The sequence below is a fragment of the Rutilus rutilus genome (assembly GCF_951802725.1).
Source record: "Rutilus rutilus genome assembly, chromosome: 16".
NCBI lineage: Eukaryota > Metazoa > Chordata > Actinopteri > Cypriniformes > Leuciscidae > Rutilus > Rutilus rutilus.
The window spans coordinates 5,198,115-5,270,203 of NC_140224.1; the positions used below are offsets into that span (position 1 = coordinate 5,198,115).

The 72,089-nt window shown below is 40.6% G+C and overlaps 1 protein-coding gene across 1 annotated transcript; it reads right to left on the reverse strand.

Moving 5' to 3' along the window:
- Positions 1 to 29,546: 29,546 nt before the first annotated feature.
- Positions 29,547 to 55,719, reverse strand: LOC311306065 (carbonic anhydrase 4-like). Its single transcript, XM_084434243.1, has 9 exons — positions 55,687 to 55,719; positions 55,491 to 55,563; positions 55,317 to 55,343; positions 55,007 to 55,177; positions 37,225 to 37,376; positions 37,026 to 37,127; positions 36,849 to 36,921; positions 30,292 to 30,458; positions 29,547 to 30,162 (listed from the first exon to the last, which is right to left on the reverse strand). The coding sequence occupies exons 1-9, from the start codon at positions 55,702 to 55,704 to the stop codon at positions 29,965 to 29,967; spliced, it is 981 nt and encodes a 326-aa protein (XP_084290369.1). The 5' UTR covers positions 55,705 to 55,719; the 3' UTR covers positions 29,547 to 29,964.
- Positions 55,720 to 72,089: the final 16,370 nt, after the last annotated feature.

Here is a 72,089-nt window from a genome sequence, read left to right on the forward strand (position 1 = left end):
GGATTGATGCCGGCATTGATGCCGGGTTGGGGACCTAGTAACATTGCCGTGTTCAGTCCCGGAACGCGCGCTGTGTGAACAAAAGCCATAATAATGCCGTGTCGTAGTGCTTACGCTGAAGCCGGGATCGTTCGCCAGCTGTGAAACGGTACGTAATGCACAAGTTTATGATCGAATCAGAGAAAAAAATGCACAAGCGTGGTTTCTCGAGAGAGAAATCGCAGCTCATACGCAAACTTAAGACGCTGCTGAGACATTACATGTCATCCATGTCACGTGTCTTTACGGGATTTTTACGGGTGGTGTGTGAACACACTCTCTGATTCCGGAAAATCACTGGCAGTGTGAATCAAAATCAAACGAACCCGGGTCAAATCCCGGGTCACTTTATCCGTGTATTTTCCGGAATCCCTGTGTGAAAGGGGCTATACAGGCGTACCAAATTATTATTATTATTACTTTTTCAATTTTAATTTTAATTAATTTATTATTACTTTTCTCTCTTCCCTCTCCTCCCTTCGTTAGGCCTGGTGCTTGTGGTCATTATACACATTTTGTTGTAACAATTTTTTTTTTGGTCAGTCCATTTGTTTTTTCAGACACCCGGTGCCTGAGAGACTAGTTTTACAGCTGTAGTGCCTACAGTTTGTGTGCGATGCACATTGTATGACAGGCAATACTTGGTTATTACACTTGTTTTCTTTCTATTCATTTTGTTTTGTTCTTAAGTCACAGGCTGGACTAAAAACAAGTGTTATCCTAAATGGATTTGTGTTTTGCACCTTCTATTGCACCACACCTATTCTTCGCTCGTAAAAATTTGCAGTGGTGCTTATAGTATGTGCCTATTTGAATATACATGAATAAAATTATAAAGAGGAGAAAAATATATTTGTTTTCCTCTCTTGGCGAATGTACATACATTTTTGTTGTTTACTTATATACCGGTATTATGTGTGTATATATATATATATATATATATATATATATATATGGTATATATTTTTGTTTGTATATGGTTTTTTATGGCTTTCTTTTTTTTCTTTTTTTTTCTCAGGACTGGGTTGGACCATGATCCATTCATTGTTCACTTGAAATTCAAAGGTGGTGGGAATGAGACGTTGGAAGTCTTGTATCGCTGTAAAGCGTTGAGCCGTGTTGCTCGGACAATGTTCGTATTTTGGGGGAATATTTTTGGTGAGGCCACAAATAAGTTTTCTTTTAATAAAAAAAAAATATATATATTTGTCTCTGTCTCTTTTTCCTCTCTCTCCCCGTTGCAGAAGGCCATGCAGTTACAGTTACAACATTATGCATCGTTCTAGATGGCTGTTGATACGTCAAGGATGAGTAAAGGTGTGCGCTTGATTTCATGGAATACCAAAGGAATGAATAAGGCCATTAAGATTGGTAAGGTAATGACGCAGCTACAACATTTGAAAGGGGATATTATATTTCTACAGGAAACACATCTTAAAACATCAGATATCCAACGAATCAAAAAGCCTTGGATGAGTCATGTGTTTCACTCGAAATTCTCGGCCAAAGCTAGAGGGGCTGCTATTATTATTACCAAGAATATATTGTTTGAGCCAACACATATTATTGAGGATGTCAATGGCCGTTATGTCATAGTATCGGGCTTGTTACAGAACCTTTCAGTAGTCCTAGTCTCTATGCTCCCAACTGGGACGATGAGCAATTCTTCATCAACCTCTTTGCTAAAATCCCAAATAGCGACAATCATCATATACTGATAGGAGGCGACTTTAACCTAGTGCAAGACACAATTCTCGATAGGTCGTCTTCCAAGCAAATTAGTCTATCTAATCAGCAGCCACAAAAGTCCACCTACTCTCCGCCTACTGACCTGGTGCGCAAACATTACGGGAAGCGCTCCAGCCAGACGGGATTTAAACTTTGTCGGCTAAAGACCCAAGTTGGTTTGAAGATGAAAAACGTACGAAGCACAATGTTCTCTCTCTATTCCTGATTTCTAACACACACTCACAGCGTTCGGCTGGTCTTGCGGCTGTCAGGGCAGAAATTAAATCTTTGTTTTTCAGTCGTCCTCGGGCACGTTCATATGTAAATTGCGTGAGCTCATTTTGTCCATTAGATTGAAAGAATTTAACCTAAGTGAATTGAATTTGATATGAGAATTGAAATCATTTAGAATAAGATAGTTAAAGTCTTACTGTAGCTCTTCGACTTGATTCACCTGTCAGTATTCAGAAAACTGATGAATGCCTTCATTCTCACCTTATCAGCTCACCTTTAATACACTCGGACACATTCCGATCAAACGCATGTGATAACATTGCTAGGTGTTATTCATCCTATTTCCAGTATATGGCTGTCAATACTTGAATTATCACATTCTTACCTCTCAGCATCACTGAGGACACAATCTCTAACCCTCTTGTGAAAAGCTCAGGTCATAATTGTGATTTCCTTTCCAACCTTTAAAATGAGTAAAAATGTTTATTAGCTGTCGACTTCCAAAAGTTGGCAAAATGACCTAAATAAATGGTTGTAAATAGCACTAGTTTAAGTTTATTTGGATTATATCAACAGGTAAACACTTCTGGGTGTTGAATAGCTTTTCATATAAGGTTTCATAAAAACAAGAGTTCATTAGTATTGGAGCAATAACTTCAAACGATAACAGATTTATTGGCACCCCTGGTAAATATAATCAAAGATGGCTGTAAAAATACATTTGCATTATTTATCCTTTTGATCTTTCATTCAAAAATTTCACAAAAATCTAACCTGGCTTTTATTGAAGTAAAAGAATTGAAAGTAGGGGGTTAATCACATTATGAAATACATGGTTTTCTCCAAAACACTTTGGCCCTAATTAATGGCACCTTTTTATTAAATACTTTTTGCTTTCCTTTTGCCAACATAACAGCTCTAAGTTTTCTCCTATAATGCCGGATGAGTTTGGAAAACACCTGACAAGAGATCAGAGACCATTCCTCCATACAGAATCTCTCCAGATCCTTCAGAGTCACAGATCCATGTTGGTGCTTCTCTTCAGTTCAGCCCACTCATGTTCAATAGGGTTCAGGTCAGGGGAATGGGGTGGTCATGGCAGAAGCCATGTCCAGTTTGTTTTGGATCGTTGTCCTGATGGAAGATCCAACCATGGCCCATTATAAGATTTCTAGCAGAGGCAGTCAGGTTTTGATGTTTCAAATCTGTTGGTATTTGCTAGAATCCATGATACCATGTGTCACGGGTGACAAAAACGCTCTGCGAGCGGAACCCTCTTGACGAGTCACGAGTTTCCCGAGGGAACGATTTGTGTGCGACACATCCCACTCCGGTTCCGGTGCTGAGTTCCAGTCCACTTTTAGACAAGCACTTGCGAACTTCCCTAAGCACTTCCCCTTGGGGGAATCCCTGTCGCCATTTTGAAGTGCGTTCCACTTCGTGAAGTGGACGAGGAAAGTTTATATCAGGGATGTCTAAACTCAGTCCTGGAGGGCCACTGTCCTGCAGAGTTTAGCTCCAACCCCAATTAAACACACCTGAACCAGATAATCAAGGTCTGATTATCTGGTTCAGGTGTGTTTAATTGGGGTTGGAGCTAAACTCTGCAGGACAGTGGCCCTCCAGGACTGAGTTTGGACACCCCTGGTTTATATGGACAGACCCTCGTTCCCTCGATTTTGACCGAGGGAGCGAGTCTGCTTCAAATGTACACTTCAGGCACCTATATGTCCCACAATGCAGTACGATTGTGACGTCACCACATATCTCATCTAATCACCACCACAACAGACAACTCTATGATATATTAATTATATATATATTTTTTTGTTTAAAACAACCCAAACACACATAAACATTTGGAGGCTGCATTAAACAAATTCTTAAAAGGAAAAAAAAATGTAAATAATAAATCAACTCCACAGCTGATTCCAAGTGATCAAGGGCTTAGGACGTTCCAATTCAGCCCATTGCAGTTTCCGCCAGTAGTGGGCACTCGCAATGACGTACATCCGAGTGAACGAGACGGAGGGAAGTTTGCGAGTGAAGGGCATGACAATTTTGGACTGGAACGCAGCACTGGGGCCTCATTTATAAAACTGTGCGTAGGAACCTTACTAAAAGTGTACGTGCGCCCGAAAGCCAAAAATGGCGTACGCAAAAAATTATTCAGACTTATAAAACCGTGCGTACGCCAGAACCTGCGCAGAATTCACTTTATAAATCCCAGTCAGCGGAAGATTGTGCGTACATGCGTCTCCACCCGAAATAACCATATATGGAGCTTAGTTACAACGCCTAGTTTTACTATGCAGATCCTCATCTACATATCATTTGCATATGATTATTCATCCACGTGATAACTTAAACATTATCACGTGGATGAATAATCATATGCAAATGATATAAACGGTACAAGAAACATTACATTAATACAAATCAAGTAGTTGTCTATCATTGCCTTGTTTTTGAATAGCCTACATAAATCAAATAGTGTAAAATACATTTCAGAGAAAGTTTTTCTCAATCTTTTCCACTTGCCGAATTGTATTTTTAATTGATTTATATTTTTAATGGAAACAGATAGGCCTTGGGCATTATTTGCACGAAACTATTTTCTCAGACAATCTGGTATTATCATGATAAGCAATTATCTCTGTGGTTAAAACATTAAAGCACGCCACAGGAAAAGTGTTCAAAAACAATCGCATCCACAACAAATATTTCTAATGATTGAATTTAAAAAATTTTTGTAACTTCAGTAATGATTTCATGTTTAAGTGTTTACCTCCATTAATTTGAATGGCATATTTAATATAAATGTTTATATCAGAAGTATTTTATTTATTTAAACTGTTATTTGCGTCAGTTTCACTAAACGGCTCAACACGCTCGCTGCCGCGGACATTTAAGAAGGAATGGATATTTGCTTCAAGTGACAGGCTTGGTGATTGAAATTGTATTTGTATAATCTTTCTGTATATGTTTAATTTTCTTTAGATTTTCTGTATAAAATGACCAAAAATACATTTAACTCCTGCTCACCATCGGTGTCGCCAAAGTGCTCCATCTCCAAAACGTTCGTACGCATGGGTCAGAGTTTGCGTGCAGGTGCGCAAATTTTCCCGTCAAGTTTTTCTTTATAAATCCCACCTTTTGCGCAGGAACTGGCGTACGCATGTTTTCAGCCCCGTTTTGTGCGCACGCAAGCTTTATAAATGAGGCCCCTGGGCACAAGCTTGCTCGGGGAAATTGTTTGGATTGAAGGTCTCCTGCTGAAGTCTCGTTGGGGTGAAAGCCGCCCATTGAAGCCTGCTGGATCAGAGTTCGTCTGTGGGAATCTGCTGGACTGATTTATCGATTGGATCTGCGCTGTGAAGGGAGAGAGAAAGTTAAGTGAATTGATTTCATCTTACAAACATTCGAAAAGCTTGAAGAGGATGCAGTGAATGTAAATCTGACTGTTGGGGAAGCTATGTGTTTCAGAGTGTGCTGAAGAGGAACTGAGGATTGAATATCCCCCACGAGAGTGTAACGAATGCATTGAGGCCTCTGATCAGCCCTATCGTGTGAGTGAATTGCAGTGCTTTTGCCTTATTGATACACATTGATTCATTGCTGTGGATTTGAAGTGAACACGAGTGCGGTGTGCTTTTGCTGAGAAGCGGCCCCAACCCCTGCTTACACGTTTGTGAAAAGTTATTATACCTGCTCTCCATTAGAATCCCAGAGTGATACAGCTGAGTTGGAAGGAACATATTGCTGTGGGAAAACCCTTACCTGTCTACTCACCGCCTGAGTCCTGGAAGTACGCAGCATCGCTGGTGAAGTAAGTCTTAAACCATTGTCTTACTACTGTGCACCGACGAAAGTATCCTGTACTAAGAAGAACCCTTACCTGTCTACTCACCGTCTGAGTCCTGGAAGTATGCAGCATCGCTGGTGAAGTAAGCTTTTAAACCACTGTCTCACTACTGTGCACCGACGAAAGTATCCTGTACTAAGAAGAACCCTTACCTGTCTACTGGAGGTTGACAGTCTGAGTCCTGGAAGTATGCAGCAGGACGTCTGAGTCCTGGAAGTATGCAGCATCGCTGGTGAAGTAAGCTTTTAAACCACTGTCTCACTACTGTGCACCGACAAAAGTGTCTATTACTAAGAAGAACCCTTACCTGTCTACTCACCGTCTGAGCCCTGGAAGTATGCAGCATCGCTGGTGAAGTAAGCTTTTAAACCACTGTCTCACTACTGTGCACCGACAAAAGTGTCTATTACTAAGAAGAATCCTTACCTTCCTACTTACCGTCTGAGTCCTGAAGTATGCCGCATCACTGGTGAAGTGACCCTCCAAGTTCGCTCACTCACTACTGTGTATCGACGCAAGTACCCTTGACTGAGAAGCATCCTTACCTGCATACTCACTGTCCGAGTCCTGAAGTGAGCTGTATCATTGGGGAAGTCGCCGTCAGGGCGAAACTGCGACGTTAGATCAGTACCTACCCGTAGCTGAAGAAGACCTAGAGCAGTGGTTTTCAAACTGTGGGTCGCGACCCACTTGTGGGTCGCACAGTGAGAAAAGGTGGGTCGCACAAAGGCACTTAGCTGCAGCTAAATTTACGTTACGATGAGTGAAACAAAACCAGTCCGATTAATGACCAAACGACTCTTAAGTGAGTTTTAGCGCCCGCCAAAGTGAATTTTTGTCCCGCCAAAATCTTATTTGATCGGTGAGTAATGTAGATGAACTGCTGCGCTTGTGACAGAGTCACAGTGCATGTTTAACTGAAAGAACGTCGAGCAGAGAGAGAGAGACTCGGTCGCGCGCGCTCTCTCTCTCTCTCTCTCTTCGGAGCCAGGCGAAAGTGTAAACAAGACTTCACCGTCTCCAAACTAAGCGCTGTGTTGCTCTCTCTCCCTCGCACATATTAATCAAAATAAATCAACATGGTGGTAAAAGGTCGGAAGACCAAAGTTTCATGTGGAGCATTCGGAGATTTTTTTTTTTCCTGAATTTCCGCTGGGTGTGAATTGTGCTAAATAAGTTTCCTTATCTTCTCTGAAAAGCGTCCCAGACATTCAGCTGACATAAAACAACACTTTAATTAAACGAAAAAAAAAAAAAACTATCCAGTGATTAAATGTTTTCTGTGTTGACACAAATCTTGGATGTCCATGTCCTAACTGCTGGGATAATCACACAACGCGCACATGCACACGTCCAATTCGCGAACTAATGACTCCTTTGAACCGATTCATTTTAATGAATGGTTAAAACAACTGATCTTTCCAACAGTGAACTCAGGAGACGTCTGAATCGGTGTATAATCAGTAACACTTTACAATAAGGTTCTATTTATTACATAAATTACATAAAAAGTACAGTTTGCTTACTCAAGCTTTAAAATAAATAAAACCCCTTGTTTTTTTTTTGAAAAGCATATGAAATTTTTCCACACAGTGCTATCAAGAATCGATAAGAGAATCATTAAAGAATCGGATCGACAATCAGAATCGTCAGTGGCATTATTATTATTGATAAAATCTTATAATTTCCCATCCCTATGTGAAGACGGTAAAATTATAATCAAACATTAAAGAACATTCATGTTTTTTTTTAAGTTTTTTTTAAGAATTAAAAGTTTAAAATATTTTGCTAACATGAGGTCTTGTCACTGTCAGTCTTTTTACATCAGTGCAAAACTAGGGTATATTAAGACCATCAGCATGCATTGATTAATCCCATGGCATGTAGCAAAAAAAAAAAAATGTGCGACCAAATCATGCTGGTGCGACCAACTGAGAAAGTTGGTAGCACCAGTGCAAGTGGGTCTTGAGATTGATTATACTTGTCTAGGTGGGTCCTCGAATGAAAAAGTTTGGGAACCCCTGACCTAGAGGACACTGAAGTCTATCACGCTTGTGCTCATTGATATATTGTGTTCAATAAAGATTGTTATTCCTTTGAAATGATCTCTTGTCTGCGTTGTCCATCTGTTGCGGACCTGTGGTGTCGGCTCCTCACGGTGGTGTCTAAGTCTGGGGTGGCTGGTCATCCGAGTCCGCCCCCGGCCCGCACCGGTGACACATGTATCTGAACAAAAAAATAAATCAGCCAAGGCTCATTGGAAAAGCGTTCCTGAAGCATAATTTTTGCAAAATGCAAAATACGTTGCGTCGTGCAAGTTTCGCAACCGTTTCAAAGTCAAATGTCCAGTGAGTGGTGCTAAAAGCGTGTTTAGTTTTTTCCGGAACACATGAACGTGAATATGGCAACGTTTTATTACGTTGGAGTTTGTATGTATCTCCGCAGTTCTAAATTGAAACGTATGGTGAGTGGCGTTAAAAGCTTAATGCTCCATTTTAAAATAACGTACACCTACACTAAACCCTACCCGATAGTGTTAACAAAAGCAAATGTGACATAACAACACAATCTTCATGGCATTTTAGCTTGTTTTTGAACTCTTGTCTTTGAGCTCTCTTAATTTTAGATTTTTCATTGGAAAAACTTATCTGTATTATAATTGTGTATGAAAACGATTGAGTGCTTGCTGTTTTACTGCCTCTAGTGTTCATTTCTTTTGGAAACTGCATTGATTTGTATGTATTGTTAAAATGTTGCCACAGATATGTTTTTTTTTTTCAATGACCCTGCGCTGAAAAAAATAGGCCCACAACATTAAAGATACAGCATTATATAACCGTTGGCATGGGGTACTTTTTAGCCCTGTTTGCACCAAAACGAAGGAAGACGACGATGGGTCAGAGATGTATGTGTACACGATGGCGTTCAGCGACTATTGCCATTTGTGCAAGACAAACATGAGGGTAGAAGGTATGTATAGATACAAACAAACTGCCTCGGTGTGTCGCATAGACGTCGTCATCGTCTTGCTGTTCCCTCCCCGTTCTGTGATTGGTCCCCTCGCTGAGGCAAAAATCTGGTCCATGGAATCCAGGCTGCCTAGCAGTGTGAATAAAATCGCGCTGCGTGCAAGGCAGCATGGGGAAACCCAGGCTAGATGATTACGGGAATTTGGCCTTTGTGTTTCCTCATATTTATACTCCTGTGATAGCTAGACAATTTCATGTTCCTAGTCACCCTGGTGTGCTAAAAAAAATGTAAATATTAATGCCAATATATTTCAGAGATATTTTAGAGAGAGAGAAAGCTCAATAGCCTGTTTTGCCACTGTGAGTCATCCTCATTGATCATTCTTTATAGGTGACTGTAAAGAGCATTTCACACAATGTTCAGATGAATGACATCAGTTGATTGGTTTCATAGCTGATTTATCCTTCTTGTCTGTTTAATTTTTAATTAACCTCTATAATTTTCATCTTTTGATGTTTCTTTCCTTTTTGTTTTGGCCCCTCAAAGAAGTCAATTTTTAACTCAAACTCATGATAAAATGTCATAATTTTACTGGGTGGCGATTTCACAAGAATTTGTATGCTGTGATTCCCACGGAAACAGAATTTTTAGAAAGATGACAATGGTTAAAGCTCCTATACTTTAGGTACTTTATATTAATTTAAGCCAGCATATATCAATCTAAAGTCACTTTTGACTTTTGTATGAGCTGTACGAGATATCTGAGATGCAAAAGTGGTATAGTATGTATTACGACATATGAAGTATTCATATATTAAAGGAGGTTTAATTTATCAAGAAAGGAACCACTTTGTCATTATTACTGTGAACACAATCCTTTAGCAGTAATTACAGCTGCTAATTTTAAGGATAAGGACAAAATTCCACAACACAACTAGAATGTACATTTCCTGAAGAAAATGCTTGCAGTGGCAAAACTCGCCACTCGGTTGCTAGGGTGTTGTACACTCTAAAACCCAACAAGTTAACTCAACTCAAACCGATTGAGGAAACTAATTGCGGCAAACCATTTAAGTTTAAAAATAAATACATATGAGTATTGTGAACTTATATATATTGAGTCATATTCACTCATAATTTAGTGTTCGTTTAGTCGTTCATTTTGAGTATATGTAACTTGAATATTTTAAGTTCATTCCATTAAACTTTTAAAGTAATTTAAACCATTTAAACTAACTGGTTTGAGTTCATTTAATAAATCTAATCAAGTCATAACAACTATATAGCTACTCAAATGGTTTTAGGAAACCGATTGCCGTAAATGATTTAAGTTGATTCAACTCAAATTAATAAAGTTTTATAAGACAAAGGAAAAACATTGGTATAAAGCAGTGTTCCTCAAACTCGGTCCTGGAGGGCCACTGTCCTGCACAGTTTAGCTCCAACCCTGATCAAACACACCTAGCTGTGAGTTTCTAGAGATCCTGAAGACATTGATTAGCTTGCTCAGGTGTGTTTGATCAGTGTTGGAGCTAAACTCTGCAGGACAGCGGCCCTCCAGGACCGAGTTTGAGGAACCCTGGTATAAAGAAATGGTCAAAGAAAAGGATGCAGTTATTAATAGTATTTATTAAAAAATAATTTATTTTACAAAAGGTTCTCAGTGATGAATGTTGTGAAAGATGGTCAGTCAGTCTCCTCACTGTCCAAAATACAAAACTGCACATGACTTCTGTCTGGCGAACTGTGAATAAACAAACAAACAAAAAAAACATTAATCTTCCACTGACAAAACTGGTTTACTCACAGCATAAATGCTAGAATAGAGGTTATGCATTGACGTCACCATCGGCTAAGTGGCAAAAAGACTGAGCGGCAGCATTTGTTTTCACTATAAAAACACACAAAGCACATCTAAAATGGAAAAGAGCTTTGAGATTGACAGTACAACTAGATTTGACAAGAAAGCCAAGGTTTTATTTTTACAGACTGTCAGACTATGCTGAATTTAGGGGTAAAATCATACCATATATATTGTATTGTTATATATTGTATTGACAACTCATCAGTTAAATATTTACCATCGTATATTCTGAATAATTGTAAATTGAATTAAATAACTGAAATAATCGTCGAAACCAGGCACATATAAAATGTCAGAAAACAGGATTCCTGACTACATGTCAATATCCATGGATAACTGGATCTTTGATAAGTTGTTAGGAACACTATATCCAGTCCAACATTTAATTTAAACTGATAATCCTTTGTTTTACTCGAGTTTTCTCAGTTTCCCTGTTAACTCCAGTCACGCTGCAGCTCTTTAGCCACTCAGTCTGACTAGGGGGGCGTGTTCCGGCAGGAAAGTGATGTCAGTGCATACCCTTTATATCTCAGCTTGTATTACATTAACACATTTGGCAGACGCTTCTATCCAAAATGACTTACATTGCATTTCAAGGTGCACATTTTACATTCTTATCAGTTCTCAGTTCTTGCTTTCCCTGGGAAATTACCTTTTTCTTTAGTTTTTGCCATGTGAATGACAGTCACTGGAGGATAGTCAGTCAGTCTTCTTACTGAAATAGATCCAAAAATGCGCAGGACACGTTTGTCTATTTTGAATTGTAAAAAAATAAAAGCAAAAAAAAAAAATAATTAATACATTTTCCACTGACAAAAATGTAATTTACTCACAGCATAATAAATAGAATAGGTCAGTTTGTAGTACCTTTTTCTTTCATTTTTGCCACGTGAATGACAGTCGATGTGGAGGATAGTCAGTCAGTCTCCTCACTAATATAGACCCTAAATTGCACGGAACACGTTTGCCTATGCAAATACGTGAGAAAACACAAAAATATGAATTACTCTTACACTGACAAAACTGTAGTTTACTCATCATTATAAATGAGGAAATATGTCAGCTTGTATTACCCTTTTCTTTTTTTTTCGTATGAATGACGGTCGGTGGTTGATAGTCTCCTCACCGATATCCAAAATTGCCCAAGGGACACATTTGTCTATGCCAAAATGTGAGAAAAAACACAAAATATTAATTAGTTTTCCACTGTCAAAAAACTGGTTTACGTTACTCACAGCATAATAAATAAAGGAATAAGTCAGCTTGTATTACCTATTTCTGCAGTTGTTGCCATGTGAATAACGGGCGGTGGATGGTAGTCTCAATCACTGATAATGATCCAAAATGGCTCGGGACACTTTTGTCTAAGCAAAAATGTGAGAAAACACACAGAAATGAATTAATCTTCCACTGAAAAAACGTAAGATTACTCACAGCATTATAAATGAAGAAATAGGTCAGCTTGTATTACCTTTTTTATTTAGTTTTTACCGGGTAAATGTCGGTAGCTGCTAGCTGCTAGTCTCCTCACAATATCCAAAATTGCGCGGGACACGTTTGTTTACGCTAAAATGAGAAAATACAAAAAATATTAATTTTCCACTTACGAATCTGTGGTTTACTCACAACATACTAAATAAAAGAGTACGTCAGCTTGTATTAACGTTACCTATTTCTTTAGTTTTTGCCGTGTGAATAATGGTTAGTGAGTCAGTCAGTTTCGTCCTCACTGATAAATATCCAAATTTGCGCGGGACACGCTCTGTAAAAATGTGACAAAACGCACACACATATAAATTACTGTTCCAGTGACAAAACTGTCGTGTACTCACAGTACAACTAACTTACTGCCGCTGATTAAAAAAAATCTCTGAGTAAGTTAGTGCTAAATGCAATGTCGCGTTGGCTTGTCGTTTCTGTGACGTGACACAAATGTCATAACTTAGTCTTACTACAGTAGTTAGTACGTTACTTTAGCTAGTCGGTCTTCTTAACCCTCTGGGCTTCTTCGCCCGAAAACGGGCGAAAACTTGAACGTTTCGAATTGTTTAATTTTTTTGCTTCATCGGATGGGGGTGAAACTTGGTGACTTTTCTTTTATTACCTATATGAACACACAAAAAAATCAAGGAGATGATTCTGATATGTTAAAGGGTCGTAAAAAAAAAAGTCACACTTAGCTTCCTCCCGCCCGAAAACGGGCGACATAGGAAATGAATGGGAAATACGAAAAAATAGGAAAACTCAGAGAAACTTTTGGTGGTACAAGCTACAGATCAGCCACTGTGCTGAAAAAAAGTGTTCAGCAATGAAGGGGTGACACTCTAAAACATCAAGAGTGCAAAAAAGACACCCTCCCCCCCACACACACACACCTACACACACAAACACACACACAGAGAGAAATGAACTGGTAAGACTGAAACAGCACATTTTGCCCCAAACTATATAAAAATTATATAATCATAATAACTCCAAAACTATAGCAAGGAGAGTCAAAAGGTAGGTATCGTTTGAAAGAACTCTTTTTAAATTTTTGGAAAATATAAATTACATTACATTTGGACATTGTCCTGCCAAGAAACGGCGGATAAAAGACAATATATATATATAATTTTTATTATGATTTTGCATATCTTTCTTATTTGTCATGGAATAACTCAGGAAGGAAATAAGGTAGGAGGAAAATTCTTTTTTAGTGAAGTCCCCCTACATGTTAGCTGCATCTGGATAAAAAATTAATAATTTTTGGATAAAGGAATCAAAAATTACAGCATTTTGAAAAGAGATAGCCTTTTTGTACAGTCTTTGACACCCCCTCATGGGCAATTTTTTCTCCATGAAGAATATCTTGTCATAAAAGCAATAGATTATGTTAATTTTGGGCTCATTTTAATTGTAATAATATGCTGTAAAAAATGAAGTGCCATTTTCAATTATCTGAGAATGTTTCATGAGCTGTATGATGTTTTTGACACATTGCAGTACATTATTTTATAGATTATGAAAAAAAAGAAATTCTATTTATCAGCAAATTACTCAGCAATACTTAAGAGTTTTTCAAAGTGGATACATTCACTGTAAAGTTCAGCCTCTAAGCTTTCAAATGACATCAACTTTGTGTTAATCAAGGCAAGATTTTTGAAAAATATGGTAATGAATATTTTCGCAGCTAGGTGGCGCCTGCTGGCGGTATACTTGGTTTTAGAGGGATTACTCAGCACTCGTTAGGAATTAATAAATGTAATTAGATGCATTAAAAAGCTGAGATCCTAAGCTTTAAAATGATATATAATTTGTGTTGTTCCATTCAGTGGTTGATTAGTAATAAATAGTTTTCTTTCCGAATGGGAATAAATCAAATAAATAAATAAAAAAGCTATAGGCCGCCTATAGGCGGTTATAGGACATGACACAAATTTATAAATTTTGAAGCCACTAGGTGGCGCTCTTCTCACTTGAAATTTTTTTTTTTTAGGCCTGCACTCTAATTTGATGTGAAATGTTGCATTTATTGAAAAATAAAATAAAATAAATAAAATAAAAATATATATATTAATTCTAATGGAAAAAATAGCTAATAAAAATTATATAATTAATGCAAACTATCATAAAAAATTCTAAAAATTCTAAATAATAATCAGAAAACATTATAGAACAAAAATATATTTGATTGGTTATCCTGGGAAAAAGTAAAGTAAGATTTTAAGGCTTCGCCCGTTTTCGGGCGGGAGGAAGCTAAGTGTGACTATTATACGAAGAAGCCCAGAGGGTTAAGATGAAGAGTCACGACAATACAACGTTAAACGTATACAAGTGCTCTAAAGAGGACGAAGCATTTTGCCGTGCTTACCTGTTAAATCTCTCCATGGCCGCCATTCTGTTCCGTCTCCGAGTTACTTCGTGTGTGAGCTGTGGGGGATGGGCAGATTGAAATAAATACGCGGGGTTTTCCGGTGCGTGAGGGAGAACGGCGTAGAGAGACCTAAATATAGGCTTCAAATGAAGCAGAAAATGTTAAATGTATTTATTTAAGTGTTTATTTCATTTCCTTATACAAAAGTAATTTCTTGAAAAATTTAATTTAAAAGCTAAAATAACAAATAGGTTATTCATAACTTATTCGGTTTAAGTTCTGCTTAATACATTGCAGTTTTTGAGTTAATATCACATATTTTATTAAGTTAAACTAACTTTTTAAAAAAAAATAAGTTAAATGTACTCATTTAGTTTAGTAACTTTCAGTCTTAGGTTTTACAGATTGCAAACGAGCCAACAACCATGTCTGTACGATGTTGTGGAGCTGAAATATGGCTTCTATATGTTGCAATATGGTTGCTAGGTGGCTCTTAACGGTTTCTATGATGTGGTTACACAGTTACAATGGTGATATTTAGGGCATTGCTAGGCAGTGTCACGGTTCATGAATCGGCTGTCTCATGCTGATGTGTCTGCGTGAGTGTAATTGTGTGGGTGTGGTTACTCATTGTGTTGATTAGTGTCACCAGCTGTCATTAATCCCAGTTCCCTTTATATGCCCAGTAATTTCCCTCTCATGTTGTCAGATCGTTGTGGTTGTTCCTCGGTGTGTGTCCTGTGCTCGTGCCTCGTCTGCAAAGTTCTTCGTCTGGATTCGTCAGTTTCTTTGTGTTGTCTGGATGTTCTACGGTTCCTGGGTTCACTCGAGCGCGCTGATCACCGCACCACCACCGGATCGCCATCTCGTCCCTGCTTCGTTCGCCACCTGAGTGCTTGACCTGTGTCTTTTCATCTGATCTGATCCAAATAAACTGAGTTTTACTTGCATCTTGCATCCTCCTGTTATTTCCTCACAGGCAGTTGCTAAGGTATTCTGGGTGGTTGCTAGTGTATTTTGGGTGGTTACTAAAGCGTTTCTAGATGGTTGCTCTGGTGTTCAGGGCGGTTGCTGTGGTATTTTTGGTGGTTGCTATGGTGTTACTTGGTGGTTGGTAGTTGTCACAGATGGTTAACTTACAATGGAGTTTTTTAAATCTTTAGTAACAAGTGCCTTTAGTACGGCATGAGGCCGTATTCAATTCGATTCATGTCCAGAGGACCAGAGCTATACTGCAAGTTCCATGAAACTAACCTTCGGGAAACGTAATCATGAAGAGAAAAAAATGCAGGCTCACCCAAGTCATCATTTATCAGCCTCTATCCTACCCTTAAAACACATTATTCTTATTAAACTTAATTCTTTAACCATTGTAAAAAGCTTTTGCATTTGCAGGTCTGTTCTGTGTGAACAGCCCCTTCCTCTCCTCACCACTGCTTCTGTTATCAGCAGGATCTCTACTGTAATTTTGTCTGGATCAATCAGACAATGGTGGTGGAGTTAGTGTTATTAGCCTCTGCCAACAAGGCAGCTATCCGCACTTAGTGCATTAATAAAATATAAATGAATATGATCAACAGCATGAATGTAACATAACCCCATGACAAATCTTAATTTTCTACAGCTGGAACCTCATAATGACAGCATAGGTGTCATATGCGGCCCTAAAAATATGCACCGAATTTTGTGAGATGAGATGGCTGACACATCACATTAGTGCTAGTTTTGAGGCTGACAGTCTTAAGATTTACTGTAAGAACATCAGGGCTTCAGGCAAGTGATGTTGGCAGGATGCCACAAGCAGATATTAAAATGCCTGTACTCATGTGATATTGTGCGTAAAATTAGTAAGCAGTTCCAGTGCACTACGCGCGGACTTCAGGTCAGGACTGCTGAAAGCAGAGCTCAAATCAGTCAAAAGCCCTTCTCTCTCTCTCTCTCTCTCTCTCTCTCTCTCTCTCTCTCTCTCTCTCTCTCTCTCTCTCTCTCTCTCTCTCTCTCTCTCTCTCTCTCTCTCTCTCATTGTTTTTAATACCTAACTGCGTTCTCACATTTTTTATAATTTGTTTGGAAGCTAAGATAAAATTGAGTTGGAATTGTCTGGTGAATTTATTTTCACAAAGTAGTTGACAGAGAGAGCGTTATTGCATAAATGTAAACTAGTTTTTAATGCTATCATAATGTTTTTAAATACTTTTTTATTCGCCTTTTTTACATTTTTTTTTTTTTATTTAAAATTACTTTTGTCAAATTGTCAAATTTGTAAACCCTAAAGTTATTTTGTAAACGACCCATTTCCTCTGAGGATTCACACCAAAAGCAAACAAGCTTGTGCTATGATGTAGTTTCAGGATCTACCAGCAGGGTCTAAGAGGAAAACGCTAACCAGTCGATTCCTGACCCGCTGTTCTGGAGGAAGGGGAGAAAATCTTTATGGGGTGTTTCACTTAATGAGCACTATCCCTTTTTTTTTTTTTTACTTCATGCCTTTGTTAAATTCCATACTTTTGTTTTATATCCTTTTAATTGTTTCCCTGCTTGTCTTGTTTTGTGGGGTTTCTGATTCTTGTTTTTCAAGGGACACTTCCTGTTAAGTTCCTTTCCAACATACCTCGATAAACAAATAAACAAACACATATTTGTAAGTTGCAGCCAAAGCATATAAACTAAGATCTGAAATTACAAGAATGAGAAAACTTGTTACTTCATGATGACATGAGGGGCTTTTTGGACTGACAAAGAAGATTGGTTGGGCTTGAATATGCCCAGAACATATACTTTCATATTAATAACATTTTTATGCCCTTCATGTCAGTTAGCATTTACAGCAATTGGATTGCTGCCAAATAAAATACACTAAGTGGCACTTTTGGCACCTATAGCACTGGTGTCAGTGTTGGGAGTGAGAATGTGTTTAAACCTATAGATGAAAAAATAAAATAAAACACAGAGTATACATTTACACCCAGTGCAAATAGGCTTGTGATGCAATGGTCCATTACAGCCACTTGATTTTTATTCCTGAATGAATCATATTTTGGTCCATGACTTAATGACTCATTAATCAAAACAATGACTTGCTGCCACCTTCTGGTTAATTTCAAAATCCAATTATTGTTTCATTTTGTCATTTATTTCATATTTCTGAATGCAACTTCATATGCAGCTTCTGTGCCACTTCTGCAGTGCAAAGATGACTTTGGCTGATACTAATTTAATTGGTAACAGAATTTTATTCTAATTTGATTGACTAAATTTAAGAATTTTACATTACAGATGGCATACATATTTAAAAAGGTTAGAAAATACCCATGAACATCAATTAGAGGGGCCCCTTATGGGGAAATTCCTATAAACAAACTATTTTTATCTCTGGCTTTATTTTTTAAAGTGGTATTTCAGGGTTTTGATATCTTCTCTCTTTTTTGGGCCGCTGCTGTTCACTCTGTACATACTACCATTAGGAGATATCATTAGGAAGCATGGCATTAGTTTTCACTGTTATGCTGATGACACTCAGCTCTATAGCCTATATTTCTTCAAAACCTAACGAAACTTACCAATTCACAAAATTAACGGAATGCATAGCTGATATAAAAAATTGGATGACTAGCAATTTCCTATTACTAAATTCTGAGAAAACAGAGATTCTAATTATTGGACAAAAAACTTCCTCAAGTAATAACCTAGAATACTGTCTAACACTTGATGGCTGCTCTGTTAAGTCTTCGTCGTCGGTTAGGAACCTGGGTGTGCTCTTTCATGACTTTGTTTAGGCTTGGTCTGTAGGGAATTCCAAACCTGCGCACATATATTCAAACGCACATAACTATAGAACCAATTCTTAATGTGCATGTGAACACCATCAGCGTTTATCACAGGTTCGCGTTTAAAGTCTGTGTAGAGAGAATGGTGTCGTCTTAGCGGCCCCTAATTTAATAACAAATGATCGCTGCGACGGAAGCGAATCAATCAATACTAACTTTAGCTGGAAAATAACTTTATTAAAGAACCGCTATAAAGCCAAAACAATCTCTGTTACCCAAAAGTATACGTTTGTCTCTGTAAAGCTGCTTTGAAACAATCTATATATTGTTAAAAGCGATATATAAATGAGGATGACTTGACTTGACTTTTGCCTTTTTTAATGTGTGATGATGTTGCAAACTGGCGTGTCAAACGAGTTCACCGTCTTCATCAAATCACTACGTCAAATTCACATTTCAATAATGTGAAATAACAGTGCCACGGATCAAATAGCATGTATTATATACATGTGTAACATGGCAGAGGGATAATGACATCATACATTTGTATAGTAAGTTCTCTCTGAAAAAAAAAAAACAACAACCTCAAAATAAAATAATAACCAAAACAACAGGTGTGCTGTGACAGCAAGGCTATACTGATATGAAATAATGTCATGGCCTATATATCTTTTCATTTCTGTCATATCATTTCAACTCCATCCCTTGACCAAAACTCGGCATGTCTAAAATAAAAGTTACGACTGCTACATATTTATACTTAAATCACAACTAAAAAGCATTTAGGTATTAAAATCTTAGATGTTTATTACGATCGTTCTATTATCTATTGAATCCCACAATGATATTTAAAATATATAAAATCATCATTTATTGGGTAGGGAGGTGGCTGTCCCGAACCCTAACCCCTAAATTTTAACCTGTGACAATGATATTGAAAGAATTTTTGCTGTTTATTTCCATTGTTGTATTTAAAAATAACTATTTATTTAATATTTTCTTTGTAAATCATTAAACTTTATGTTAAAAAAAAGTGTGCTGCATTTTCATGCCACTACCGACACAGTGTGCGTTTTAGTCCATTGGCCGAGACTGACTACATTTTTGATCAGGAAATATTCCTGTGTCCCTCTCTCTCATAGCTACACGATGAGTAGATAGGCCCCATCATTTTGAGGTAAATGTGTTCAAAAGTCTGAAAATCTGTGTGTAACTTTAAGGAACGTCACTACCAAACACTTTTTTTTCTCCAATTAAGCAAACTTTTTTGGGTGTTATTTCCTAACATTTTGTTTTAATGTGTGTACAACTGTTCAAAACTTTGCTAGGTAACCATGTGTAACCCCTCTCACCGGGTCCTTCACACCCCGCTCCGTGCGGGTCTCAAACCCGGGTCTCCGGCATGAGAGTCAGGCGCTCTAACAAGGAGGCTAAAGACTGCAGCCTCTAGCATCTGTCGCTAGAGCGCCTATTGAGATCAGAGGAGTGAGGTTTACTCGCACAGCGACTAGGCTACTAGCTGGCCTCCGTTACACATGTACTAATTAGCATCTTTGAGCTAGTATCTAAAGTATCTAAAATTGTCACAACTAGGGCTGGGTACCGAGTTCGATACTTTTTAGGTACCGACCGAATTGCCTCGATACTATCGAGTATCGAAAAATGACTTGTTTTTCGGTACCAGATTTCGATACCTAAGGGGTTAACTCGTCAACGTCAGTGCTCAAACAAATACATATGAAATGCACAACGACACGCCTAAATTCGCTCACGCACATACACGCAAACTCTACACACACGAGACGCGCGGAACTCTCCGCACATACTCTTATGAGACGCGCGCGCGCACACAAACTGTCCACGCACATTCTCATGAGACGCGAGCCTATGGACGCGAGCACACACACACACAAACTCGCGCACATACTCAATGACACGCAAGCACACACACTCACAATACCCTAAAGATGTGGAAAAGTCGATCAAAAGTGTGGCTACGTTTCTCCAGGCTCGATGCCAACAGCGTGCGATGCAGTATTTGTGGTAAAATAATGGCTGCAAAGACGGTACCGCGACAGATATGATGAAGCCCTTGACAGTGCACGGAGTAAACATAAGAGCAGAAAGTTGCTGCGTCTTCGACTGGTAAATGAAGAGATACCTTGTTGATCACTCTGACTGTGTTTATATTGCAATAATGACCTACTGAATGTACACTGCCGTTCAAAAACGTGTTGGTCAGAATTTTTTTTCAGTAAGCATGCATTAAAGTGATCAAAAATGACCTTCCAAAAACTGTTTTCATATTTCAGCTTTGACAACACAGGAATAAATTACATTTTGAAATATATTCAAATAAGATTTTAAATTGTAATACTATTCCACAATATTACAAGTTTTACTGTATTTTTGATGAAATAAATTCAGCTTTGGTGAGCATGAGCTCTTTATAAAAAAATATATTTTGTACCTTATGTATATGTATAAGAAATATTTTGTTCCTTTGTGCTTTTTTTGTTCCTTTGTGCACTGACTAAGGAGCATGAGTCAAACTGAAAAAATAAAACCAAAGTTTTTCTGAGGTAATGTGTTATGTAATCTTGTTAAAATGGATTTCATAAAATTGGTATCGAAAAAAGTATTGATCAGGAACCGGTATCGAAATCAAGGTATCGGTATCGGTATTGGTATCGAAATTTTTTAAACGATACCCAGCCCTAGTCACAACCGAAAATGTCACGACCGAAACATGTGATGAAGTTTTGGTTGTGACATCATTGTTTTTTGGGTGTTATCCAGTAAAATTTAGTTTTTGTGTGTGTAGAAAAGTTCAGAACTGTGCTATCTAACCATGTGCTGATTTGCATCAATGTATATTCAAACTAATGAATCCTTAACTTTGAAATCAATATGATAAACAATATGATAACAATATGATAAACTCAAAGAAAGGCCTGTCCCTTTTTACACAAAGAACATCCATGGAACCTTTCAAATGCACAAAAGGTTCTTTAAATTATAAAAATATTCCACACACACTGACTTTTCAGAAATGATGGGTCATGTGACACCACCTGAGACCAAGGCCCACACTCAGCCGCCTAGACGAATGGTTCCTGCCAGGGCACCAGCAGGCCCCTCGCCAGCAAGCAGCTCTGTTCTTCCCTGAAGTTCACGATGCTCTTACCAAGTCGTGGCGCACCCCCTACTCGGCCCGCCTACGCACTACTACCTCCACCGCCCTCACTACTATCAACAGCGCTGTGGAAGAAGGGTATGAGAAGCTGCCTACTCTCGACGAAGCTGTGGTTGCACACCTGTCCGCCCACTGCAATCGGATGGAACGCTAAAGTTGCTCACCCCTCTAAACCCTGCAGGACCACTCTAGCCCTCACTGGCCGAGCCAGGCTCTGCCCTTCACACCATAGTAGTCCTCCAGGGGCCTCATTTATAAACGTTGCGTACGCACAAAAGAAGGCGCACAAAAGAATACAATAATTGGTATTTATAAAAAGCAAACTTGACAGGAAAATGTGCGGTCCTTCACGCAAACTCTGACCCAGGCGTACGCACAAAAACGGGTGAAATGAGAAATGGCGACACCGTCGGCAGATGGTAGAAACACGTGAAAGTGTGTGAAATTGTGTGAAACTGTAGACCGTTGTGTAAAAGAAATGGCAATACTGCCTCTCATAAATAACATGAAGACTTCACAAAGCAAGTCTTACAATTAACAGCCTAACACCCGTTTGATCGATCTGCAGTGTAAACGTTTTGTGCGTACGCAACGTTTATAAATGAGGCCCCTGGAGGACTACAATGGGCTTCCAGACAATCTAAAGAACATTGCAGATTTTTACAGTTTCTCACGGACAGTCAAAGACTGGCTTTTAGACCACCAGTCCTGTTCACACTAAAAGTACCAGACGGGTATCTGGCCATCAGATGATACCCTCGTGGGTACCATTTGATGGCTTTTACACTGTATAGTGTTTTGTGTGTTATAAAAAAAAATAAAAACTGTTGCCCTTTATATATTTAGTACCTTATAACATTGCAACTAGCTAATTTTTGCACACAAATTGGTAATTTGCACTTTATATTTGTATATTGTACCTTCTCTGTAAACTGTTTTTTATATTGTATTAACTGTCTTAACTTTAACTGTATAATTGTATGTAATTTTAACTGTGTAGGACTACAGATGGAAATTAGCATAGTGCTAAATCTGGTGCAGCCATCTTTTTAATGTAACTGCACATTGTCCTGATATAAATAAACTAAACTAAACTAAAACAAACCAAATCAAACGAAGATTACAACAGAAATGCAAATTAACACATATTTGCAAAAAGAAAAGTGAAAAATGTTCTGCAATAATATTGGCATGTTATGCAATTCATCCTCATAACACATCTGTAGCTTGTCAGATGCAATCAAATGGATGGTAATAAGATGCCATGATGCCATCACAATGCGTAATGACGCACAATGGCTGATCTTGCGTTCTTAGAAGATATGGCAAATGGAAGGATTCGAAGTGAACGCATCTTCAGACAGCAAGAAGACTTTGATGTCCGACCATTTCTTTTTTATTTCGGCCACGGTCCGAGGTTGTGAGGCTGCAGCATTAACGGCGTCTGCAAACTTTTGCCACTCAAGTGCCTTTTTGGCATTAGAAATGCCCACACTGTGCCCTCCAAACAACAGTTTACTCCTCTTTTCCCCCTCGCCAACGATCATTTCTACTTCACATTGAGTGAAGTTACGTTTCTTGGTTTTCCTCTCTGTGTTTGCCATGATTTCGCAATCGATGAATATTAACTTGTGGGCGTTTCACAGACTTTTTATGGGCAACTATGGGTGTGACATGAAGCCGCAAAAGCTGCGCTACATTTAGAATTGATTGTGATTTATTAAGGGAAAACTGCATAGGATGTGCGTGCGCACGGTTTTATAAATCCGAATATTTCTGTGCATACGCACGTCCTATGTTTCATCCGTACGCCACTTCTGACGCAAATCCTACGCAAAGTTTTATAAATGAGGCCCCAGGTGTTTCAGGCCAAAATCCTTCGGTCTATGGACGAGTCTGGACCAGACCCAGTCGCATTCAGGGACTCGCCCGTTTCACACATACTCCGTTTGCAGTGCGTATGCGGTGCGTATTTTTTTCCGTACCCATGTTAACAGGTTCAAGCTTTCACACTGCACGCGGTTGCAGTCCGTCGATCCGTTCCAGTTGCGGTGCGTATACAGCAGTGCAGCGATCGTTTCCGCACCGAGTCTATTTTTGCTGTGCTGCACACGCTGAATTAAAGTGACAGCGCATGTTTCATGGTCAAAATGAACACAGAATGACCTAAAAATGTAGTAATTTCACCATAAATGCGATTAATTAAATAAAATGTAGTAATCTCACCATAAATGTATTTAATTAAATACTATTTTCACTTTAAGACCGGGGTAAAGCAAGGGAAACTACAATTTACCTCAACAAGGTAAACAACATAGGCCTATTATTCATTGCATTACTTCTACTTAATAGAAGTAGAAGTAATGCAATGAATAATAGGCCTATGTTGTTTAAATTGTGTTTAAACGTGCATACGTCTCGTCTATTAAAGAGTGTATATGTGTACAAAGAGAATCGCAATGCTGAGACGTTAAGACCGCAGGGTAAATCAAGGGAAAATACATATTTCAACAAGGCAACATAATGAACAACACTCGTCTCATTCGTGGAGGTGGAAAAACAAGTTCTTTGTGACATGCAAGATTTATTGTATAAAGATTTAAATAATGCAAAAGAAAAAGTATGAGTCTGCTGTTTTTGTCAATTTTATAGTTGTAATTGAAAAATGTAGGCTATGCGATTTTAATATAATTACATGGTTAAATTTTTTACCACTTGCTTGAGCAACTTAATATATAATTATATAGAAGTATAATGCATTGAATAATACGTTGTTTAAATTGTATGTGAATACGTCTATTAAAGAGTGTATATGTGTACAAAGAGAATCGCAATGCTGACAAAAAAAACTTTTTTTAAATAAAAAGTTGCTTATAACTTCTGGATTTGATTTTGAAATACAAATAGAGTATGTATTTTGTACAGCCGCGGATCAGTTACGCACTGCAAACGCAGCATATGTGAAAGCACTATTGCGCGTGCTGCTCCTGCACCGCATACGCACTGCAACACTCACCGCATACGCACTGCACACGGAGTATGTGTGAAACGGGCGTGAATTTCCACCGGCTGCGTTACGGCTCCGGCACGGCGGCGGAGTCAATAGGTTTCCATTAAAGTCAATGAGTGTATTTCCACTGAATGCGGTACAGCTGCGTTCCGACTCCGGCGATCCGCAGCCCTCCGGAGCAGATACGCAGAGCTTCTATTTTTGCCGGATGCCGGAGAGCTCCGCAGCAATTCAGCACTTATATCGCGCGATCATACGTGAATTTGCGAGATCTCGTGGGTCCTTGTGACTTCAGCTGTCAGTCATGACCGCAGCCGTTCCGCAACAAATACGGACCTGGTGGGTATTGACGGACGACGGAACACGGAGCTGTCACGCAGCGGAGCCGTTCCGCAGCCGTTATGCATCTGGTGGAAATTGGGGGTTACGCAGTGCTACAGACCTGGGGTCTCATTTATAAAACTGTGCGTAGGAACCTTACTAAAAGTGTACGTGCGCCCGAAAGCCAAAAATGGCGTACGCAAAAAAATATCCACACTTATAAAACCGTTCGTACGCCAGAACCTACGCAGAATTCACTTTATAAATCCCAGTCAGCGGAAGATTGTGCGCACATGCGTCTCCACACCGAAATAACCATATATGGAGCTTACAACGCCTAGTTTTACTATGCAGATCCTCATCTGCATATCATTTGCATATGATTATTCATCTACGTGATAACGTTTAACGGTACAAGACACATTACATTAATAAAAATCAAGTAGTTGCCTATCCTTGCCTTGTTTTTGAATACATAAATCAAATAGTGTAAAAAACATTTCAGAGAAAGTTTTTCTCAATCTTTTCCACTGGCCGAATTGTATTTTTAATTGATTTATATTTTTAATGGAAACAGATAGGCCTTGGGCATTATTTGCACGAAACTATTTTCTCAGACAATCTGGTATTATCATGATAAGCAATTATCTCTGTGGTTAAAACATTAAAAGACAGCACGACACAGGAAAAGTGTTCAAAAACATTGCATCCACAACAAATATTTCTATTCATTGAATATAAAGAAATGCTGTAACTTCTCAGTAATGATTTCATGTTTAAGTGTTAAACTTCATTAATTTGAATGGCATATTTAATCTAAATGTTTATTTCAGAAGTAAAACATAGTTTAAACCATTATTTTATTTATTTAAACTGTTATTTGCGTCAGTTTCACTAAACGGCCAACGCGCTCGCTGGCGCGGACATTTAAGAAGGGATGGATATTTGCTTCAAGTGACAGGCTTGGTGAGTGAAATTATATTTTGTATTATCTTTCTGTATATGTCTTTAGATTTTCTGTCTAAAAGTGACCAAAAAGACATTTAACTCCATCGGTGTCGCCAAACTGCTCCATCTCCAAAACGTTCGTACGCATGGGTCAGAGTTTGCGTGCAGGTTTTTATAAATCACAACTTATGCGTCGGAAGTGGCGTACGCCTCTTTCAGGGCCTGTTTTGTGCGTACGCAACGGTTATAAATGAGGCCCCTGGCCTAATGGTATTGGAGAACCATCTGTGGCTCAACTTAACGGAGATCAAGGATGCAGACAAGGCTGCCTTCCTCGACTCTTTGGCCATGCGGTAGAAAGCTTCGCTGAGCGCGTCACTGCTGCACTGAAGTCTTCGCAGGCAATGCGCCACTTTTTGCCAAAACGCTCCAGCTCTGCAGCTGCTTTAAGTCGCCAGAGAACCACGCAGACTCAATAGCCAGCGAAACCAGCGCCTGTGAACGCTCAGCCCAATCCAGCGCCTGAGCCTCATCAGCACCTCCACCCCTCCAAGCCCTTCCCTCCTAAATGCCAGGGTCTCTGGCCTAATATAATGCTGGACCCTGAGCCCCAGAAGCCACCCTGAACCTCAAAGAAGGAAGAGAGGAAGAGAATGTCTTGTGTTTACCTCCTAACACCCTGTTTAGTTCCAGTTGTTGGAGATGATGTTTTTATTGCAAACACTGGGCCCTTTCGAGTTCACACACCCATGCAATTGACCGCTGTTATAGCGAACACTAGCCTGGCAAGCCAGACGTACATCAAGATGTTTAGTCTGGCAACTCACCATAGACACGGTCAATCTGATGGGCGGGATAAACGGCTGTCTTTCAAATTCCCTCTGCACACAATAGGACAGCGCTTCAACCAACCAGAGCGTTTTCCCAACAGCGGAGCTAACGTTAGTTGATAGATTCAACTTTTAAATCTGGCCGACAAAACTACGAACACATCTTCCTTTTTTTAAGAATGACTTAAGTGCCGTTCTTTGTTCTTTTCTCAAACAAAAACTTAACTCCCAAGTCCTCCAGAGTTGCGGCCAAAGCCGATTCGAAAGACCGCTGTTCTCCATCCGCAGCAGCCATTCTTTGTTTTCAAGTGGCAGGGAGCCGTCGCAACTCTGTCGTCATATGTTAAGCCCGCCCCCGCCTACTCTATACACGACGTGATTGGCCTGACCCAATTTAGGTTTTTGCAGCAAAAAGGTCTATTGAGAGTTGCTAGACCCACCCTGGCTGCAAAATAATTTTGCTGCCGCTAGGGTGCGTCTAGATTTCTAGGCTAAGCGAACACAATAATAATAAAAAAAGCACTTTTCTTCTTCCCAATACTATGGGCCTCAGTCCCCTGCCCCAGTGCAGCGGCCTGTACCCCGAAATGATTCAGCCCTTAACCACCCATGCCAAGGCACTCCCTTTCCTGGGGGCAGTTCTCGATGCCGTTATTCAATAAAGGCTTCAACACTCTGGGAAAAATATGTTTTTCCCATCGCGCCTAGTGACGCAACACTCGACCGAGATTGCGCTAGTAACCGAGTACGATATTTATCAAATCCCTCCTAGTGATTTTGTGTTTATATTGGTGAAAAGTTTAGGCTAATTGCTATGAATGCCAAAGCTGGCAAAATAAGAAAGTTAAAACATACCAGATCTTAAATAAGATTATAAAGGCATCTGTGAACAGAGATACAATGTTAAGATGAGGTTTTTACATCCAATTCCAACACATTAAATAACAGTACAACCCACTGAAGAGATGTATGTTTACCCCTCACAGCCTCGCTTTGTCGCATGTTCAATGGTGGCTTTGTTGGGAGCAAAAAACTGTTAAGCACTCAAAAGCTTACGGCAGGGAGAGGCAATACTGGTTCTTGAGTGTTGCCCTGCGTCTCAGTGTCCATACTATCCATCCTAAACAGTATGTGAGATTTAAAATAAGTGTGCCCCAATGCACAGTAAGTTGAAAAGTGTATGCCAGAAGTCTCCGGATGGTCTACTATTTCCTGTCGATTTTCGAAGTGTGGATCCGTGCACATTCTAAAGGCTAATATTGCCCACATCCCATTGCGCTTTGGAGGAGGAACTACAAACACGAGTAAAAAGTGTTAATAAACATGGTGGATATGCGCAACCGACAGCTAGGTTTAAATAAAGGTTTGAGTGACTGATCAAAGTTTAACCTGATAAAAAAATATTTATTAAATGTTATCCGTGTTATATTTCATCCGCAATCACAATGTGGACTTTCATAATCCGTTTGACTATTAACTTTTAAATGCATCATTATGCATTAATATGAGGAGAGTTCTCTGCATGAAAGACCCACGACTGCAGATCAACGTGCTTCTGCATTTCTCTCCGATATGATAGGAAATGAAATGTGGAGGATTTTAACTGTGACAAGATGATTGACAGACCACTTTAAGGTGACAGGATGCGACAGAGAGCAACCGTTAAAGACGCAATTATGACCTGATAGTATGTCCCAAAGTTTGTCTACTCTACTCACTCAAAAGTATGTACTTTTTCTTCACAAAAAGAGTAAATACTTTTAGGGCGTACAATAAGTAGGTGCATTAGGACGCAGCAAATGTTTACAACGGAACTAAATTAACACTGAACTGACTTCAGCGAACAATGACACTTTTTTTTCCCAGTTGCTTTATAGCCAAATTGAACTATGTTCGCATCATTGAATCATTATTTTACTGCAGTTGTAAAGCTACTTTGAAACAATCTTTATTGTATAAAGCGCTTTAAAAAATAAAAGTGACTTGACTACACTCTGCAAGACAGTGGGCGTCAAGGAGTGGAGTTTGACACGTGCTTTAGGCTATCAGATAATTAAGGCCAGTTTGGTTTTGGTGAATCAGGTGTAACAGGTCTCCACCCCCAGAAGACATGCAGCTTTGATGAATAGCCTTCCAAAAGCAATTAATGTCAATTCATATTTTTCAGGCGCTGAGCCCGCTGGGGCCAGTTGCATAAACGTAGCCACTATGTTAAGACTGTGTCTTAGGAACTAGTTTGACCAACTAGCAGTTATCTTACTCACAGCTCCCTGTTTTATACAGTTCATAACCAATGATCTCATTCACAGGTGTCTTCCTCCCTTTCCTTTTTGGCTCATCTTAAAACTCTCACCATAATTATTTCAATAACTTCTTGGCATTGGTATCTTCTTCTCACTATATGTTATCAGATTATTACTTCACTTTATATGATAATACTTAAAAAAGTTTTTTTTTAAAATTGATAAAGCATACATATTAAAAGGAACACATAGCCCACATGATGTAGGCATTATATCCCTGGTACAATGGAGAGGCTGGTGCTTGTTAATGATAATAACTAAACACTGAACTCACATGTAAATAAGCCTAAATCAAATATGTTAATATAAAGTGAAACTAAACCTTGGACTAAACCTCTCAAGTTCATATGGATTAGTTTTACAATCTCATTATGAACTTTTTAAAGCATCAAAATGTTGTTTCATAGGCTGTCAATGGAGAGACTGAAATCTCTCAGATTGGATCAAAAATATCTTCATTTGTGTTCCGAAGATGAACGAAAGTCTTAGGCTACAGGTTTGGAACAACTTGAAGGTGAGTAAATTATGACAGAATTTTCATGTTTGGGTGGACTATCCCAAATGGTAGTATACACGCACACACACACACAAGCATTTTGACTGGGAGACATTTTTTCATTAAACAGCAAACATTTATTGATTTAATTTTAATAACTGAGGTCTGTCATAGCTGTCATGCTTTAGACATTTAAAACATAAATCCTCTTAAATACTACAGAATCATCTAATGTTCAATATAATTACAGATATCATAAGTTTCATATAAAACATTAGCAGTGTATTTTGGATTTTATCCTATTCTAACTCTAGGCCTCATGTTATTGTGACAGATAGCAAATTGTGAGTTTAAAAATACAATGGGTAGAATTACGAACAGTCAAGTATCATCAAGATAAGATGATACAAGAGACAAAATTTAAATATTACAGAAAACATCAACCATGATCAATAAAGCTGACACATAATGTACAAGAGAAGTCAATTGAATTAAACAAGCTCATATTGGTGTGCACAAAAACACAAATGTATTTTTTCACAGCCAACACAAACTTGACAAGAGAAGAACTGTGATGATAGATTTAGTGGATGTGGCCGCAGATGAAGGTGCTGCGGTTTTTACCTCCTGTGATGTCACAACTCTGCCATTCAAGGGCTGAACTCCTCTGAAGTTCTTGGTCGTCAGAACTGAAGGGCTTCCTTTGAAAAAGGTAGTTGTGCTGAAGCGGTTGATCTGTTTTGAGGAATAAATTTAACTGAGTGACTTTTAGGTTTTAACTCAGAATATGATGAATGTTGCCATCTAGTAATATACGTATATGATTTTTATGAATTACTCTACTATAGAGTTGCCTTGACTTACAAAGTCCTGGCTGACTTTGATGGTATCTTTGAACACAGTCCAGATCACAGCTTCATTGCAGTTGGGTGTGGTTAGGGAGCCTTGATACCGGTAATATTTAGTCCTGTTCACCCCTTCAAGCAGACTGTCCATTGTGATTTGATTCATGATGTCTGTGGTTGAATTACCTAAATACACAAAAACGTCAAGAGGGTGTGAGGAAACTACTTGGCCGTCTTCAGTTTTGTGCTAATTTGTTGTTAGATCATATCGGTTAAGAGAAATTAACAAAATATACCAAGTTTTTAATGGGATGAATTGCAAGACTTCATACTGATAAAAAGAGTTTCTGTTACGTGCTTGATGTTAGAGGTATGATTGCATTAAATTTAAGTGAGATATAATTGCTGCAGCATGTGCAATAAACAGAAACAACCGATAAAAAAGAATAACTTACAGAACTAAATACAATTATCAGAAAAAACGCAGAGTGAACAAGTTACAAAACAATATAAATAAAATAGAATACAAACATAAAAAAACAAGTGTCACCAAATTGAAGAAGAGATAATAAAATTAAAAAAACGATTCCTTCAACTGATAACCCAAAAACCACAAAACTAACTAGAAATTGTAGAAACAAAACCGAGTTCCCTATCGTCCGGTCACTACGACGTACGTCGTGGTGAACGACGAATAGGAATCTCGCTAGAGAGGCCAATCTACTTCGAGTGAAACTGAAACAAGCCAATACACATTGGCGTGCAATCATTTGCATCAGCTGTGCAGCCTCGCAGCGCGGGTATTTAACGAGCAGCTGGTGCGATTGCACTTCAGCTTTTTGCTTCGGAGCCAAGCACTTTGATGCATCTATGCAGAGTGAACTTCAGAGAACGAGCTTTCTGGACCTCTCCTTCCCGGTGCGGGTGTTACAACATCTCTTCTCTTTTTCTCTGTCTTTTTTGTTTTGGTATTGAGCAAACAAAAAAGCTGTTATAACAGCTGGTAAGGTGCGCCATCAGAGCGCTCAGCTGGTAAGACCTGCCAGCGAGAGAGAGAGACAGCGCACAGACAGGTGCACATTCCTGTCTGTGTTAGCAGTTACTGTTCCCCTGCGTGTTTCAGCACCAGTGAGAGCAGTCCCTAAAAGAGCTTACACAGATAGAATGCGTCTTTTTATAGATGACTTTCTATGTGTTTCTGGATGCGGTCGTTACCTGGGCTTGTGGGATGGTCACGATCGTTGCCTCGTGAGTCTGGGCATTAAACACGCTGAGGCAGCTTTTGTGGATGAGTCATGTACCCATTGTGGGAAGATGACCATCGCGGAGCTGCGGTCGTGACTCACGTTCCTGCAAAGGGGCGGAGTCCCCGTGCCTCTGTCTCGATCCAATCCTCCTCAGAGGGTTGCTTCGGGCAGTGACATGGGAGACCTAAGGATTACGGTGAGCGCGTCTCCTTCGGGGAACCAACCCCCTAGGAGCCCTCACCTCTCTCACGCTCCGCATCCAGTTGAGCCACCATTAGAGAAAGCTGGACCATTCTCGCGGTGTATACCGGTTGTCTCCTTTGGGGCTCCCCGCGAAGATCAGATGTCGATCGCTGCATCGGAGGGTGGGTCAGACTTCTCCGCGGATGACGACTCGGCACCGCTACCTCCTTCGGGTGTGTCAGCGGTGCCTGAGACGGACCCGGAGATGATGGCCATGCTTTCCCGGGCCGCCAACGGGGTCGGACTCGTGTGGAATCCTCCACCGCATCCCGAACCTTCGAGGTTGGACGATTGGTATCTCGGGGTGGCGCGCGCTGGTTCTCAGCAACCCACCCCAGTGCCTTTCTTCCCGGAAGTGCATGAGGAGCTTACGGGGACGTGGACGGCACCTTTTACTGCCAGAAACCATCCCGGTGGCTCCTCCTCCCTCACCACCCTTGATGGCGGGGCGGCTAAGGGATACACGCGTATCCCGCCAGTGGAATGGGCTGTTGCTAAGCAACTGTGCCCTAACTCCACTTGGCGTGGAGAACGGTGTCTTCCTTCCCAGGCCTGTAAGTACTCGTCGGATTTAACCGGCAAGGCTTACAAGGCCTGCGGGGAAGCTGCCTCTGCCGTGCACGCCATGGCGTTGCTGCAGGTCCATCAGGCCAAGGCACTGAAGGACCTGCACGAGGGTGGTCATGATCCCCAAGTCCTCCAGGAACTTCGCATTGCGATGGACCTCGCGCTTCGTGCGACGAAGGTGACCGCGCGGTCGGTGGGTCGTGCAATGTCCACCTTGGTGGTCCAGGAACCTGGCTGTGTCTGGCCGACATGAGGGAGACCTACAAGCTCCGGTTCCTGAACTCCCCCGTATCCCAGACCGGCCTCTTCGGCAACGTGGTCGAGAACTTCGCCCAGCAGTTCTCAGCAGTACAAAAGCAGACTGAGGCCATCAAACATATCCTGCCGCGGCGGCCAGCTGCTGCCTCCAACCCACCATTGGTTTGCAGTGATCGACCTGAAGGTCGCATACTTTCATGTCTCGATTCTTCCTCGACACAGGCCGTTTCTGCGCTTTGCATTCGAGGGTCGAGCATATCAGTACAAGGTCCTGCCCTTCGGGCTGTCCCTGTCTCCCCGTGTCTTCACGAAAGTCACTGACGGGGCCCTTGTTCCCATGAGAGAACAGGGCGTTCGCATTCTCAACTATCTCGACGACTGGCTCATACTAGCACACTTTCGAGATCAGTTATGCGAACACAGGGACCTCGTGCTCATGCACCTCAGCCAGCTGGGCCTTCAGGTCAACTAGGAAAAGAGCAAACTCGCCCCCATGCAAAGGATCTCTTTTCTCGGTATGGAGTTGGATTCAGTCGCACAGACAGCGCTCCTAACAGAGCAACGTGCTCAGTCGGTGCTGAACTGCTTGAACACGTTCAAAGGCAGGACGGCAGCTCCACTGAAATTCTTTCACAGGCACCTGGGGCAAATGGCAGCGGCAGCAGCGGTAACTCCGCTCGGGCTGCTTCATATGAGACCGCTTCAGCACTGGCTTTACGGCAGAGTCCCGAGATGGGCGTGGCATCACGGCACTTACCGGCACGCAGACCTTCATTCCGTGGTCAGACCCCTCGATCCTGTTCCAGGAGTTCCCTTGGAACAGGTGTCCAGGCATGTTGTGGTATTCACAGATGCCTCTGCCACCGGCTGGGGTGCCACGTACAACGGGCATGCAGTGTCAGGGGTGTGGACGGGCCCCCAACTGCATTGGCACATCAACTGCCTCGAGTTGCTTGCAGTATGTCTCGCTCTGAGACGCTTAAAAAGGCCGCTTCAGGGCAGAGACGTGCTGGTCCGTACGAACAACACTGCGACCGTTGCGTACATCAACAGACAAGGTGGTCTACGCTCCAGCCGCATGTCGCAACTCACCCGCCATCTCCTCCTCTGGAGTCAGAAGCATCTGAGGTCGCTTCGAGCCATGTAGCAAACATGGGACTGGTGTGCTCAACCGTGTGGCAGACGAGCTATCACGAGCTGTGCTTCCGGGAGAATGGCGACTCCACCCCCAGGTGGTTCAGCTGATTTGGAGAGAGTTCGGGGAGGCTCAGGTAGACCTGTTTGCCTCCTCAGAGACCTCCCACTGCCAACTGTTTTACTCACTGACCGAGGGAACACTCAGCATGGACGCATTGGCACACAGCTGGCCCCGGGGCCTTCGCAAATATGCATTTCCCCCAGTGAGCCTACTTGCACAGACACTTTGCAAAGTCAGGGAGGACGAGGAGCAGGTCCTTCTGGTGGCTCCCTATTGGCCCACCCGGACTTGGTTCCCAGAACTCATGCTCCTCGTGACACTCCCTCCCTGGCCCATTCCTCTGAGGAAGGATCTTCTGACTCAGAGACGGGGCACCCTATGGCACCCGCGTCCAGACCTCTGGAAAATCCATGTCTGGTCCCTGGACAGGACGTGGAGGTTCTAGGTGACTCACCCCCAGAGGTACTTAACACCATCACTTCTGCGCGAGTGCCGTCTACGAGACGTGCGTATGCCTTGAAGTGGAACCTGTTCGTCGAGTGGTGTTCCTCTCGTAGAGAGGACCCCCGAAGATGTTCGATAGGGTCAGTGCTTTCCTTCTTGCAGCAAGGGTTGGAGCGAAGGCTGCCTCCCTCCACCCTCAAAGTACATGCTGCCGCTATTTCAGCATATCATGACCACATAGATGGCAAAACAGTTGGAAAGCATGACCTGGTTGTCAGGTTCCTTAGGGGGGCGAGACGATTAAATCCTCCTCGTTCCCCCTCCATACCCTCTTGGGGCCTTTCCCTGGCCCCCCTTTCCCTTTCCCACTTCAGGATACTCCCTTTGAGCCTTTGCAGTCAGCAGACTTAAAGCTTCTCTCCTTGAAGACTTTGCTGCTGATTGCACTGGCCTCGATCAAGAGGGTAGGGGACCTGCAAGCATTTTCGGTCTACGAATCGTGCCTAGAGTTCGGGCCGGGTGACAACCATGTTGTACTGAGACCCCAGCCTGGCTAATATGTGCCCAAGGTTCCTACCACTCCCTTTAGAGATCAGGTAGTGAACTTGCAAGCGCTGCCCCTGGAGGAGGCAGACCCAGCCCTGGCTTTGCTTTGTCCCGTTCGCGCTCTGCGTATGTACGTGGACAGAACTCAAAGCTTCAGGACCTCAGACCAGCTCTTTGTCTGTTACGGAGGCCAGCAGAAGGGAAAGGCTGTCTCCAAGCAGAGGATGGCCCACTGGATAGTGGATGCCATCGCCTTGGCTTACCAAGCTCAAGGCGTTCCCTGCCCGCTCAGGTTGCATGCACACTCCACGAGAGGCGTTGCATCCTCCTGGGCGCTGGCACATGGCTCCTCACTAACAGATATCTGTACAGCTGCAGGCTGGGCGACACCTAACACGTTCACTAGATACTATAGCCTACGTGTAGATCCTGTGTCCTCCCGTGTTCTCACCCTAAACGGGTAGAAGCACTGTGAGTACCGGCTCTGTCGGCTTGCTGCATCCTACTGTGCACCCTTATTGCTCCAGAGTCAAAACCTGTTGAGTCCTCCAAACACCCTCGGCCCGGACATGGCGGAGCGTCCGGTGCCAGGCCTTTATCCGCTGAATCCTTGAGAACTGGGTCTAGGCTGGATCCCATTTGTGTGACCCTGCGGGGATCCCTACTGCTCCTAAACGGAAGCCCGTGTCTTTCCCTTGGGCTAAGTCACCCACTATTCATATGCAGTACAACCCTTGGGTTAGTCCATATGTCTGTTCCCACATAACTCTCCTAAAGAATGTGGCTCCCGCAGCATTCCCCTCCCTCAGATCGGGCAAGCTTTCCCAGTGTTATCCAATAATCTCACTGTATGGGTTATCACGGAACAACAGTGACGGATACTCTCGGTGTAAGCCCTCTCCTATCATCCTTCCAGGGCGCTGGATGGGGTGCAGCAGCTGTGGTGCTTTGGTAGGGATTCCTATTCGTCGTTCACCACGACGTATGTCGTAGTGACCGGGCGATAGGGAACGTCTCGGTTACATATGGTAACCCTCGTTCCCTGAGGGAGGAAACGGAGACGTACGTCCCATCGCCACATCTGCTGCTACCCGCCGGGGCGATCAGCTTTTCAGGCTTGGCTCATCAGCAAAAAACTGAAGTGCAATCGCACCAGCTGCTCGTTAAATACCTGCGCTGCGAGGCTGCACAGCTGATGCAAATGACTGCACGCCAATGTGTATTGGCTTGTTTTAGTTTCACTCGAAGTAGATTGGCCTCTCTAGCGAGATTCTTATTCGTCGTTCACCACAACGTACGTCTCCGTTCCCTCCCTCAGGGAACGAGGGTTACCATATGTAACCGAGACGATCTTCAGCGTATTCGACGCTTTACATTAACTACGCTAACTAAAACCAAACATACAAAAAGTGTATTTTTTGAGATCACTCTTAACCTAACTAACAATGAAGATATAAGTGTAGATGTTTGCAAATTGCTGTAAGAACGCCAATCAACAGAATTAGAAAGTGGCTCAAACCGGCAACATATAGTAGTAAACAAGTAGTAAATTCAGAATTAGGTAACTTTGGCTAATCAAGAACAAATACTACACGAATTTAGGCTCTGATAATGTCTGATGTTGCTCTTAACACAAGACTCAATTACTAATGCTGAATCAGTGAAGACTATTAAACTGAGATAATATTTGCAATACATATCGTTAACCAAAGTACAAACCCAAAGATAGTTCGAAGTACGAAAATCACATGGCAAACATCGCTTTCACAGAATTGAGTGAAGTCTGACGCTGATCTGGCTCACTACTCAAAAGTGAAAAATCTGTCAACATTGTTGTTCCAAAACCTTTATGACTTTCTTTTTTCTGTGGAAAACAAAAGAAGGTATGTCTCTATGATTTATGCCTGAATGCCATTGTTGTTTTGGACCCCACTGACACAATGTATGGACAAAAACAGTTGAAACATTCTTCAAAATATCTTATATTGCGTTTCAATGAGGAATGACATGAAGGTGAGGAGTGACAAAATGTTCATTTCTGGGTAAACTATCAACAACAAACTATTTATTTACCTGAAATAGAGATATTTTTCAAAAAGGATGTTAGGATATCCCAACTTTTTGTTTTGTTTTGTTCATTGGTTCCCTGTTGGTTAAATAAAAATAATAAACATGAGCACACAACTAAGCCATGAATATACTTTAAGGTTTGCGCTTGCCTCTGGATATAATAAACGTGGTCTTGCTCACCTCAATAAAGAAACCAAGAACAGCCAATCCTGTGTTGTCATTAGCAGCAAGAGCAGCTGCCACACTCCCGCTGTATTTTGAATGGACATTCACAATGTGCAGCTGAGAAACAGAATCAGACGTATAAAGATAACGCATTTGTGATAATGCTATGTGGAATAATGCAATGCATTTGCAGGGAAAATGAATTCATTGTTACCTCCATTGGGTATTGTTTGCCATCCACAGTGTGTTCGGAGCCAAGCGAGGAGCTGCCGTTTCCCCAGTGGAGATGGAATTGTTTAGTGTTGTATAGACCTGGAAGATCACCTCCTTGCACTGTCATTTTATCATCATCCAGGGTGACCACCACTGTGAAGACAATTGACATATTAGATACAAGGTCCAGGACATGGAATACAGTGACGTTGTGCATCACTGAAGCTTTATCTGCGCCCCATCCACCTTATTTTTCAGTTAAGAACAGTGTTAATTTGTAATTGTAATTTTAATGTGTCTAAAGCCTCGGGTTGCCAACTTCAGAACAGGAAAATGAGGGACACTCAAAATATTTGTACTGTATACAATTTACACTATATAGTGTACGTCATTTCAGTGTCTGCAGTTAAGTATGTGTTTAAAAGGTTATCAGACATAAACACCTTTGTATTGCTTAACCTATTTATGTACAATTTAATTCTAAAAAGAATTGTAATGTCATACATAAAAAAATATCACATTACAAACAAACCATCGTTCAAGATAACAGCATTTATCTAAATAAAGTTGAACATAAGCTACTATCAATGAAGTGAAGTCTACGTTTTTTAATCAGTTTTATTTGATAAACATGACACAATATGACATGACAACGACATGAAAAGAGTGTTTACTGTTATAATAAACTGATTTGAGAGCTTTAGAAGAACTAAAGGTGTTCGAATAAACACGAAACACACGTGATCGTTGTCATGCGGTGAATCCGGCCAATCGTGGAACAGCTGTGTCGTCAACAGCCCTCGTGCGGCCCAGTGCAGCCGCTCTTGAGAAGCTGCGCTGGCTGAGTTCTCCGGCTACTCTCGAATCGCTCTCGCGGTACTTTGATGGCATACGTCACAGTCACGTGGCGTCGGGGCTGTATCAAGTCGGACAAAATTTCTAACCGGCATGCACTGGTTTAAGTCAGCCGCCGATCGGTCTGCGCAGAGCTGCATGAAGTCGAACAAGCCTAAAAACGTCATTTTTTCCTCTCGCGATAAGTCATTCCAAAAATCATGGCAACGGATGTTGGTAGGTTTATGTACTATATCCCACAATCCCAGCCACTGCACTGAACATTATTATTAATCAAAGGAGACCTATGTGTGTTTTCCAAGCATTAATGGTAAGGAACGACCCTTATTATACTTGTAAGTGGCACATATGAGGAGTTTCTGGGTGTTTCTCCCTCATATCTGCTTCGAGGTCTTGATTGCGGCATTCGAGGTTTAGACTCCATTATTCACCTAATTCTTTTGTCTTATATGAATTTAATAAAGAACTCTGTGTCGTATTCTGTCCAAACACACCGCGTCATCTATGTCAGGTGACCTGTAAATTGTCACAGTGTCTGGTTTGTGTTTCCCCGGGTCTCCACTAGAGGTCTCTTCCCCATACTGTCACCATTACTTCTGGAACTGCATTTCCCACGACCCTTGTCTGTTCTCATCACTCATCATTGCAGTGTGTGTGTGTGTGTGTGTGTGTGTGTGTAATGCGCAAAAACTGTTTCCATTGCAGATTTGCAAAATATTTCTTTTTCGAATTGCCTGAAAACCCACCTCATGCGAGCGTAAAAACATTTTTGCGATAAAAGGTAGTTTTTGCAAAAATTACGTGTTTCCATTATTTTCAATTCGCAATTTCAATTTGCGCAATTTGAAGGGTAATGGAAACGCGGCTAGTAAAGACATTTATAATGTTACAAAAGCTTTCTATTTCAGATAAATCTCTTATGACCTTTATATTCATTAAAGAATCCTGAAAAAAAAAAAAAACTTTTTTAAACATTAGGCCTAATAATAATCAGAAATGTTTTTTTTTTTTTTTGCATATTATTCCATCAGGTAGATTACATGTATTCTTGCATGGCTGGATGTTGGACTCATGAACAATCAATCAAAATTGATTTGCCCAAATCAAAACGTGGACAGTGAAAGGGAATCACCGTTAGCGCGAGACGAGTCGGGCTTGAAGCGGAAGTGACCAGACGTTAGAAGATTATGTTCGCAAATCAAACAATGATTTGTCTCAAAAGAATTTTAAAAAAGCTGTTATTGGATGATGAGAGGTGTCGAAGTAAGTGTCGTGATCAGCACTGCTGCTGTTGCTGTTTTCGCGAGACAGGGGTAGCTGCAGCTTGGAGTAATGGGCGTGGCAAGAGGTAAGGGCGTGGCAAGAGGTTTCTCATGGGTCAAAGGAGTTTCCTCCTGGACAGAGTCAGAGCCAAGAGCTGTGTCCCAATAGGCTTGTTTGAGATGAGCAAAATCTGCGCAGAACCGATCACTGGTGATCAGCGCGAGATGCATGCCGGTTAGAAATGTGTCCGAGTGCGGGCCGCCTTGCTCTGATGTCACGCTGACATATGTCAAAAGTCTCTCGCGAGCGCAAGGCACACGTGTCGGATTCTGCAGTCGAGCGCAGTTGCTCTCCACCGACTGCGCTGATCAAAAGCACGATGGGAAACGACTTGCTGACGACACAGCTTAATGATCATTGGTTTAAACAACTGTGATGTATTGGTCTCTTTTAAAATGTTTGATTTTGGACTTCCGGCTTAACGATCTATGGAGTAGGACGCAATTTTCGGAGCTCCTGCAGTTAGCGTTAAATTACGTTCATTGGCACATTTTCGCGTTATTTTTCTTGGTGTGTGTTTTATCTAACACTTCTTCTTTTACTATTGCTGAGTAAAATGCCGGCTAAACCCAAATCTGGCAATGCTCCATCTGCTGCGCTTCAGCGGCCTGCTGCACACGCTTCATCCCCGCCTGTTAGTGATTCCTCCTCCCCTTGCGACAGTGCTGTAATGTCCGCTGCCCCACCCGATTTCAAGGAGGAGCTGCTCGCATCACTTCGTAAAGAGATGGCGGCTATTTTCAAAACCGAGCTCCAGGCTGCCCTAAGCGAACATTTTACGTCTATCAAGACGGAGTTGCAGGCAGTTAAATCCGAATTGACTGGTACTATTACAAACATGCAGGCTAAAGTGAGCGCCTTGGAGAGCACGGTAGGTGAAATGGAAACTTCACTCTCCACCTGCAGTGATGACATTGCTTCGCTACAGTCTAAAGTGGAACATCTGTCTGCCGGGCTGCTAAGAGTGGACAATAAATGTGAGGATCTCGAGGCCAGATCGCGTCGCAATAATATCAGGATCATAGGTGTGCCCGAAGACTCAACCAGCTCTTCCATGATGTCGGCTGTCTCCACTCTGCTCAAAGAGGCCTTTCAGCTGGATAAAGAGCCCATTTTGGACCGCGCTCACCGCACCCTGCAGGCCAAGCCCAAACCTGGGGAACGCCCACGTCCCATAATCGCCCGACTGCACTATCATACAGACTGTGTGGACATTCTGCAGCGAGCTAGAGCCCAACAAAGAATTAAGATCGGTGATATGGCTATACATATCTTCCCTGACCATACCGCGAAGACTGCCCGTGCCCGTGCTGCCTTCAATGACATCCGCCGCCAGCTCCGTGAGATAACGTTGCCTGGGTTACGGTATGGCCTTCTCTACCCGGCGCGCCTCCGTGTTACATATGACGGTACCGAGAGAGAGTTCGAATCACCGGAGGACGCCAGAGCATACATTAAGACATTAACCAAGTAAGAAATCTGGTATCTTTTCAAGCAGTTTTACCATCGTGGAAGTGGTATGGACAATTACGATCTTTTTTACTTAACACACTAAGTGCTTTGTTACAGCTGATGTTCATCATGGGTGCCTTGTTCTTTATTGTTGTAAGTTGCGGGAGCCCGTCTCAAGCTTAAGCTTTCCATTAGGCAAATGCCGGTAGCCTTGCCCTTAGGGAATTTACTCCTAGTGGAGTTAGCACTGGGTTCTCCATCGTTTGGGGATGGGGTCGATGTAAGTGCTTTGGTGAGGGTGGGAGGGGTTTGGCTAATGTTCAGCCTGTTTGGCCATCCAGTTTATGTGTGTATGTCTGTGCGTGTGTTTGTTGTTAACCCCCCCCCCCCCCCCCTTTTTTTTTTTTTTTTTTTTTTTTTTTTTTTTTTCTCTCTCTTTCTTTCTGGGGTGGTGTTCTGCATTCATCTACGGCTCTTAGTTAATAATCCATAAATGTCTACCAACACTGGTAATTCAGGACCCACTATTAGAGGTTCTCATATTAGGTTTGTGAGTTGGAACATCAAGGGTTTGGGAAGCCCCATTAAAAGATCTAGGGTATTTACTCACTTGAAAAGGCTTAATGCGGACATAGTGTTTCTACAAGAAACCCACATGCGCACCACAGACCAGGTCAGGCTAAAATGCCCGTGGGTCTCTGAGGTGTTTCACTCCAACTTTAACTCTAAAGCCAGAGGAGTTGCTATTTTAATTGGTAAATCAGTTCAATTCTCTACTTCTAAATTGATTTCTGATGAAAATGGCAGATATTTAATCATTTCAGGCACGCTGTCACACATTCCTGTATTACTGGTCAATATCTATGCTCCAAATTTTGATAACCCAGATTTTATGAATAAGGTATTTGAACGTCTCCCTTCTCTGCATGATAACCTCCTCATCTTTGGAGGGGACATGAATTGTGTTATTGATCCTAGGTTAGATCGCTCCTCTCCCAAAAGTTTGACCCCATCATTAATGTCCAGGTCGCTCTCTGACTTCATGGCCAAGAATGGTTGCATTGATCCCTGGAGATTCTACAACCCTACCATCAAGGAGTATTCTTTTTTTTCACATATGCATAAATCCTTCTCTCGGATTGATTATTTTTTCATTGATGCTAAACTTATCTCCAAGGTGTCAACGATTAAATATCATCCTATAGTTATCTCTGACCATGCCCCGCTCTCTTTAGATATTCAGCTTTCTCCGCAATCCCGATACTCCTCACCATGGAGGTTAAATACTCTGCTCTTATCAGATGATAAATTTAACTCTTTTATTGTATCTTCAATTGATGATTTTATCATGATCAATCAAAACAAGGCTGATCCTATTTCTTGTTCACTGCTATGGGAATCACTCAAAGCATACTTGCGAGGTCAAATAATTTCCTACTCTGCACATTTAAATAAAACTCGAATAGCCAAACTTCAAGAGCTTTCAACTAGATTGGACAAATTAGATCAACAACTAGCCACTTGCCCCTCCCCTAAACTGCTCAAAGACCGTGTTGATTTACAAACTGAATTTGACCTCGTTACGACTACTGAGGCAGAGCGCCTTCTTTTGCGCTCGCGTTCCACATATTATGAGCATGGCGATAAGGCAAGCCGGCTCCTGGCCCATCAGTTGCGTCGCCAGGCTGCCTCACATATGATTCTTCAAATCAAGGATCCCTCAGGCACACTGCATACTGACCCTAATTCCATTAACTCTGTATTCTGCTCATTCTATTCTTCTCTGTATAAGTCCGAGTCCTCATCTGACGCTTCTGACATGGGTGCTTTTTTAGATAGTCTCGACTTTCCTACTATTAGCCCACATGTTACCAAAGATCTTGATCTGCCGCTATCAGTTGATGAAATCAACACTGCTATAAACAACATGCAGAATTCTAAAGCTCCTGGCCCGGATGGATTCCCAGTGGAATTTTTTAAAAGATTTCAATCTAAATTGACCCCGATATTGCTTTCTGTATATAAGGAATCTCTGCAGGTTGGCTCTCTCCCTCTTACTTTAAGACGAGCCTCCATAAGTCTGCTGTTAAAGAAAGACAAGGATCCCAACCTCTGTGGTTCTTACAGGCCCTTGTCTTTACTAAACGTGGATGCAAAAATCCTTGCTAAGGCTCTGGCCAGCCGCTTGGAAAGATTTCTTCCGGCCATGATTTCAGAAGAGCAAACTGGCTTTATTAAGGGCCGTCAGTTATTTTACAACGTCCGCACCCTTTTAAATATAATATACTCGAAAAATTCTACTATAACCCCTGAAGTGGTCATTTCAGTTGACGCTGAGAAGGCATTCGACAGGGTCGAATGGAACTTCCTGCTTGCCGTACTAAATAAATTCGGGTTGGGTGATTCATTCATTTCATGGGTACGCCTTCTCTATACATCTCCACAAGCTAGTATCTCCACCAATGGCGTCCAATCTGCTTATTTTCCTTTATCTCGAGGCACCCGACAGGGTTGTCCATTATCTCCTTTACTCTTTGCGCTGGCAATAGAGCCTTTGTCAATCTATTTGAGATCCTCCTCCATTTTTTCTGGTATATCACGTTTTGGAATGGAATTTAAACTTTCTCTTTACGCGGACGACTTGTTGTTATATGTCTCCGACCCCGGCCGCTCTATACCAGTAATTTTGTCCTTTATTCAGAAATTTGGTTCTTTTTCAGGTTACAAAGTTAATATCTCCAAAAGCGAATGTTATCCTGTTAACGCTCTAGCCTGTCAACTGAGTCAGTCTGATATCCCCTTCAAATTGAGCCCCTTAGGTTTTAAGTATTTAGGAGTTAATGTAACCAGAAAGCTAACCTCCCTTTTTTCTGCCAATTTCTCCCCTTTAATGTCTAAAATTAAGTCTGACTTTCAAAGATGGAGGGGCTTGCCATTATCGCTTATAGGTAGGATCAACACAGTTAAAATGAACATTTTACCCAAGTTCTTGTTTCTATTCCAATGTCTCCCTCTATTCCTATCTAAGCGCTTTTTTAAAACTATTGATCAGGATATATCTAGCTTTTTATGGTGTGGAAAGGCATCCAGAATAAGTAAATCAATTCTTCAGAGATGTAAACTTAATGCCGGACTCTCTCTCCCAAATATCCAATTATACTACTGGGCAACACATATTCATAAGATCTCATTTTGGTCCAAATCCACGCATCCCCCATGGTGCAAGTTAGAGATAGATTCATGCAGCTCATCCTCTTTGCCGGCTTTGCTCACCTCCTCTATCCCTACCAACTTCTCTGGCTTTACAGATAACCCAGTGGTAATTTCCACTCTAAAAATTTGGTTCCAACTTAGAAGGTATCTTAAATCTACTTCTCCATCTATTTCAGCTCCTTTGCTAAAAAATCATTTGTTTCAACCTGCCCTATCTGATCCCACGTTTTCTACATGGTATGACAAAGGCCTGAAAACTTTTAAAGATTTCTATAGAGATGGTACTTTCCGTAGCTTTGCAGATTTGTCTAGTGAATTTCAACTCCCGCCATCTCACCTTTTCCGCTATTTCCAAATCAGGCACTGTGCCAAATCCTTGTTCCCGGCCTTTCCCTCATCACCCCCTCTCCAAGTGTGGGAAGAATTTCTCTCTCCAGACCCCCCTCAGAAGTCTTTCATTTCAGAAATCTATAACAAACTTCTGAATCATGATACCTCATCCATCACCAAAGTTAAGGCTGCCTGGGAGGGTGAACTTGGGTTGGAGTTGCATGACACATGGTGGGACGTTGCCCTCAACAAAATCCACTCTAGCTCAACCTGTGCCCGTCTAACTTTGATACAATTCAAAGTATTGTACAGGATCCATTTCTCCAAGGCACGCCTGTCACAAATTTTTCCCACTGTCACCGACAGCTGTGACAAATGCCATACCTCTCCCTGCAATCTAACGCATATGTTTTATTCTTGCCCGTTAGTTTTTTCTTTCTGGCAGAGGTACTTTGATATTATCTCTGAAATACTTGTGACGAATTTAACTATCTCTCCCCATATTGCCATATTCGGATGCCCAGAGGATTATACTAGATTTACATCAAAGCAATTAGACATCTTTGCTTTCACATCTTTACTGGCGAGACGACATCTCCTTCTCCACTGGAAATCTACAAAAGCCCCTTCCAGCGCTCAATGGCTAAGGGATGTTATGTTTTTTCTGAAATTAGAAAAGATTAAATATTCTCTGAGAGGTAATTCCAACAAGTTTTACAGTAAATGGCAGCCCTTTTTAACTTTCTTTAAATCTCTTCCCTCTTTTCCCCCTGATTGATGGAACACCCCCCTCCCCTCCCCCTCCCTTATTGTTGTTTATCAGTTATTGGTTTTATTTATTTATTTATTTCTGCTTTTGTGAACTTGTGAATGCCTGTATGTTTTGAACTTTGCACTTCGTTTGCTTTGTGTACTGGTTTTTTTTTTTTTTTTTTTTTTTTTTTTACATATTGTACGTTTAAAAAAAAAAGGAAAAAATAGCTAAGTATGGCTTTATTGTTGTGTCATCTCTACCTCATTGTTATGTATTTTTCAATGTGCCATATTTTTCAATAAAAATATCAAAAAAAAAAAAAAAAAAAAAAAAAAAAAATGTTTGATTTTAAAACTCTGATATCATGTTTATATGTTATGTGTGAATATTCCCAAACTATCTGACAGCGCGATCTCTTTGGGTTATGCAATTTAATTTTGATAAAAAAAAAAAAAACACATATGTCTGTATTAAAGACGATATCCATCTTTGATCTCACAGGTGTCAGATCCACTGCGAGAAGAGAGAACTGTCCGGCTTGCCTGCACTTTTTTCTCTCCTCCTCTCACTGCAGCCGCCTACTCTCGCATACATTTCAGGCGAGGCAAGGCGCATCTCAAACAAGCCTAATGTGAAGGCTGCATCCTCCGAAGGCCGTATTTGAAGGCCGATTGCGTCACAGCGGCGCAACGAAGGACGTCCCAATTCAAAGGCTGCATCCTTGAAGTCTTCAGTCCTTCGAAGGATGCAGCCTTCACATTGGGACACAGCTATAAAGAGAGAAAGTTGCGACAACTCTATTCACTCCAATGGAATTGTTTTTTTGAGCCTCTCAATAGTTCCCGGAAGTAGCAGCAGCGCGGTAGAACAGACCGTTTGTGATGCAATTTTAGACGGTAAGACGTTTAAAGAATAAGATTGTATATTAGTACATCTGAATCAAATTAAATTGTGTATTAAAGCATGCTAGTTGACTATTGCTCTCTAAATTAGTATTTTTAGGGGACGTTATCAGATAAAAGAAAGGTCACTGGATAAAGTTAGTAGCGCAAAACAAACCACGAACAGCCTATTAATGGTTAAAACCGTTCTATTAATGCATTTTTATCCTTAGTTGTGTAATAAGAGGTAAAGGCTTCTAAACAGGTGTTAAATATAACATTGGGGAGTGTGATAGTTATAGGTGGAAGTGATAAAATGAGAATATCCATTTCATTCCTAATTAAATGTGCATTATCCTTATTTTAGATTGCATATGAGTAACAAAAACGTATGGGTGGAGTTTTTTTGGCACTGTGTTTCTGTTGACTGTTGATACTGTTGATTATGTTTCAGCTCAGCTGATTTTTTGGATTGATTCGTGAGATTAAAAACAATGCTTAAAAGCAGCAAGCCATAAAAAAAAAAAATCACACTAGACTAAATGGGGAACAATACTAAATACCACAACATGTAATATATGCTACTATAATTTGTCCCGTTTTTGTCTCCTTAATCTCTTTCAACACAAGAAAGTGGATCCTGAAGACTCCCTGCACTGACGCTGTACCTTCAGTACAGTTTAGTACCTTCAGTTTCAGCTCCTTGGATTTTACAAGACTTTCCTTGCTCCTTATTTTTAATAAACATTAAACTTCCCAGTGTTGGTCTTTGTGAAAAAGTTCAGATGCACCCAAGTATGATTAGTGCACAATTTAGCACAAAATCGTTAGTTCTATTTAGACTGCTCCTGCTGACTTGAGCATATTTTCTCCTCTCCTCTGATCCGACCACTACAAGACCAACATAGAGGAAATGACAGACAACATGCTTGACGTGCAGTTTTTCAGACATTTATAAATCCCATTGTGCTAAATCAATGCTATATATATATATGTATGTGTGTGTGTGTGTGTGTAATTGACAAATAAACCTTCAAAAATGGTGTTTTTTAAAAATCTTTTCAAAACTGATGTAATGTATATTTTTGAGTCATGAACTTTGACTTTTTGAAATTTAAACAAGTTTCAGTTGTAAACATTTCTAAGTGTTTAAATTCAACTGACATGGAAAGTGTACCACCCTACCCATACTTGAAAGCGGTTTTTACCAGTATTAGAGAGATCTACAACCCTTTTCACTCATCATTAAGGCTCCTCTGGACGATGCATTATCATGTATACTGTAATTACCATAATAAAATAACCATGTTTGCAGTTGTGCCCCCTTGACATGCAAATTCCTGGACAAAAGTTTTTCAATTATCTCAACCGCTTTAAAACTATTGAAATGTATTAACGTTGTTTATATAAAAGGTTCAAATGATGCCATAGAATTTCATTTTTTATTTTTTATTCTTAAGACACCATTTGAGTTTTTTAGACTGTTTATTTGTGCGGATAGTTGCTACTATAATATGAATCAGTGAAGGAATGAGTTTTGACTTAGAACACAAGCCTTTGATGACAAAGTCAATTGACGTTTCAAAAAATTTATTGTAAAAATGACAACTGAATAAATGTTTTTGGGATAAAATGGTGTTTGTTTTGCTTCATTGATTAATGTCACTTAGAAGTTTATTAAACTGTTTTTACTTCATTTTATAATTATATGGTGAGTGTTTGATCAAACACGTATATATGTATGCCTTTATACAGCAAAAACATTTGCTGTACCATTATTATAAAAATAACATTACTTTTAGTTTGTATGTACTGTACTTTAAATGAAAGTACAAAACTAGTATGACTTTAATAGCGTCAGGAGACATTTTTATCTTTAAAATAATAATTTAATTTGTTTTTTAATGATTTTTAAAAAGTCACGGTGGTGATGACGTCATGTAACCCGCGCCATACAGAAGGTTTCGAACATAGGTAACGTACTTTTGAATGTATTCTCAATATCATTATTGCTATTTTTACAGTGAAAGAAATGTATTTGGTCTTGTATAATTGTTTGTTGGCCAAAAGTGATTAAGTTTATGGCTCGCTTTTATGCGGATCAGGAAGCTTTCGCGTCCAATTGTAAAGACCTTACGGCACGCCCCATTCCTCATGGCACGCCCAGAGAATGTCTAATATGGCGAGAAGTTTCACTCTCACTACACTTCCGGCTTCTGAACTGGTTGCAGTTCCACTCTGATTCCATATGAGGGCGCTCACAGGACGAGTGCAGAATGAATGGAGGTCAATGGCGGTATACCCCTCAAAATCCACTTTTCTCAGGATATAATTTTTTGTCTAGTAATTTGAATGTTGTATTCGAAAGGAGATGCAAAGAAATTACACATTGCTGGGTGTTAGATTTTTTAGAGTCACTTATTTGCTTTAAAAAGTCTTTCAAAATGTCAATGACGTCAGAATGCTGACGTCATTAGCAGAATGCTAGCGTGTTATGGGCAACAACAACTCAACCTGTAAGAAATCAAAAGGACATAAGTACTCGTTCATTCAACTTTCGACCTAAAACCCATGTTGACCTTGCAAAATCTACAATCAGATCTGAGATTTCTCAACGGCAATCGGGTGAAAGAGACACATTTAGCTGTCTAGCCCCATTGACTCCCATTCATTTTGCACTCATGGCGATCGCCCCCAGTGGAACTCTGGTGGTACTACAGCCAAAATTCGGTACAATAGGGCTTAATAGGGAGTGGGTAGGCTCTCCGTAGACGGGCTCTGGCACGCCCCATTTCTTTCCGACCTTATGGCACGCCCTGAAAAGTGAAGCTAAAACGTCTCGATCGCCCCCCGGTGACTGGTCCTAGTATAGGTCATAAGCCCCGCCTCCCCGTGTTATTCAACGGGACGTGAGACCAACTAAACAATTAAATACACTTCAAATATATTTTTTCCAAAGGTGGTTTCTTTCATTTGCTGTCGTTTATATCACGCTGATGTAAGTTCAAGAGTCTGTTTCAAAAATAAGTTGTTTTTTAGTTAGTTACGTGATGCGGTGGTGTAACGTCATGATTGACAGCTGTGATTGACAGGTTCTCTGAGCGAAGTAGTCACTGAAGCACCAACGGACATTTTTTTCGGGATCTTCGGAGGACTGCGGAGATTGTATTTACTTTATATTAACAAGCCCCTTGTCGTACTGCAATCAATTTTTTAAAAAGTGTGCAGAATGCACTCTCCCTGAGTGCATTCTGCGAGAGTGAGGGCGGAGCGCATAGACATAATAAATACGAAAAATGTATTTATTATGTCTATGACTGCGCAGGTCTGGTCCCGAGATCGCTACTGCGCAGACTCAAGTTCCAATATGTCAGCGCCATATCGGGACCATAGATCGGGACACTGGCGGCTTCAGTTCTCAGGAAGAGAGCGAAGGGGCGTCGTCCATCTTTTTTTACAATCTATGGTTTTAGCCATAGACATAATAAATACATAGACGCCCTATTGGCCGCTTTGGAACGTTGCTGCGATACGTCAACGCGTCCGCCATTTTGCGGAGGGCAAGACTGCTGCTGTTACGCCAGTACCAAAGAAAGAAAATGTTCCTAGGGATGATTTTAACAACTTTCGTCCCATTTCTAATCTTCCTTGTTTGGCAAAAATACTTGAGCGTGCTGTTGCCTCTCAACTTTGTAATCATCTTACAACCAATAACCTCTTTGAACCCCTTCAGTCAGGTTTTCGTAAATTTCACAGCACTGAAACAGCGTTGGTCAAAGTTACCAATGACTTGTTAATGGCCTCGGATTCTGGTTCTACCTCACTTCTCATTCTTCTTGACCTTAAAGCTGCCTTCGATACTGTGGATCACGGTCTTTTACTTTCCCGTTTAAAAACTGCTTTTGGAGTATCTGGTACAGTTTTGGACTGGTTTAAATCCTATTTTACCGACCGTACCCATTTTGTCTCGATGGGTGGCTTTAGGTCTGACACTCGTCCGGTGTTCACAGGTGTTCCTCAGGGATCAGTTCTGGGCCCACTACTTTTTAATATTTATCTGTCTCCGCTTGGACATCTGTTGCAATCTCTCGGTCTTAATTACCACTTATATGCAGACGACACTCAAATATACATCCATTCTAAACCTGGCGAAGACATTGATGCTCTTTATCTTTCTGGCTGTATTTCTGAGATTAAGGCATGGATGAATAATAACTTTCTTTGCCTGAACAGTGGGAAAACTGAGGTCATGCTTATAGGTTCCCGTCATCAAATTCGCAAAGCAGCCTCACTATCCCTGTCTGTCGATGGCTCTGTCTTAGAGACCCAGAGTAAGATGAGGAACCTTGGTGTAATTTTTGACACCAGGCTCACTTTTGATTATTTTGTACAGAACACTGTGAAGGCATCTTTTTTCCACCTTAGAAATATAGCCAGACTGCGTCCCATCCTAAATCTATCTGTTGCCGAGAAACTGATTAATTCATTTGTGGTCACGAGACTGGATTATTGTAATGCAGTTCTAGCTGGAGTTTCCAAATCTACAATTAACAAATTGCAATATGTCCAGAATTCAGCAGCCCGGATTCTGACGGGAACCGGAAAATTCGAACATATTACTCCAGTCTTGAAGTCTTTACACTGGTTACCGGTTAAGTTCCGCGTTGACTTTAAGGTCATGATGTTAACATATAAGGCTTTACATGGCTTAGCACCGCAATACTTGTCTGATTTACTAAACAGTTACACTCCAACACGTAGACTACGCTCTTCACAGTGTCACTTATTAACTGTTCCACAAACGCACCTAAAATCTATGGGTGACAGGGCCTTTTCTGTTTATGCTCCAAACCTTTGGAACTCTTTACCGCGTGAACTCAGGGAAGCACAGACTTTGGGTATTTTTAAAGTTCTTCTCAAAACTTATTTTTTTAAGCATGCATTTGATTGTTGATGCCTTTGCGGTTGGTGTATTGTAGCTTTTATTATTAATTTTTGCTGTTTATGTTATTATTAATTACCGCTTTTTGGTGGATTGTGATTTTATGTTCAGCGCTTTGAGAAGCCACTTTTAAAGGCGCTTTATAAAATAAAGCTTATTATTATTATTATTATTATTATCAAATGCAAATGAACAGGTGAGCTGCGGTTTTTCTGGATAACCGAACTCACCCCCCCCCCCCCCCCCCCCCAAAAAATTTATCAACCGATTTCAGTGGTTTGTATGTGGTGTACAAAAAAGTTCCATCTCTAGTTATTTAAAATCTCGATAGTTAGATTTATAAAATATTTTGTTTAATAAGGAATGGCCAAAGCTCAGGCTTGTCATGTATTTGGCTTTTTATTCTTGGATAAGAATTGTGAATACTTAGATATTATTTAATTTTCACATTAAATTAAATAAAGTTTTCTTATTGTGGAAAAAGCATATTCTGTCATTGACCTGATTTTAGCAATAACAAAGATAACTGATGGATCCTTTATGGTAGGCTACATATGATATGGTACAACTACAGTGCAATGCAAATAGTAAATATAAGATAAAGTGAGAAGTAGGCTAATAGTAAATAGTTTAGTCAATAAAATAAACAAACAGTATACAGCAAATAAAATAGTAATGAAAAGTATAATTATATAATATCATAAGTACTATAAAATAATAATAATATATTGATTTTTGCATATAGTTAATGTATAATACTATAATAATAGCAAAATAATATGAAATATCAATTACAGAATATAGACAATAAAAAATAATAAGTTAAATAGTTACTATGAATAGTACAATAATTTAACAGCATAACTATAATAGATTGATAATCGCAAGTGGTATATTATAATAACAATAATAAATAATGTAAATTTATATATTTAAAAATATTCTTACATAGGCTATATAAAATAAAATTACGCAACCCTGTCTCTTTTTGTTAAATTTCAGTCTTTAAAAGGTATAAGAAGCTATACAAGTCAAGAAATACAGTAAACGATTCAGTCAAACACACAGCAGGCTACAACGTTAAAGTTAAATCGCCTAAATATATATAAAGTTATGAAACTTCACTTTGCCCTCAGCCAAAACGATTTGCCAAGGAACAAATTATAGATTAATGAGACTAAAGATCGCCCGTTAGATATACACAAGACGAATTATTCTCATGTTTAACCACTAGACTAAAGACATCAGATCCAGCGGCGCCGAGGTAAGGCTGTTCTCGGCGGGGTACATGAGCGCTGAGCGCCCGGTGATCGCTGGATCTCACAACTCCGAAACTGTCAGATAACATTTTTAAAAAGGCGCTATCTTTATAAATAAACCACAGATTTGAGCTTTACACAACTACATTGTCGACTGAAAAACTCTTAAAACTACATTTCGTGACACAATAACAGTAGTATTTTTAAATTTCGCGGCCTTTCTCCTCTGAAAATAAAAATAGTAAATGAAATACAACCAGAAACAAATTTTCAGTTTTGCTTGTGAAAGGTAATTCCCTGAGACCTGTTTTCAATTGTGTGGCGATTTGTAAATCCCCAAGCAGCACAAGAAATAGGCATTTTTCTCAATTCCCGTTATGAGAGGTATGGGAAAGTTGCCCTCCGCAGTATGGCGGCGCCGTTGACGTACGATCCAGCGGCCAATAGGGCATCTATGTATTTATTATGTCTATGGTTTTAGCAGTCAGTGGATAGATCAGCGGGACAAAGGAGGTCACGCACGGGACAAATAAATAGGCCCAAAATACGGGACGTCCCGATTAATACAAGGCTTCCGGTATCATTTGCTTCAGGCTATTTGTAGCTGTACATCGTTATGCTGCTTGATATTGCAAACTGGTATTTCTTCCCATATTATGTTAAAGTATTGTATTAATTATCAACATGCTGGTGGGTTGCAAACAGCTTTACAGTTTACTGATACAGTATATTTCCTTATAGCGGCTAATAAATCGGAAGTCTCGCACATTCATAGAAAACACCTTACTTCTGCGTTGAAAAATAAGGTGAATAGGCCTACCTCTTTTACAACTTTAAAGGGGTCCTTGATTATGATTTCACTTTTTTAACTTTAGTTAGTGTGATGTTGCTGTTTGAGCATAAACAATATCTGCAAAGTTATCACCAGTTAACCAATCAGCACATTTCGTGTTTCGGAAAGAGGGGCTTCATCGAAAACGACGCGTTCAACCCACTGATCTATATAGAATGACATTATATAGATCAGTGATATGTAAAAAATAAGTTTTTTTTTTTTTTTTTTTTTTTTTAAACAATCAAGCATGAAAACATATTCTAGTAGCCTACACCCTAAAACAAAATTAAGACTTCTTAAAAGGGCATAAAAGGACCACTTTAAGTTGCCTTTGTAGTCAGTATATGATATGAACAAAAAGAGGAATCAAATAACTTTTATCCTTATGTTATCTGTCAGTTTATCACCTATAGTTCTCAGTTTTGTATACTTTTCTGGAGCTTTGTAATGTGAAACTTCTCATGTTGCCGTCTCTTAAGGATTGATCGCTTTTGTTAGAAGCCTATATTCCTCATTCGGAAGCCCATTTGAATAAATCTGATAAATAAATGTAGCAACTATAGGGGAGAGTGGGGTGATTTGTGCCAGGGGGGGAAGTAGTTCCACCCTTGTTTCTGGAAAACCATAGAAGAAATTGGTCATGTGACCACATCATTTTGAAAAGCAATCACTTTTACTCATCCTCCAAAGAAGAGAGACACATGGCATGAGAGTTAAGCATATTTTAGTGCAAAAAACTGTTTTTTCCCTTTCAAAGTAAAATTTCTATGATTAAGGTTTTTTGATTGTAGTGTCTGACCAATTATAGACAAGTTTGAAAACATTTCACACATGTTTTAGTGCTTTAGTAGGCTACAAAATGAGTCTATACAGTTAGCATGATGTTAGCTCTTAACTGCTGGATCATGCTAGTTTTTCAAACTTGTGGGTCTGGGGTGATTTGTGCCAAAGGGCCTGGGTTAAGTTGTGCCAGATCCAGACCACCTAGACCAACATTCTCAGAGGGGATAATCTTGAGAAGTGAGGAGATGGGCATGCCTCATCATTGTTTTACTTGGGCCTGCCTGTTATTTGTTTAATTTAGCTAACACTGATTTCAGTTTTGAGTTTGCACTATGTTATTAAAGAGAAGTTTTATTCCTTTTTTAAGTGGCCTATGTCACAATAGGATGTTTAGAAATTAGCCTAGTCACTTTATTCTTATATGTTACATAATTGACAGACAGCGCTATGTCAACAGGCATCTATTGCCAAAGCCTTTTTGCCTGAAATGATTCACAAATATCATATATTGTGTTGCTATGGTGCTCTAAATGGTTGCTAGGGCGTAGCTTGATAGCTTCACAATGATCCTGAGAGACTGATTGGTCGTCTGAGTAAAATGAGCCCGCCCCCTTGTCTGACACTGTGATCCAGAGTTATGTTCAATACAAAATCCCTATGCAATTGACCATAGTAGGAAAAACGCATGCTATGGTATTCCAGGGTGACAATATCTAAATAAACCTTAAATGAGTAATTTTGTATTGAATTTTTCTTGCTTTCATATAGCAGTATGGTTCATAACATTAAAATGTTCTGTTTTACTTCAGAAATCACTGGCACAATTTACCGCCAATGTTTTCCCCCAAAGGCACAACTTCCCCCGCACCAGGGGCAAGTTGTGCCATGAGACCACTTTTTTTCCAAGAGCTATATTTCTGAAACAATTTATTTCGGATCCAAAGTGATTGTTCTCAGGGATGCACCACATCCTGAAATACATCCTTAAGTTGAAGGCATTACTGCCATGGCCTCACTTTAAAGTCACTTTGAGTAAAAACTGGCACAACTCACCCCACTCTCCCCTAGGCTATTTTGTAAAGACGAACAAATCCTAGATTTTTTTTTTTTTTTTTTTTTTTTTAAATCAAGGTTCCTAGTGCTCCGTGCTCCTTACCAGACTCGCCGGAGTTAGCGATTGACAGTAAGGTGGAGTTGTCATCAAAACCAGTGAAGTTAAATGAGGTCAGTTTAGGATTTCGCTGAACACTTGCAGTCACGATATTAATGGGAGATTGCCTGGATCCACTGCAGGACTGTGGAGCAATATGAGACCAGGTGGTAAAATCTATTACAAATTAGGGATAAAAAAAAAAAAAAAATCTACTTCAGAACAAGTTTTAAATATATAACATTTTATAATAAGATTTAGCCTATATTAACTTTTATAAAGTGGAATATTTTATAATATAATAAATCACACTTACTGCATGGTGGCTTGTGATAGCACCATTCTGTTTTGGTTTAAAGGAAAACATTAATAAATATAACCAATGAAACAGCAGAATTTCCATCAAAAAAAGTTTCAAGCGCCTTTAGTGCCTATTTTAATAGGAGTAGTCCTTTTTTGGAGTAAATTAAGTTGAACTTGAGTTACTCACCCACTGAGGAGCCCTCGCCGTGGACGGAGGGACACAGAAGAGCAGCGAGGAAAGTTACCAGCAAGACAATCATCTAAATCAAACAAGAAATCATTACAATGGCAATCAATGCTGCTAACAGAATTTAACCTTAAGTTAATTATATTTGATATGAGAAACGAAAGAAATCGAAAGAAATAGGTAGTTATGGTCTTACATCTTTTACTTGATTCATCTGTCAGTATACTGAAAATTAATGTCTTCTTCCCCTCCTTTAATACTCTTCTCAGCTCACCTGTAGTGGGTGTGTCACTTTCATGCGTTTCGCATCCCTGAAAGCTATTCCGCTCAAAAGCATGTGATCCCGTATCATTTATCTTTTACTTTTGAATAGCAATCAATAAGCCACTTAATTTATCTGGTTGCGTTTCTATCTTCCAGCATCACTTCGGTCACGTTCTCCAACCGTTCTCCAATGACGGAAGAAACCACGGTTTTGCAATCTCGGGAATGATCAGATTAATTATATCAGTTGATTTGCTATCCTACTTGTCCGTTTAAATGTTTTCACTTAAACTCTTTATTGTTCATCTTTTGATGCTTCTCATTTTTAACACATAATTGGTCATTCGTTTTTGCCCATCAAAGCAGTCTATCCAACTCGGTAGATCTTATGAGAAAACGTCATTTTACGATGCGATTCCGAATTTTTGCAACTGTGATAAAAGATCCATTTTAAATTCAACATATCTGTACAAAATAATGGAATATCTGCGATTCCTATGTTTCTAGCAAAAATCTGAATAATATCATCAGAAAATATCATCAGATATTTTATTTATTTGTTCTGATAAAATATCATCAGAATAAACAGCTACTTTTGAATGGATGTCAATGATGAAAGATGCTTCCAGAACCAGATGGTGGAAGTCATGATATCTCCGGGGTTAATGGGACCATGCAAACCAGAAAAACCTTAAGAGGTAACAATAAAATACAGGTAAAAGTCAGGTAAGAGAGAAGGCAGTGGCAGGGCAGGAGATCTTACAAAGATTTTTAGAACAAAATGAAAGCAAATCCGTTAGTGGTGCGTATAGCAGATCGTAAGAAAACGTGTGAATGAATAAATATGATGAATTCATAATCCACCAATTAACCAAAACGTACCTCAGGAGTAGACAGACAGAGAGAATCGACGTAACAATGACAATGGTCAAAGTACTGAAATATTCCGTATTGGCTACTTTGGGCATACATACAGGCTCCAGCATTCATCTAAAGTAGCCTTCAATTACCAGTTTTGACTTTGGTATGAGCTGTATGAGATACCTGAGATACAAAGGTGCTATAGTAGCCTATAACGAGTGTATTCATATACAAAAGGTTTAATTTTTCAAGAAAGGAACCACATTGTCATTATTACTGTGATCCCAATCATTTTGCAGTAATTACAGCTGCTAATTTTAAGGATAGGCAAAACATTCCATAATGCAAATGTGTCCCACCTGCAGGCAAATCCGACAGGTGTCTTAATTTCAATTCAATTCATGTCCAGACTGATGATGGGATGGTCTATGAAACTAAACTCCTAAAAAAAGAAATAATAATAAAGCCAGAAATGCAGGCTCAATCAAGTCACCAGCCTCTGCTTGTCATTATTGTCATTAAAACATCAGCCATCTAGTCAAAAGCTGTGTATTCTGATTAGTTTTTTTTTTTTTTTAAATCAGTAAGCTAAGGTTAATTTCGTTTTATTCATTATTCAAATCTGAATACATTTATCTCATTTTGCCAGTTTTAGTCATGCAGATATACAGAACAGAAAATGGCAGGATGAAAAGGGGGAAAGAAAAAATTCTTGTGACAATGCATGCAGGTAAGAATTTTTTCTTTCCCCCTTTTCATCCTGCCATTTTCTGTCACTGTATCTAACAGTTTGATCTGTTTCAGTCTCTGTATCTAACTCTTTGATCAGTTTCAGTCTCTAACTCTTTTATCTGTTTCAGTCTCTTGACTTATCGACTACAGGTTCTTATGAAATGTATGACTATTTTAAATCTTACATACAATCTCTGTTAGCTATCTTGTATGGCACTGCCTTCTCTTACCTGATTGTGTAGAGTTTTTCTGCTTAGCATAGTCCCATTAACCCCTGCTAATTTATAACTCCCACCATTTAGTCCTGAAAACATCTTTCACAACCATTTAAAAGTATGATAACACTTTAGTTTAGGGTCCAATTCTCACTAGTTGCTGCTGTGATGTGATTTAAACGATTATTGCAGTAATATCCACTAGGAGGCACTAATGGCTTTTGTACTGTTGAGCTCTGCTTGTTTGAGTGCAGATGACTTGCTCTTCAGGAGTTGTTATGTTGTTGATAAAAACTTGATCGCTACTTGTCTCTGCTCTTGGCAAATCCTGTTAATAAACTGTTGAAGACTACTTCCGTGAATCCGTGAATTCATGACATGGTGTCAGAAGTATCTTTCGCCCTGTGAACAGAATTGAAGCAACGAGATGGCTAAGTTTCAGTCTCCTGAATCGTTTGACTTCACCCAGCCTTCGGCGTGGCCGATCTGGAGGCAGCGTTTTTCACGCTTTCGGATAGCAACTAAGCTAAACCAAGAAGACGACGATATACAAGTGAATACGCTGTTATACGCAATGGGGAAAGAGTCGGAACCTATCTTTAGCACCTTTACATTTCCGGATGATGTGCAGCACTATTATGAAGAGGTTTTGAAAAAGTTTGATGAACATTTTGTGCAAAAGCGGAATACGATACATGAACGTGCCTGTTTCCATAGACGCTCACAGCTCCATGGGGAGAGCGTGGAGGCGTTTGTCAGAGAGCTTTATAAGCTTGCAGAGCACTGCGATTTTGGAGCAACTAAAGACGAACAGATAAGAGATCGCATTGTAATCGGCATTGCTGATGGAGAAGTGTCGCAAAAGTTACAACTCGAACCGGACTTGACATTGGAGAAGGCAATCAGTATTGCACGACAGTCGGAGCTTATTAAAGCACAAAACGCCAGCGCCAGAGCAACAAATGTTGAGGTGGGTGCCGTTAATGCACGCAAGTACAAGCAGCCTAGGCAGTGCGACAAAAGGTATGCTAAAAACAAAGATGAACAATACAAGCACGTGACACATCAAGCAAGGAAAATGTGCACAAGATGTGGGAGACAGCATGATTATGGTGCATGTCCAGCTACAGGTAAACGCTGCCGCAAATGCAATAAAACGGGACATTTTGAAGCAATGTGCAAAACTAAGAATGTGAATGCAATTAAAACTACTGATGGTGACAGTGATGAGGGCAGTGCATGGTTTCTCGGGGCTGTTGCTGATGGCACTGAATGTGATGAGGACAAATGGTATGAAGACCTACAAATCAATGGCACAACTGTTACATTCCGGATTGATACAGGCGCGGATGTAACGGTGATTCCTGAGGAAACATATTCATCCCTGCAACAGCGCCCTCTCCTGGTGTTGACAAAATCAACCTTCACAAGCCCAGGTGGAAAGCTCGTGTGTAAAGGCAAGTTTATGACACACTGTGAAAAACATGGAGAGACTTTTCCATTTTGGATTTATGTTATGTCAGGCCCCTTCACAACAAACTTACTTGGACGGAAAACTGCAATCAAAATGGGACTGGTGCGCAGAGTAAATGGACTCGAGTCATATGATGATGTATTTGGGAACATCGGACTGTTAAATTGTGATCCAGTTAAAATAGAGCTTAGGCCGGACGCCAAACCATACAGCATTGTAACCCCACGGCGCATCCCATTTCCAATCCTACCTCAAGTGGAGGAGGAATTGAAGCGAATGCAGTCTCTTGGTATCATAGAAGAAGTAAAGGAAGCCACAGACTGGTGTGCTCCTATTGTGCCAGTGATTAAAAAGAACAAGAAACCTAGAATCTGTGTGGATCTTACCAAACTGAATAAAGCTGTGAAAAGAGAAAGGTTCATCCTGCCCACGCTAGAGGATATTGCACCAAAACTGTCAGGCGCAACAGTGTTTTCCACAGTGGACGCTTCAAGTGGGTTTTGGCAAATCCCACTCGATGAGTGCAGCAGGAAACTTACAACCTTTATTACACCAGTGGGCCGTTTCTGTTTCCGTCGCCTTCCTTTCGGCATTACATCTGCACCGGAAATATTTCAGCAGAAAATGAGCTCACTTCTGAGAGATCACACCGGCACAGAAGTTGTCATGGATGACATTCTGATCTTTGGCAAGGACAAGGAAGACCATGACCGGAACCTACAAGCTGTGATGAAAACAATTAAAGCTTCAGGACTGAAACTAAACAAGGACAAATGTCAATTCAGGAAACCTGAGATTCACTATTTTGGACACATCATTGGTAAGAATGGCATTAAACCGGACACTGAGAAAGTCAGAGCCATTGCGGAACTTCCCAGCCCAACGAACATAACGGAACTGCGTCAAAGGATTGGAATGATAAACTACTTGGGAAAATTCCTTCCTGATCTTTCCACTGTCATGCACCCTATAAACAGCCTATTGAAGAGCGACACAGAGTGGACATGGGGAGAAGCACAAGAGGAAGCCTTCAAAAAGGTAAAAGGCATGCTAACCTCAGCACCCATACTGGCATATTATGACACAACAAAGCCAACAGTGGTAAGCGCAGATGCAAGTAGTTATGGCCTAGGGGGCGCACTCTACCAAGAACACAGTGACGGACTCCGACCAGTCGCCTTTTGTTCAAGGACACTGACAGAGACTGAGCGTAGGTATTCCCCGATAGAGAAGGAATGCCTTGCCAGTGTGTGGGCATGCGAGCGCTTCGGGAGGTACTTACAAGGTTTGGACAGGTTCGTGCTTGAGACCGACCACAAACCTCTGGTTCCACTTATCAACAGCTACGACCTGGATAAAGCACCTGTTAGGTGTCAGAGGTTATTGATGCGTCTAATGAAGTTTAACGCAGAAGCTGTTCACGTACCAGGAAAACAGCTCGTTGTTGCCGACACCCTATCTCGCAACCCCCTGCAGGGCGATACTGTGTCAGACACAGAGCATGATGTCAAAGCTTACGTTCAGGCAGTGATTGCAACTAGACCAATCACCAAAGACAGACTTAATGCAATGAGAGAAGCTACAAGCAACGACAACATTCTTCAAACGGTGATTCGTTACACGAGTAATGGCTGGCCCTCAGATTTGTCCCGTCTGCCACATAACCTGCTCAAGTATCACGCCGCTAGAGCTCACCTGTCTGAAGTCAATGGACTTTTGCTGCATGATGACCGCATTGTTGTTCCTCTTTCAATGCAAAAGACTGTGCTGTCACAAATACATGCGGGTCACCAGGGACTCACAAAGTGCCGGAAAAGGGCTAATATTTCCGTGTGGTGGCCAGATGTCGGGAGAGACATTGCTGAGCTTGTAAAAGCATGTGAGTTTTGCATTAAGAATAAACCAACTCAAAGAAAAGCTGATCACCACACCACTCCCACTAGGAGCTTGGCAGAAGATAGCCGCTGATTTATTTGAGCTTGAAGGTAAACAGTATTTGGTAGCAACTGACTATTACTCACGCTACATTGAGATTTCTCATTTACCTTCCACAAGCAGCAACCAAGTCATCACTCGCCTGAAGTGCATGTTCGCCAGGTGGGGAATCCCATTTGAGCTAGTTACAGATAATGGCCCTCAGTTCGCTTCAGCAGAGTTTAGCCAGTTCAGTGAGGAGTACAACTTTGAGCACACAACGTCAAGCCCTCACTACCCACAAGCGAATGGAGCTGCTGAGAGGAGTGTAGCCATTGCAAAGAGAATCCTTCGACAACCGGATCCACAATTAGCCTTGTTGAGTTACAGAGCCACAACTATTACCGCAACAGGCCAGAGCCCAGCTCAACTGATGATTGGACGAGAAATCAGAACAACAGTTCCTGTGTTGCCACAGCAGCTGAGCCCGACTGCAGTTGACCATCAGACAGTAAGACTTAAGGACCAACAATCCAAAGCTGCCTACCGTTTTTTCTACAACAAGCGTCACTCAACCCGACCTCTGCCTACACTGCAGCCTGGCCAGAGGGTTAATGTCAAACTGGATGGGGAGAAGGGCTGGAAAACCCCAGCAAAAGTTATCGCGAAAGCTCAAGAGCCCAGGTCCTATTTAATTCAAACCGACCAAGGGACTGTTGCCCGCAGGAACAGGAGGCATTTGCAAGAAGTGCCTGAGCCAGTATCTGAAAGTGATGGACAAGAGACTAATAATGACCGTGACTTTGCCACCCAAGGGGACACAGACATCCCTCTCACTGCTACTAATTCACCTGTGTCCTGTGTTCCAACTATTTCCCCGAGTTCGGGCGCCTCTCCAAAGAGAACCTTAGCCGGGAGAGCTATCAGACCACCCGCCAGGTTTAAGGACTATGTTTAAGATGGAAATGACTTTTACTGGTTGTGTATGGTGTTACAGTACTGACTTCTTGTTCTGATATTATTATGGAAGTTACAGTGACAGTTAAATTGCTATATAGTATTTTGTTCAAGACTTTGCTAATCTGAATATATTGACATACGGCTAAGATAAAGGTACTTGCGATATTCGGTATAAATGCTTAATTGGCTGTTAAAACAAAATTAATAGAAATGTAATACTACTAATTGGAATTTACTTAAGAGGGGAGATGTGATGTGATTTAAACGATTATTGCAGTAATCTCCACTAGGAGGCACTAATGGCTTTTGTACTGTTGAGCTCTGCTTGTTTGAGTGCAGATGACTTGCTCTTCAGGAGTTATGTTGTTGATAAAAACTTGATCGCTACTTGTCTCTGCTCTTGGCAAATCCTGTTAATAAACTGTTGAAGACTACTTCCGTGAATCCGTGAATTCATGACAGCTGCTTATTAGCATGCATATTTCTAGGATATGGGCTGTTTATTAGTACTTATAAAGCACATATTAATGCCTTATTCGGCATGATCATATTCTACATACCTTAATCCTACCAAAACATAAACTTAACAACTACCTTACTAACTATTAATAAGCAGTAATTAGGAGTTTATTGAGGCAGAAGTCATAGTTAATAGTTAGTTGTGAGAATTGGACCCTTGTGTGACCTAAAGTATTTGTGTATTCTGATGAATTTTTTTTTTTTATTGTTGCAAGAAACCGATATAAATTGCAAATATTTCATAATTTTATACAGATTTTTTAAAATTTAAAATGGATCTATATTTTCTCTGTCTGCTGCCTTTTACGTCACAGCTCAAAATAGGCTCTAATAAAGGGTTTGGGACTGTTCGCATTCTTGTAAAGCTATCAGCCAATCAGTGAAGTGATTTGCTCAAAAAACCCACTGAGCAACTGCCAACTGCTACCTGTACAAGATGAAAATGTGTGATAAATGACCCCACATTCACATCGAGCTCAAAGGAGAAAAAAGTTAAGCTTTCTTCTTTATCCACCTGTGTTAGACACTTGATGAGCGCTTTACACGCTATGTGATTTTCTTTACACTTAGTGAAAATAGCATTAAAGAGATAGGTATAATGTAAATATTTATTAGATGCTATTTAAGCCAATTGCGCAGTCTATTTCAGTTTTCTCAAAATAGCAACTCCCCAACAATGTGCCAGAACACACCTCGTTTTCAGACTAGCAGCCCATGGGCGCACAGATGGGCGCAAATGCATTTGCTATTTAAACAACGTGGCGCAGGACGGGAAAATGAAAACTGCGTCAGGCTGAAACTAGCAAAAAACACTTGGGTCGCACCTGGTGGTACATTGCGCCGGGTGTATGAAAGGGCCCATAGTATTGCTTCGGAAGTCTTCAATGTCCTTTTCAGATAACGGCTTACTTCCTAGGGGAAAAAAGCCCCTCAGTGGATTTAAAAGTCTTGTGTTAAAACAGTTGTTAAAAATTAAACAAAGATAAATCATATCCTAACATTTGCACCGTTAAAATAACAACCCATGCAATGACACTGAAAACCAAAGTGAGGCATTACAGAGAAAAACTATTTATTTTTTTGCATAAGTGTGCACACAGTTTTATAACTGGGTATGTGGCCGTGTTCAAAATTAACAAGTCATCAAGCTCATCCCTGCTGAAAAATCAGGCTGGTTGGTCCAGGCTTGTTTATGCTGGTCCTGGTGGTCCACTAGCTCTCCTGCTTCCCATGCAAAGCACAAACTAGCTGGTCCCAGCATGCAAATCAGAACTTAGTGAAGGTGGAGGGAATCATGAATTTCTCCAAGTTCCAGTCAATTTTCCCTTACGAAAAAGAAGTTTAGTCAAGTGTGCTATTAGTATACTACTTTTAAACTAAAAAATAAGAAAGTATACTTTCAGTCTACTTTTTATAATTCCTTCTCAGAAATATACCTAAAATTGCACTTAAGTATACTTGGCTAATACTGGCAGAAAAGTCTAAGTATATTTGGACTCTACATGATTGAGATATACTTAAAAGTATAATTAAGTATTCTATGTCACGGCAGACTACAAACAAAAGGTGTGAGGACTCAAAAGCTGGAGAAATAAGTATTAATTAATAAAAACACAAAACAAAACCCACAAGGGGGAAAAACAGAACTAAGTAAATACAAAAACAATAACAGACTATGAACACTCTGGAAGATCTCGGGGAACAGGAAACAAAAGACAACATACCAACACAGACTGCAAACAAGAGGGAACTAATAAAGGGAAACTAATCAGGAGGGAACAGGTGGATGAACTCAAACAATAATCAGATAACAAGGGGGAGGGATTAGACAATAACACGAGCACATGGCCCAAAATAACAAAACACCCATGTGCAGCACAAGACAGGACAGGCATGTGACATTACCCCCTCCCTACGGGCGGCCAGGGCGGAGACGACCCCTCGGGCGGCCAGGGCGGAGACGACCCCTCGGGCGGCCAGGGCGGAGACGACCCCTCGGGCGGCCAGGGCGGAGACGACCCCTCGGGCGGCCAGGGCGGAGACGACCCTTCGGGCGGCTCAGGAACAGACACCACCGGCTCAGGAACAGACACCACCGGCTCAGGAACTGGAACAGACACCATCGGCTCGGCGGCGGCCATCTTGTCCAAAGACACAGGCTCGGCAGACGTGACGTGAACAGTCTCTGTGGCGGCCATCTTGTCTGAAGACACAGGCTCGGCAGACGTGACGTGAACAGTCTCTGTGGCGGCCATCTTGTCCGAAGACACAGGCTCGGCGTCGGCCATTTTGTCTGAAGACACAGGCTCGGCAGACGTGACGTGAACAGTCTCTGTGGCGCCCATCTTGTCCGAAGACACAGGCCCGGCAGACGTGACGTGAACAGTCTCTGGCTGGGCAGACGTGACGGATCGCTGGGGTGGTGCAGGCAGTGCAAGCAGCTCGGGCGGGGCCAGTAGAGCATGACGCCTGGGCGGCGCGGGCAGAGCAAGACGCCTGGGCGGCGCGGGCAGAGCAAGACGCCTGGGCGGCGCGTCAGGGACGCTAGTCACCTCCGGGATGGTCTCCGTGTTATGAGCCCCCGGACTCGGGACCACCGGCACTGGGACCACCGGCACTGGGACCACCGGCACAGTCACGGAGGGAGTCTTCCTTCTCCTCCGTTTCGGGACCACCAGACTCGGGACCATCTGAACTGAGACCACCGGACTCGGTACCACCGGACTCGGTACCACCGGAACTGGGTGGTCCACCGGAACTGGGTGGTCCACCGGAATGGCCACGGAGGGGTTCTTCCTTCTCCTCCTCCGTTTCGGAACCACCGGAACTGGGACCACTTCCCTGGCGATCCTCTCCCGATGGCGAATGAAACCCTCCACCATCGCCTCAAAACTGACATGATCAAAAGCTCTACAGATCAGCCAGTCCATCGGTTCATCCAGCGCATAATTAAACAAATCCCTGTAAGCCTCCTCGCCCAGGTTCAGCCCTTCAGCAGCGCGACGGAACCTCTGACCGAACTCCCTCACCTCCATCCCCTGCTGACGGAGGGAGACCAACTCCTGAAACCGGAGAATCCGCTCCCATTGCGGACAGGAGACTGGTTGCGCCTCTCTTCTCCGCTGAGTCCTCATAATGGTCGGTACGTTCTGTCACGGCAGACAACAAACAAAAGGTGTGAGGACTCAAAAGCTGGAGAAATAAGTATTTATTAATAAAAACACAAAACAAAACCCACGAGGGGGAAAAACAGAACTAAGTAAATACAAAAACAATAACAGACTATGAACACTCAGGAAACAAAAGACAACATACCAACACAGACTGCAAACAAGAGGGAACTAATAAAGGGAAACTAATCAGGAGGGAACAGGTGGATGAACTCAAACAATAATCAGATAACAAGGGGGAGGGATCTGACAATAACACGAGCAAATGGCCCAAAATAACAAAACACCCATGTGCAGCACAAGACAGGACAGGCATGTGACATTCTAAGTATACTTGTCTTTTAGTTGTGTTAGTTGTAGTAGTTGTCTCTTATAAGCTTACATTGTTTGAAAATATTGAACAACAGAAAACAGAGTTCTTATTAATTCTGAGCATCTGAATTTTTGTGTAGGCCAACCCAATTGGCAACCCAGCACTGGGTAAAAGTTACTCTTCAGCAAACAAGGATGTGCAGAAGATTCCTTGCCCTCCATTTGGAAGATAACATTCTGCAAGAACTCCCAGGTAGAAGCACACTGCATGGGGTAGTTTAAGTTAAATACATAGAATGCTTTGAAGCATTCATCAACAGCTGCAAGCAGTTTGCTTTGTTCCAAAGCTTGTCCATTGATGATGACAAAGGATTGCGATATCTGCTGGGCGTTTCCCATGGCCAAGACAAAGGGATGGGTTTTTGTTGACTCTGCCTGATTTAGAAATTACACCATGTTCAGTGTTGAATCAATTCAGTTCAATAACTGTGTAAAGTTTGTCATAAAATCCGATGAAGCCCCTCCTTCCGAAATACGACATGTGCTGTGATTGGTTAGCTGGCCCAATGTGTTGTGATTGGTGTGTGTTCGGGAAAATGTCCTGCCCTAACTGTGAGTTCTGCTCTAGTGTCAATATAAACGATGGCGGAAATTTCAAACCAATTCGATTCAGACCCTGAACAAACAAGTGGATCATCCAGAACAGATTTTATGCACGGACTTTGCAAGCACGGACTTCACAGGACTTTTTAGAGTGGTGTGTAATTTTCTTTTAGATACAGTGTTATACACCATTTAATCATGATATTTGTCGGAAAACTTTGGGGGGTTACAAAAGCCTGGTGCAAAAAGGGGTTTACAGCCTGGTCCAAAAAGTGTTTTTGGTCTATATAGCTAATCTATATAGCTAAATGAATTTTTTATAACTCATCCGTTAAAATTATATTAAGTCTTAAAGGTCTGCATAATTAAGGGAGTGGCCACTTGAGTGACAGGTGGATTGCCGCTGCTGTCACTACTAGCTGTTTGTCTGCTGTCTGTTAGCCGTCACGTCACCTTAGCTAATCCTGCTTTTTTGCCCATTTTCGTTTATCTGGGAGTGAAGCTGTACCAAGATGGCGATGGCCGGCTTTGGGCTTCAGAAATGCTCTTCAGAAACCTACGGGTGATGTCACGGACACTATGTCCAAATGTTTTTTACAGTCTAGGGTTGTGGCTTGATTTCGTTGTGTTAAGGCTATTCCGTTGTGTTGTGGCTTGATTTCGTTGTGTTATGGGAATTTTACATTTTGTTGTGGCTTGATTTCGTTGTGTTATGGCTTGTCTCCGTTGTGTTGTGGCTTGATTTTGTTGTGTTGTGACTTGTTTCCATTGTGTTGTGGCTTGATTTTGTTATGTTTTGGCTTATTTCCGTTGTGCTTTGGTTTGATTTTGTGTTGTGGCTTGTTTCCGTTGTGTTGTGGCTTGTTTCCATTGTGTTGTGGCTTGATTTTGTTATGTTATGGCTTATTTCCGTTGTGCTTTGGTTTGATTTTGTGTTGTGGCTTGATTTTGTTGTGTTGTGGCTTGATTTTGTTATGTTATGGCTTATTTCCGTTGTGCTTTGGTTTGATTTTGTGTTGTGGCTTGATTTTGTTGTGTTGTGGCTTGTTTCCGTTGTGTTGTGGCTTGTTTCCATTGTGTTGTGGCTTGATTTTGTTGTGTTGTGACTTGTTTCCATTGTGTTGTGGCTTGATTTTGTTATGTTATGGCTTGTTTCCGTTGTGCTTTGGTTTGATTTTGTGTTGTGGCTTGATTTTGTTGTGTTGTGGCTTGTTTCCGTTGTGTTGTGGCTTGTTTCCATTGTGTTGTGGCTTGATTTTGTTATGTTATGGCTTGTTTCCGTTGTGCTTTGGTTTGATTTTGTGTTGTGGCTTGATTTTGTTGTGTTGTGGCTTGTTTCCGTTGTGTTGTGGCTTGTTTCCATTGTGTTGTGGCTTGATTTTGTTATGTTATGGCTTGTTTCCGTTGTGCTTTGGTTTGATTTTGTGTTGTGGCTTGATTTCGTTGTGTTGTGGCTTGTTTCCGTTGTGTTGTGGCTTGTTTCCATTGTGTTGTGGCTTGATTTTGTTGTGTTATGGCTTGGTTCCATGTGTTGTGAACTTACAGTGCTATGCATAAGTTTAGGCAACCATGCTAAAGTTGACTAAAAAGAGGAATAAAAAATCATATTTTGCAAATTTAACTTAATGCCTTATTTTAAAAAATTAGGAAAAATCCAACCTTTAAGGACACCAATTTTCTTTGTGAATGAATAATGTATCGTAAATAAATAAATGTTCTTCCTTAAAAAACAGGGTGCATAAGTTTGGGCACCACTATGTTAAATTCCCATAGAGGCAGGCAGATTTTTATTTTTAAGTATTTTTTTTTTTTTTTTTTTAGGATACTATGCATCCTGATAAAGTTCCCTTGGCCTTTGGAATTAAAATAGCCCCACATCATCACATAGCCTTCACTATACCTAGAGATTGGCATGATTTTATTTCAGTTAGCCTAATAGCTAGTTTGATTTGCATTGAGAGATGATCTTATGGAAAGTACTCCATGCCAATCTCTAGGTATGGTGAAGGCTATGTGATGATGTGGGGCTATTTTAATTCCAAAGGCCAAGGGAACTTTATCAGGATGCATAGTATCCTAAAAAAAAAAAAAAAAAAAAACTTAAAAATAAAAATCTGCCTGCCTCTATGGGAATTTAACATAGTGGTGCCCAAACTTATGCACCCTGTTTTTTAAGGAAGAACATTTATTTATTTACGATACATTATTCATTCACAAAGAAAATTGGTGTCCTTAAAGGTTGGATTTTTCCTAATTTTTTAAAATAAGGCATTAAGTTAAATTTGCAAAATATGATTTTTTATTCCTCTTTTTAGTCAACTTTAGCATGGTTGCCTAAACTTATGCATAGCACTGTATATGTGCTTTAAAAATGTTGTTGTTTTGTGCACTGCTGGACAACTGTACTCGAGGGACTTTTTGTGAGTTTTTAGAGCTATGTACTTCTACTGTACAATTTCAGAGTGGGTGAAGTGGAGGAAGATTCTGACAACCCAGTGGTCTCTGATTATCCACACCAATTTCTTGTTTTACCCTAATTTATTCTGCATTCTCCTCAGATATCTCCTGTATAGTCCTGTAAGCCTCAATCAGCCCAAAGTAGGCGTCCGACCAGCGGGGAAGGTCTCTGTGTGTTACTGTCTTTTCTCGTGGCATAGTATTTTTGATGAAATGAAATACATTTTCTCATATGTATTAACTCGTTATTTCATCTGACTCCATAAATGAAAAAGTTTTAATGATATTTGTGCATCATTAAATGTGAGCAAATGTTTGACTATTCCTTTCAAATTCACTGAAAACTAGATGTACCACATGGCGGTACAAAATATGACCGCCGCTCAGGCCTGCACTGGCTTTCCGCAAAAATAAATGACGTGGAGCAATTTGGCTGTATTGCGTGTTTATGTATATAAGTTGTATATTTTAAAAGACTGTCTGGAGTATTCCTGTGGATCATGGATAATTTAGAGTTTTGTAATTATTTGCTATTACTATTTAAGTTTTATATCAAAAGTCATTAGTTTAGACACTTAACATCCGTAATGTGAAAATGTCACATTCATAACAGTGGTTTTCCCTACATAATGTATTATAAAAATGAGTTTCAAAAACACACTTATTGTGTTCAAGCAAGTCTTTTTCATGCTACATTGGTAACAACAAACAGCTTTTTAAACAAAAAACAAACAAAATTAAACTCATTCCCACTGTGGAAAGGAGAGGATCTATTTGCACAAGGTTAGTTTAAAAGAAAACAAAATACCAGGGAACACTGGAAAAAGAAGCACGGAAAATCAAATCATCGACCTGGATGGAAAAACATATAAAACTGAGAACTGTAAGCAGGAGAAACTGGAAGTACTGGTTGAGGAACAACCACTCCCCGAGAAGACAAAGGAAAATTAACATCTGAACTCACTCTTGTGCACCATTTGAGACGCAAAGTATCACCTCAGAATACTCTTCCCCTCTTTCCCCACTCCCCCTCTCTCATGCTGAGATCACATGAAAATCATCCAAAAATCCATATGGTTTAATGTGAATAATTATCACAGAGTATTATACATGTTTGATATCATTTGAGAAATATCTCAGTGCAACTGGTACAAAGGTCTCATTCCCAAATAAGTCAAACAAAAGGTAATAAGGTTTTTAAGAGATTAAAGATAACTGGCACACAAAGGAAGGTTGTCTCTAGGTAAATGGTCTCCAACTCCCAAAAGGTGTCAACTCTGAATGTAAATTCCCATTGTTGGCAGATGTTTCCATGTGAAAGAAGTTTCTGTATATATGAAATGTAACTAGACACAATTCTGTACTTTAGGTCAGCCAGTGAATGTATTTCACTAATGTCGGGTTTGCATCTCTTCTCTTTATTCCAGAGCATTTGATGTTTTGTATTGATTATCTTTAAAGGGACAATAAGTAGCTTTTTAGGTATTTTATTATCTAAAATGAATATTTTTATTCATAAATATGCCCTCAATGGTGTACAAATACCTATGCCAATGATCAGACTAATCCTCGTAAACGAAGAATTTATTATCTTTATATACATGGGACGGGTAGGTCCACGGAGGCTTCCATGTAGTTCCGCCATCTTGAAAAACTATAATAGCAGAGAGGGACAAAAAGTACTAGGCCAACGCGTTTCCACAACGCGTTTCGTTCAGAGCCAGCGTCACGTGACTGATGCCAGCAGAAGCGGAGGAGCAGAGCAGTTGAGAGGCGCTTGTCACTGCCACGGCAAGTTTAAAAGGCTGCACTGCACGGTTATTTATACACCGTTCATTCATACATACATATGAGTCACAGGATAAGGAGTCCTTGTCATCGAAAAAGTCCAAAATAGACCGTAAAAGGAAACGTGACCGGAGATTACAAAAACAAGGGTTAATGTCGGGATAGCTATTGCAGGAGAAAGCTTTCAAAAGAGACCCTGAAGTTGCCTGCTTTCTTCTCGACAGGTAAGTCAATGTTGCGGTCTTAATTACAAGCTTATTTTTCATTGCTTGGTTGTGAACTTTATTATATAGATAGTAGAACATTTATAGTTATATCTATTTATCTATTCTATTCATAGTAAGTTAAACAGGCTCTTTGATGAATAGCAGCTACTGAGTAAAGTAACGTTAGAGAAGGCACGGATGATGATGATATCTAACAATGCACGTACTTCAAAAATATAACGAATAAAGGCGGCATTACTACTAACTACCATAGTTAATGTTTTTCACAGTCAGTAATTTATACTGTAACATTCTTTTTTTCGTTGATTCAAGTTTCAGTTTGTTTGAAATAACAAACCTGTTCACCCGAAGGAAAACTCGAAGTGCTATTATAAGACATCCTGTCATAGCTTTTTGGTACATAACGTCTACCGTAGATGCAACGCGCATTTAAAAAAGTGAGGCGCTGGAGAGCATTATTCGTTTGAATGCAAAATACAGTTTCACCACTAGATGGGGGAAATTCCTACTTAATGTCCCTTTAAATTAATTATGTAATTGGCATGATACATTTATCTGAAATAATAAATTGTAAACATCTGATTTTACTCTAATCGACTCTGACATTATTATGACCGCCGCTAGCATAGCTAGCGAAAGCGGTCATATAGGGATTGTCAAAGTTTTTTTTTTTTTTTTTTTTTTGTCATCTACTGAATTTTTCGAATTTTTCGGGACACCGAAACACCCGGGAACATGAAATTTGGTGGGCATGTAGCCCCACTAGACTTTTACGGAAAAATTCCGTTTGGTCCCCGGGGGCCACTCCCCCCCCCGCGCTGGGCCCCCCCAAACCCCAAAAATGCAGTTTTTCCTAAATAACTACCTGAACCGTGGAACCGAGGATGAAGAAATTTTTATGGTATGTTGGTCTTAAGGGCCCACATCAACCTAGCCCATAATCACTCATTTGTGATTTGCGCCCCTCCCATAAAAAATGAAAATGCAATATTATTCTGCTTTACATTTACATTTACATTTAGTCATTTAGCAGACACTTTTATCCAAAGCGACTTACAAATTAGGACTAAATTAATCGCCCCTATCTTCAGTTGAGATGTTCA

Excerpts from the sequence above, each read along its gene's own strand:
- LOC311306065 (XM_084434243.1), bottom strand. Across the intron at positions 36,922-37,025 it reads TTCTTGGTTTCTTTATTGAG|GGAACCAATGAACAAAACAA; the intron begins GTGAGCAAGACC and ends TTTAACCAACAG. Across the intron at positions 30,163-30,291 it reads TCAAAGTCAGCCAGGACTTT|ATCAACCGCTTCAGCACAAC; the intron begins GTAAGTCAAGGC and ends TCCTCAAAACAG.